We start from the raw sequence: 72,089 nt of genomic DNA on the forward strand, positions 1-72,089 counted from the left end.
CCTCCTAGCCCTGTTTTTCCTTCCCTTTGAAGGAAGCTCCTATCAGTGTTGATCTTGACCCATTCCCTATGAGGCTTGTTCCACCGAATCACCATACTTATATGCACCATTTGTAACCTTGTTAGGAGATCACAGAAGGAGTTCCATGAAAGTTTTAGATCACAGTTTGGATAGGCTTTGTTGACTGCAGTTTCAATACTCCAAGCTATTTGTTGCTTTAATCTATAAATGTTGAAGCTTTTTTTATCTCTGTACCTGCCTGCACAGAAATCTTTCCAAAAAGACCAGCAAATAATAACAGGGGTGATATTTAAAACAAGTCTGTGGACATCATTGAGAGCCTTAGAAGTCCACCATTTGTTAATTATATATCTAATAGGATAGGATTGATGCTGAATGCCAAGAGCATTTCCAAAGAGTTTCCAAATGTAACTAGCAGCTTGACCTTCTGCAAATATATGATTTATCTTATTAGTAGTAGGATTTCTACAGCAGTTACATCTAGAGACATTTGTTTGACAAATTTAATAATCACATCATCAAAAGGAATTTTTCTATGCCATAGCCACCAAACTAGAAATGACATCTTAAAAGGAATAGTAGAATTCCATACCTTGTCGATGAATTGAACTCTTGGACTAGATCTCCTTACCAGATTTCATACGCTCTTATTTGTGAACCTGCCATTTTCTGAAAGTTCCCAAAAATTTGTTCTTCCTTGTTTTGGTTGCCAACAGGAATGGTTTGGATTTGGTGAACCAGACGATCTGGTAGGAGCTCCTTTAGTTTGTTGATATTCCATTCTCCATCAGAAATGAATTCTCTTCCCAAAGTTTTGGAATTCTTTGGGGTATTAGGGAACAGTTTAGCCAGAGGATCTTTAAGAGACTAATTGTTCCACCAGAAGTTACTAGAACCAGAACTCACCTGCCAAACAATATAACTCTCTGTAATATCCCTCACTTTGAGAACATGGCTCCAAGCATGGGAATTACCGGAGCAAGTTATTTTGAGACTAAGTAAGATCTGATACAGTATTTATTTCTAATGAAACTAGCCCAAAGAGATGATGTGAACCTTATCCTCCACCACCTTTTCATTGCTAACATGTTACTAATGTCTTCCATTTTCCTAATTTCAATGCCTCCTTCATTAATAGAAAGGGCAAGGTGGTTCCAAGAACTCCAGTGGTACTTCTTGTGATCCTCAGAGGAGCCCCAAAAGAAATTAGCAAAATGCTTCTCTATTAACTTAAATACTCCATTAGGGGGAGTCATAGCAGATAGAGTGTACCGGGATAGACTGGAGCACACTCTTAATTAAAATAGCCTTACCCCCATGAGAAAGCAGCTTACTTTGCCAGCCATTAAGTCTTTTAACAATTTTACTAATCATATTATCGAAAAAGTTAAATTTTTTTTCTTTTCACGCACAGTGGACATCTTAGATAAGTAAAAGGAAAGTTCTTATCCATAAAACGAGAGCACTTTCTAATCCTGTTAATTCTAGTGGTAGCAGTGTTAGGAACAGTTAAGAAGTAACTTTTATCCCTATTAACCAGCTTACCAGAACTTTTTTCATAGTTACCAATAATATTCATGACCAATTTAATAAAAGTAGAACCACCACTACAGAAAATAATAATATCATCAGCATATACAAGGTGGTTAATCCTATGAATATTAGGGGGCATAGAGAAGGGAGTGAAATTAGGATTCTATATAAAGAGTTGAGAGATCTTGATAAGACCTCGGCAGCTATAATAAAGAGAGTTGGGGAAAGAGGATCTCCTTGCTTAAGCCCTTGAGAAGAAGATAAGAAGCCATGTCTCATACCATTTATCATAATAGAGTACCACACATCTGATATGAGATTGTGAACCAAACTGATCCAATTATCAGAAAAGCCAAATTTTCTAAAGATTACATAGAGAAAATCCCTATTCATTCTATCACAAGCTTTACCCATATCCAATTTAATAACAACATTACCCCCATAATTACTATGAGAAATATTGTGAACAATTTCTTGAGCTAACAAAACATTCTCTGGGATGAGTCTATCCTTGACAAAGCCACTTTGATTCAAGAAAACTATTTTATGCAACAAAGTGTTTACTCTAATAGAACTAATTTTGGAGATAATCTTGTTAGTAAAGTTGGATAAGCTAATAGGTCTAAAGTCATAAAAGGTAACAGGATTATCAATTTTAGGAATTAAAACTAAGCAAGTATGAGAGTAAAATTTGGTCAAACCTTTTCCTTTGAAGAAATCTTTCACAAAAGCAATGACTTCCCTCTCAATTATCTCCCAGCAACTCTGAAAGAAGGTGCCATTGAAGCCATCTGGACCTGCTGTGCTGTGAGGGCTAAGGATAAAAACTGCATCCTTGATTTCAACTTCCTCTGGGACCTTGCTAAGTATTTTGTTGTCATCACCTGAAAAGCACAAAGGAATATAATCCAGAATAGGATTGTTGATTATGGGTAGGTGGGGGGGGGGGTAAGGTTAAAGATGGTTTGAAAATGTCTCACAGCTTTTCTGGCTATCTTCTCATCTCCCTTAATCCAATTCCCTCTGCTATTTTTTATGCAATTAATCTGTTACCTTCTTCTTTTCTCTCTAAGGATAGAATGAAAGTATATGTATTCTTTTCCCCTTCTTCAAACCACTTTATCTGAGATTATTGTCTGAGCATTGTTTCTTGAAGACTGAGCCATCTGATATATTGAGCATGAGCCTTGTTGACATCTTCACTACTCTTTTTCGAGTTATCTTCAATATCAATATCCTCCAACTCCTGAAGTTTATCTTCCCAATTGGTAACAATTTCATTGATGTCCCCAATTTCATTCCTAAACCATTGGGACAGTCTTTTACTCAAAGATTTAAGCTTACTTTGAAGGATCCACATGGGATTCCCAACCACTTCTGTATTCCAGGATTCCTTAACTATGTCAAAGAAACCCTCTATGTTAATCCAACAATTTAGAAATCTGAAATACTTAATGTGCTGATGATTAGCATCCAAGTTCTTCATAAGAAGTGGTCTGTGATCTGAGCATGTCCTAGCCAGATATCTAACAGAGCTTCTTTGAAACAATTGATCCTAATGATCCCAATATTTGATATAAACAATAAATAGCATGCCTTTAAAATATTTAATCAATCCTTAATTTTAATAAAATCATATAAAATTATTTTAATTGTATTAAGTCATTAAAATTACTTTAATCTCCTTAGACCTAAACTTGAGAAAATTTACCTTTCACGGGGAATATTATACTACATCGGCATAAGAACAAGGTCAACTAGGTGATCAACATAACGATAAGTATCATATACCCTACTTATTCAGATCGTCTTATCGTAGTACTGCACTAATCGAGTCAGTCATACTAATATAGCATATTTGCCTCGCTTGGGGGACTATCCCACAAACCTCGACTTAGCCTTGAAATTTGTCCTTATACCATCACATTTAGTTTTATTGTATCGAATATACATTCAAACCAATCCCGGTGGTCTCAACTAGTAACTCCCAAAATATTTGATATTTCAAAAATAAATTCATAATTAATATTATCCTCAAAGAATGCATTTTATTAAATTATTACATTTATAGACAATTCAAACCATTTAAACAAAATCAATGAATAACATTTTTCACATAAAAGCCTCTAGCAATTTAATAACAATCTTTTAGAAATACATTGAGTATTATTCCTTTATCAAGTTTCAAAACAAATACATTTCATGAAACTAGGTCTTTAGTACTCAAAATTTTTATATTCTTATTATACATAAGTTCTAAAATGTTATAACATTTACCTCAAGTATCATTTGCCAACAAGTTTTTGAAAATAATATTTTATAAAATATAGCATTTTAATTACATGCAATGCAATTTTAAAACGCTTGGTGATATCTTTTTTCACTTGTCCCCACGAGTACGGATGCACATTTACAAACAATCTCACATATTAACTCGAAACATGCTTCTAGAAAAATTCTCTCAAAAAAAGTAAGTCTTAATCAACTTACCCCGCTTTTGCTTTACCAAACTTAAGCCCCCAATTCTTTTCTAACGTTACAATATTGATTAAAATGCTCAAATACATAAAACATAACCCAAGATATTTATCAATATCCATTTAGGGCTCACAAGTTCGCTACAAGTTTCTATAACTCGAATCGTCCAATATATTCACTCATTAGATTATTCAACCAGTCTTAACTCACCTAGGGTCATTAATAATATTACATTAATTACCCGACATCATCAAGTCACTGTTTGTTATTTTTTCCAACATATCCTAGTTTATAAATACTCATATTAATAATTAGTATTATTTCTTAACCAAATGGTGTTTGTCATTTCAATTCATTCATCATTTAAGTTATCTAGTCTATTGGAATCATTAGAGACTCAAAATATTTTTAATTGTATCGGCTCATCATTGTTCATCTTCTTTTTTACCCAAAATATTATTTTCAAGACTCACTCTTAGAGTTTAGACAATATTCTTTTAAAACTTCAAATAAACTCATAAATATACAACACATACTTCAATAAATCATATAAATGAAGTCTAAGTAAAGAGATTACCTCTTCGAGGAAGAATTTCGTCTTTTCTCTCTTTGGTGTTCTGGAAGATTTGGAAGAATTTAGTCGGCCCAAATAGTTTTTAATATTAATATATGTTAATCAATTTTAATTAACATTAAATATGATAGGATATCACGTTGACTTGTATGAACAAATCCTAAGTTATTCTCCTCTCCGAAACTCTCCAATAACTTTAGCCAAATATTGAAAATGGCACAAAATCGAGTCTAAGGGTTATATATAGGTTTTGGCCAACCGTTGTCGCGATGGGGCAACTATTGCAACATTTGGTTTGGATCTTCAGACATTCCCTTACTGGAGATCGACATGGTTCAACCGTTGGACACGGTTAGATGTCACATTTGGACCGTCGGCCACTATTGGCTCGAGGATCAAATTATTGTTTTATTACCCTTTAGTAAAAATATCATAACTCTTAGTAGGAATATTCAAATGATGAACGACTTTAAATATTGAAAGTTATATTTACAAACCTTTAATTTAATAGTAGTTCACCGTACAACTCTTTATATCTTGATAGTTGTAATCGTTTGATGTTAGATCTTATGCAAGCTCTTTGGAAACTTTAGTTCACTATATGTTTTTTCACTTGACTTGGACTTAGAGCTCTCATTTGACCTCAAATCACTTCTAATGTGCCTCATATACTTATTATAATATTTAATAGATATATCTCGTATTCTTAGCCCTCGTTTGCACACAAATTAATATAGTTAGCACATGTTAAATTGTTTAACAATATTTAAATATTAAAAAAAATTGCGGGTCACTACACTAATAATGTAAAAATATGTAATATTAATATATTTTAACATGTTATACCAGATAACTTACTTTATTTTTTAACTTACTAGTTTCATATTTATGAACATTTTATCTATAACAATTTTTTGGGTGATTTTTATGCTTTAAATTAATTATATACTAGGAAATAAACAATTTAAAAGCACGTGGATATATGAAATGTAAAAGAGAAAAGGCCAGGTATAATCTTGCATTGAATGAGGGAGTTTGGTCATCTCCCAAACAAGGAGGGCCCACTTGATTTTCTACTTGGTGGGACCCTTTGCTTTGATGCATCATCATTAAGCCTACAATGGTTGCTCACCTACCAAATCCAAGATGGAGGGCTCATTCTCCAATAAAATAAAATTCTCCAATTTCTAGAAAAACTTCTCAAAAGCAAAGGGAGATCACATTGGTAGTTACCTTAATTTCCAACTTTTGTCTCTCAGTAAATTAAAGTACTCCAATTTGTTACCTTAAAATCCACACCCTTTTGGCCTAAATTTCTGAGAATTTTAGATTTTGACCCCGGATCTTTATCCGATATATCCGATCTTGGGTTTAATTCTTAAAAAGATTTGTTTCTTTTCTCTTTTTTTCCCTTTTTTTTTTTGGATGCTGAAGACGTAGCTATATTTGATTATTTTCATCATAGTTTATTCCAACAATTACAAAACGGGAACTCAAAGATAAGAAATTTGAGTTATTATTAGTATTTAGATGGGTTTGTCGCTAAGCTGTGGTATTGTAATGCTTCATTGGTGATTAAAAAAAGAAAAATTTAATTACCAAAAAAACAGGACAAGAAATTTGGAGTTTGAAACTTTTTAAACAACTGCCAAATACCTAATGAAGGAAAAAAAGGAGAGCTCCTAGCTAAAAAGGCAGCTTGTTGTTCTTTGTCTACATTAGGGAACTTTCTTTATTTGTTTTAACCTGTTTAATTAATGTCTACTTCTTTACCCTTTTTTGTGAATATAATGTGTGCCATCTTATTTTAAAACTTCATCAAGTAACCAATTCAACCGTAAGTCGCAATTATTTGTTCGATTTCATTTCTTCATTTCAGAAGAAAAAAAATTCTTTTCTCTCTTTCCCTTCTCATGTTCAAATAACAAACCCTAATATTGGTGGTACATACCATTTGGTTTTACAACATATATATTTGCCTTGGCAAAAACAAGGCAAACAAAACACAATTTGTGGAATATTCTATAAAAGGTTAAGTTACGATTCTCACACAATGTTTCTAAAGTATTAAACTAATTTTGGATTCTCTTAGACAAGAAAATTCCACCCAGGGAGAATTTTATTTTTTTGTTTTGTTTGTACTTCCAATATTTATTATACAGAGACAAACTACTTTTGAAATTTTAAAAATACTTTATTTGTACATAACCTATTTCAACCATACACAACTTAAGAATGCTTTAAGCTTATTATAAGAAGAAACAAAAAAATCATGGCTTGAAAATACATGGTTTTTCTTAACCAACCCTGGAATAGGAGGACTAGGTGGAGTTCTTAGAAACCATAGAAGAGACTGAGTAATATGCTATATAAAGGGTATCCCTCACGGTTAGATTCTGCCTTTGGAGATCCAATTTGAGAGAAGAAAATGGTCGTTCTTCATTAACTGAAAATGTAGCCTCTTTACAAATATTTATCAACTAACTACTAATTAGTTAACATTATGCTAAATAACAAATAGCTACCACTAACTTCTAATATGTACAAGTTGACCCCTATGCTAACTAGTTGTATATACACATCACTCCAACACTCCCCCTCAAACTGGAGAGTGTAAAATGTTTAACACTCCAAGCTTGCCAAGTAGATAATGATGTTGCCCTGAGCTCAATACTTTAGTGAACAAATATGCATGTTGGTCCTTAGTGTGGACATACTTAATCTCTAGAAGTACTTGCTTGATCTTCTCCCGGACGAAATGGCAATCAATTTCAATATGCTTGGTTCTCTCATGTAAAATGGGGTTTGCTGCAATTTGCATTGCATCTTTGCTGTCGGAATAGAGAGGAACTGGTTTTTTCAATGTGATTCCTAAGTCATGAAACAATCCAGTTAGCCACACAATCTCGGTAAATACAGATGTCGTGCTTCTGTATTCTGCTTCTGTACTACTTCTGGATATTGTATGTTGCTTCTTTGATTTTCAAGAATCAAAGAGTTACCAAATTTCACTACATACCCACTAACTGATCTTCTAGTGGCAGGGCAGGCTGCCTAGTCTGAGTCACAGAATTCCAGCAATGTGTCTTTAAGTTCCCTGTGCATTAGGACTCCTAAGCCAGGTGCTGATTTTAAATACCTAACCACTCTAAGTGATGCATCCATGTGGGACTTCTTTGGGGATTGCATAAACTAACTAAGGTTCTGCACGACATAGCTTATGTCTGGTCAAGTAACTGTCAGATACAGAAGCTTGCCTATGAGTTTTTGATATCCTGTGACATCTACCATAGGATCTTCACCCTGCATTCCAACTCCTTTATCATACTCCACGAAAGTTAGTTTTTAATTGATCTCTAATGGTGTAACTGCAGGCTTTTCTCTACTCAATCCTAACTCTGAGATCAACTCCAATGTGTACTTTCTTTGATTCAACAGAATGCCCTGTTGTGACCTCAAAACTTCTATTCCCAAGAAGTATCTTAATTCCCCCAGATCTTTAACCTTAAATTGTTGATATATAACATTTTTTGCTTCATCAATCATGATACTGCTGCTGCCAGTAATGAGTAGATCATCGACATATATGAGAATTATGACAATGCCATTTCTAGATCTTTGGTGAATAGGGAGTAATCAAAAGCACTATGATGGAAACATGCATTCAATAGAGCTTTTGTAAGCTTCAGGTTCCACTGCCTTGAAGCTTGTTTGAGTCCATATAAGGATTTTGGTAATCTGTACACCTTTGTCTCCCCCTACTTTTGAAATCCTTGTGGAAAATCCATGTATAATTCTTCATGTAAATATCCTTGAAGGAATGCATTAAACACATCCATATGATGAAGCTTTCAATCTCTAGAAGCTGCAATAGCTATGACAGATCTCACAGTTACCATTTTGGCAACTGGTGAGAATGTCTCATGATAATCTAATCCTTCCTGCTGATTGTATCCCTTTTTCCACAAGCCTTGCTTTGAATATTTCTACTTCGCCATTTGACTTATACTTGTTTTTGTACACCCATTCGGAACCAATTGTGGATTTACTAGCAGGTAAAGCAACTATCTCCCAAGTCCTATTATCATCCAAAGCCTTCACTTCTTACTGCATTGCTTCTATCCACCTCTTGTTTTCTATTGCTTCTTTGAATGAACTAGGCTCCTTCATCACTAGAATACATGTAGATAATCTTTATACTTTCGAGTAACATTGTCATAGGATAAGTAGTGAGATAGAGAATAGGCACATTATGTGGACTTTGGCATCATTGTAACATAATCCTGCATCCATATAGGTGGTTGTTTGACTCTAGTAGATTGTCAAATGTCTGCAGCAAAAGATTCCTCAGATATTGGTAGTCCTTGGGGACTAGGAGCAATCAGGCTTTCTTCAACAGTATTGGTTGATTCCTCGGCTAGGTTTGCAGGTGATGTGGATACAATGTCTGCTTCCAGTTGTTCTTCTTCATCAGAAACATGTTGGTCTGCGGAGTTCTCACTTGTAGGTTCTGCTGCTTGATCTAAGGAAACAATCAGATCATGCACTTCAGTTACTTGATCATACTCTTCAGGATTAGATGTTGCTGCAATAGGTCTGTTACTTTATTGTAAACACGGGAAATCTTCTTGGTTCAGCTGCACAACATTAATTCTCTGAATGTGACATCTCTGCTAACAAAAAAGCAGTTAGTTTCTAAATCCAGCAGCCTATATCCCTTTTGTGTAGAAGAGTATCCTAACATGACTGCCTTTTTTGCCATAGGTGCAAACTTGTCCTCCTTCACTAAGTTTGTAGCATGGCATAAACAACCAAAAACTCTTAAATGAGCAAGTGATGGTTTTCATTTGTGTAGCAACTCATATAGACTCCGGCCACCCAATACTTTAGAAGGCAATTTATTTATGATGTAAACAGTAGTTTGCACACATTTACCTCCAAAATCTTTTTGGTAAATTTGCTTGAAATTTTAAAGCCCTTGCAGTATCTAATATGTGTATGTGCTTTCTCTTTACAACTCTATTTTGTTTTGGAGTGTAAGCATAACTACTCTGATGAATCACTCCCTGATCTTGTAGAATGGTGTTCCATTGACTGTTAAAGAGCTCAATTCCATTATCTGTTCTAATTACCTTAATAGAGGTATCATATTGATTCTTAACCATGCATATAAACTGCTTCAAGAATACAATGATCTCATTCTTCAATTGCATCAAAAATATCCAAGTAGCCCTTGAGTAATCATCTACAACAGTAAGAAAATAATATTTTCTATTATGAGTAGACACTCTATCTAGACCCCAAACATCCATATGTACTAGCTCAAATGCTTAAGTGCTTCTACGTTCACTATCAGGAAAAACAAGTCTAGCTTGTTTGGCCACAGGGCATACAAAACATATATTATGTAAGCTACTATCTATTTTATTTTTCAGAAATGGAATATGCTGTAATACTGGTGTTGAAGCATGTCCTAGCCTCATATGCCATATCCAGCTTGAATCTCCTGCTCTCCCTTCATTTCTAGCATCTGTTACTAATCTCTCAACTCCTTTTCCTTTCAGCAAGTACAACCCTTCACTTTTCTTACCAATCCCCCTCACCTTGCCATGGTAGAGGTCCTGGAACACAAACAATTCAGGCAAGAAAATGGCAGCACATAACAAATCTCTTGTCAACTTTGACACTGACATCAAGTTAAACTTGAAATCTGGCACATAGAGAACATCTTTCAGGATGTTGTCTTCTGATAACTGTGAATTTCCAATATGGGGTTATATTTGTACTAGTTCCATTAGGCAGCTTTACTGATTCCCTTTTATGTTTGTCAATGCTTTGAATGTTATGCAAGAGATTCAAAGTAGAAGCTATGTGGTGTGTAGCTCCTGAATCAACAATCCACCCAGCAGGATGCATACCTAAAGCAAGTGAGAAAATTGTACCTGCCATGTTAGCTTGTGTCTGTACTGTAGTATCACTAGGTCCTTCCTTGTTAAGTAGTCTGATCTGCTGATATTGAGCTTCAGTGAAGAAGTAGTTACCACCCTTGCTTTGCAAATTCCCAGCTGCTGGTGGTCCTTCCACATTATTGACTATCATAGGTCCTCCTCTCTTTGCCTTGAAATCATCTGGATACCCAATAATTTTGAAGCAAGTTTCTTTAATGTGTCATTTCATCTTGCAATGTTCGCATTGTAAGAACTGCTTTCTTCCACAATAACCTTACCCTCTATTTGACTGCATAACCAAAGGATCCAATTTTTCTATCACTGATAGATTTCACATAGCTTGTTGACTCTCATCTTGAGAAATCAATACATATGCCTGGTTAAGAGTTGGTTCATTAGTATTCTTCAAAATCTGCCTGCGTGCTTGATCATATGTGTCATTTAGCCCATTTAGAAACTGCAATAATCATTGTTGATGCATTTGAACAGAGTGTTCCTTTGCCCTTGCACAACCACAATTTTGCGAAGGTACCAACACATCGTACTCTGCCCAAAGCTCTTTCAGTTTGGTAAAATAGACAGCAACGGTATCAGTTCCTTGTGATAACTTTGAAATTGCTTCGTGTATCTGAAAAATCATTACTCGATTCATTTTATCAAATCGTTCCTTAAGGTCTTCCCATATAGCATGCGCATTAGATGCATATATAATTCCGCTAACAAAGTCCTTCGAGACCGAGTTCATGATCCAGGAATGCACTATTGCGTTGTAGGTCTCCCATTTCTCATGGAGAGTATCCTCAAACGACTCTTTTTTGCAATTCCCTGTGATGAACCCTAATTTTCGCTTGGCCTTTAGAGCTAGCTTCATCGATCGGCTCCATAGCCCATAATTTTCGGAATCTGTGAGCTGAATTGGAATCAACACCAAGCCTGGGGTGTCCGAAGGCTGAAGAAATAGTGAATGCGTGTGGTCTATCTTCTCTGTCGCCATTGACGCACCAATTCAAGTAGTAACCAAGCTAACAGCTAATAAGAGAGGAAAATTGAAATCTCTGCGTTAGGTTTAGCTTTACCTAACAAGCTTGAACGAGAACATTGAAGATCAATCTTCTCTGCTCTGATACCATGTTAGATTTCTGCCATTGAAGGTCCAATTTGAGAGGAAAAAATGGTCATGCTTCATTAACTAAAAATGAGCCTTCGTACAGATATTTATCAACTAACTATCCACTAATTAGTTAATACTGTGCTAAATAACAAATGACTATCATTAACTTCTAACATGTACAAGTTAACCCCTATACTAACTAGTTGTATATATACATCACTCCAACACTCACACTACCAATACAATGGCAGAGTTATTAGCACTAATGCATAGCCCCAAAGTAGAAGTAATCATAATGATTATAAATTGTTATTTCCCTTATAACTCTATTGTTTTTGAATGCAGGTTACCGATGGAATAATTGGAGAATCCAATAATCAAGCATAGTTACAGGGAGCAGAACCAAGTAGTGGATCTCTTCGCCAAGGAAGGAGTTAGAAAGTAGTTTTTTGACGGCATTAAATTTTGGCAAATTCTTCGGTGTTTGCGAATGATGAATTATGAGTAAACATCTTAGAAACGGTCTTTACTAGAAGAATCAAATCATGTAATAGTAATAGCCTTCTAAACAATGTCCTTATCCTAGTAGAGAGTGTGAGCTCTCATATATATATAAGAGCACGAAACCTCTTAGCAAAATATCGTTCGCCTTTTTTACCCTTTAAAATACATTTTCACATTAAACATAATAGTCATTTATGCGTTTTCCAAATATTTAGGAGTTTTAAACCAACTATATTTGTGTATTAAATTTTTCCTTTTTTGAAATATTCATTTTTCAATTATTAGGATTTTGAATTTTAGGACTTTGAAATCAACTGAAATTTTGATTATTAAATTTTTCCTTTTTAACTAAGTACTAGGTGAGAAGTCTTAATATTTAAGTCCCATTACATAAATCTAAGACATATATAACGTTAACAAAATATGACGTAATTATTTAGAGATTTTTCTATGTAATTGAGTTACATAGAAACGATAAGTGATACTATCCTAATTTGTGCTATCATTAGTTTTAGGCTTTAAAGATCTTTTCGAATCATATTTTTAAGGATTGCTTAAAGTTATCATGGAATATAACTATAATTCATTTAATATTATCTTGGATGTGAACACTCTCTCTCTATATATATATTTCTATATTATATTTGTATTACTTTTTATTCAAATAATATATTATTATTTATCATTTTTGTATAATAATTTTAAAAATATACTCAATAATTAGAAGAAATAACTAATAAAATTAAGAATATAACGAGAGAAAGAGAAAGAAAAGTCGGTATCCTCAGTGGTTAGACTTCAAAGGAGGAAGTTAATAATAATAATAATAATAATAATAATAATAATAATAATAATAATAATAATAATAATAATAATAATAATAATAATGATAATACAATTTTACTCTTGAAAAAAATATTATTTTTTATCAATTTGTTAATCATGTTTGAGTCTTCTAAAATGAACTTGTGAATAACTTTTTTAAAAAAGATCAAAAAAACTTTTAAGTTTTCAAGAATTATATGTGATTGTTGAAATTGTAAAAGAAGCACGATAACTTATGAATTTAAAGTGATTGAATCATAAAACTGAAATAATAATAAGTTGAATATATTGACTGATGATTGAGAACTTTTATAAAAATTCATTATTTTAGGGAGTATTAACTTTTATTTTATAACTCAAATATTTGAAATTGGAAAAAAAGCGCGATAACTTATGAATTTAAAGTGATTGAATCATAAAACTGAAATAAATTTTAAGTTGAATATATTGACCGAGGAATATTAACTTTTATTTTATAACTCAAACATGATATTTACTGTATTATTTATAAAAAAATAAATGAGATATTATACACACGCATATATATAACACAATCAAGTTTACCAAAAAAAAAAAAAAAATGGTTTAAATAGGTTATGCACAGGAAAATGGTCGAAAAGTTGAAATTGAAGCACCTTTTCATAAGATTTTCATATGTCCTATGAGCGATCAGCCTAGTTTTGTGAGCAAGCTATTTCATTCTAGATATACGTAAGAAGTTTCGAATCCACCATCACTAAAAAAAGTTATTCTAGATACGACAATGAAATACTTAGCATTAGGAACGATTTCTAAGAGGTTTAAATTTCAAAATGGTTGCAAATCAAAACTAAAAGCAATAAGATCCTATTTACTTTGAAAAAAACAGTACCTTGACTTATTTTCTTTTAAATAAGTTTCAATAATCACAACTAGTGTTTTCCTATTGTCGACTAAAATTTTAAAGCTACATATCGCATAATTTCTTTCATAAAACTGATTATTTTAGTCATTTATCCTCTAATCACTTTTTTCTTCAAAAAATAAATCGAAAAAACTTTAATTATCCATAACCCACCATATAGCACTTGAAGTAAGGGGAAAGGCTTAACCCAATTTATGTTTCGTGTAATGGGAGAATGGAGGTGTAGTTACTAATATTTTGTTTGATACAATTTTTAACTTGTGTATAACTAATACATCATATTTGGCGTTATCCTATGCATAAGTAATGCATAGAAAACCATGTCATTAGTAATACCAAGGCTTTAATGCATGCATTAGCATGGTTAAAGACAAAATTGTCCTTGAAGTCCCTTAAAGCTAGAGAATATGGAAGACATTTTTGTAAGTAACTATTTTTCTTAAAAATTATACAATGCATTATAATTTTAATACACCACACCAAACAGTAGATAAGAAATAATATCTGAATATTAATGCTTGCATTACTAACCCATGTATTACTAATTCATACACTACTAATACATCTTATTTCGCACTATTCTTATACACCCTACCAAACGACCCCTTAATATTTCAAGTAATTAAAATTGAAAAGCTGCTAAATTGTGAGTGAAAATTACCTTCTTCAAAGAAAGTACACGCTCGTTTAGTCCCAAATTAATGTTTTGGTCTTCATTATGAGAATCAAATTTTATTACTTCCTCAAATCTTTTATAAATGTTCAAAAACATAAAACACTCCTATGAAGAATCAACTTAAAATACTTTTTTTTCAACTACAATAATATTTAAACGCCTATTTAAAGTTTTAATTAATGGTTTAAATTTAGGACCTCTAATTGAGTCTACGTGGCATCACAAAGCACACAAATGGTCAAGGTCCACGTTACTACAAACAGGAGAATAATATAACACCATAACATGCCACGTCAACATATTAATTGAAAGGGTCGTTTCCGTCATTTTAATCGGTCAAAAAGAAAAGCCTTCCGCCCCGACCAGCATCCCTCGTCTGGTCTAAATCCGATGACATCGGCATATGCAACAGAGACAAATGTAGAATCAGTTTTAACCCCCAATTTCTCTTTAAATTGTTTAGTTCACCCCTTCACTTTCTATGTTGCCATCTTGATATAATTCTTACACTTTGTCGAACGTTAAATGACATTGTTGGTAAAATTTTGTAGATATTATTAGTGGGCGTTTGGACATAAGAATTGTAAAATTTCAAAACAGGATAAAAAAAAATTTCAAGTAAAAATGATATTTGAAATTTGAAGTTGTGTTTGGACATAAATATAATTTTGGGTTGTTTTTAAAGTTATGTAAATGATTTGAGTGAAAATTTTGAAAAATAGCTTTTTAGAGTTTTTTAAATTTTCGAAAATTTTCCAAATGCATCTTCAAGTGAAAATTGAAAATTTTATGAACAAACGCTGATTTCGAAAAAAAGAGAATTTTTTTTTTTGGAGAAAAGGAAAAAAAAAATTATGTCCAAACGGTCTCTTAGAAAATTTTCACTTTTTTCCAAAAAAATTTTACTTTTTTTCGAAATCGGCGTTTGTTCATAAAATTTTCAATTTTCACTTGAAGATACATTTTGGAAATTTTCGAAAATTTGAAAAACTCCAAAAAGCTCTTTTTCATAAATTTTCACTCAAATCACTCACAAAACTTCAAAAACAACCCAAACTGAATTTTATGTCCAAATACAACTCTAAGCTAGCGTTTGGTCATAAATTTAGTTAGAAACTTGAAAAAGTAACTTTTGAAGTAGTTTTGAAAAATAATTTTTGGAAGTTGAAATTATGTTTGGACATGCATTTTATTTGAAAAAAAAAATTGAAGTTTTGTGAGTGGGAACAAGTTTCACCCAAAATCTACCCTAAACTAGATTTTGGGAACTTGAAAAATAATTTTAGAAATTTTTCAAAAATAGATCATTAATCTATGAACAAACAATGTTTTCAAAAAAGATTTGAAAAACGTTGCCAAAATGTATGGCTAAACGGGGCATAAATTTCAAATACCATTTTCACTTGAAAAAAAAATTCACCATTTTATGAAATTTTACAATTCTTATTGTTTACCGTGAAAATGGTAATAACAATTAAATTTGTTGATGGGACTCTAAAAATACGTGATCTATTTTTATGCTAGTTTGTTAAGCAGTTGATGCTAAGTACATGTGATTAAGAGACGAAATAAAGTTAAAGAGGGAGCTATAACCAAACCGATAGGCCGGTTACTTGGGACCTCGGGCTTGTCGATTTCAGGCATCGGGGTCAATCTCAGGGACTCGACTGTGAGCTGTTGACGGTAACCGGGGTAGGGCTAACAGTTATCTGATTATTAAAGAGGGATCTTTATGGCCAATGATAAGCAATAAATGATGAACAAATAAGAATATAATAAATGAAAGCAATAATATCAAGAGAGTATATGAGAGAGCAAAGAAAGTGTTTTTCTATATTCCTTGTGGAGCAGCTGGAGCAACAGAGTTTACAAGAATGGTAGGAATACCCCTTATATAGGAGGGGAATCTTAACATAGTACAAAATATATTAACTACTCGGATACGGGGATGGGCCAGCTAGATATGATGTCCTGACGCCCCACGTTGGTTTTAGAATAGCCCGCTAGGCTCTGTCAGTCTTAGCCAAGCGTCTTAAGAACTTCCCTTTTTTCTAATATAGCCGTTGGTCTGCACTGCCCTGAGATCGGGCCCCGATGACCCTTGACAGTGAGCCTCGACCTCGGTCTCGAACCTCGAGAAGCACATTCGCGGGGCACCATAATGACGAGGAAATTGGACATCCTCGATTTTACCGTACACAAATAGTCTCCGCGTTTCTTAGAGTGAAAGTGATAAGAAACGACCTTGAATTTCTTCCCCCTCTAATGCTCTCATAACGACGTTAGGCACAAGGCGCCAAGACATGATTCACACGCAGCCCCTGAATATTTTTGCATTGACTATGGCAGTTGGCTGTCTCTTGGCCTTCTTCAATGCGCACGCAAGGTTTCTATAAATACTCCCCTTCTTATTTTCTATAACGCATTGTATTCCCAAACCTCAGAAAAGGTTCGTTCTTCCTTTGCTTTCGTTTTTTCTTAGGAACGCAATTCTCTTTCTTCTTCTGAAAATTTCTAGAAATGGCGAAAACTTCCGCCTCCGCTTCTCAGGAGGTTGTGGCCTCGTCCTCTTCGCTTCTATCTCAAGGTGAAGTGACGATGCCTCCTCGTGCGGAGGAATGTGTTCTAAGGGTCTTTCGCGATGGCTTTTGATTTCAGGGCCGAGAGACCTTCTTAGAAGCCGGGGCGCAGCGAGCCCGTGACTTAGTATATATGCTCGATAACAATCATCGAAAGAGTAAAAGCTGATTGTCGCTGGGGGAATGTGGTGCTTGTGGAGATCCCTTCTCTAGAGGAGGATGTTATGACATACAAAACAGGTTTCCTCAGTGTGTACACCTGTCCGTTTACTCTAGGGCCAGTGTGGCCATCTTCGCCCCCGATCGACCCCATGAATCTCGACTTCTGCCAATGATGCCAAGTGATACTTGGCTAGATGCATCCTTCATTCTGTCGTGTTGTTTACATGATCAGGCACTACGTGAACATGATCGGGGAGACACCCTTCACTCTTGATCATCTGATCAGGATGTACAACCCCCGTCTCTTCCGTGGGGGTTTAGTCAAAGTCCGCTGCCAAGCCCCGAGGTCCCTCTTTGCCTGTACCGAGGAGCTCGGAAAGAGGGGATGGATAAGCCGATTTGTCAGAGTTAGGACTTCTGACCTGATCCCGGCGGAAAAGATACCGTCCCCCGAAAGGTGGAATGTGGAGAATAAGTAGACATGCTACCTTGCCTTCCATCGCTTCTCTCCGGCCATGTTCTTTCAAGCACTTAACATGTATTATTTTTTGTTACTGCAGCCGCAGCAATTTACCCCGGCGCAATTTCGGACCTCCAAAATTTGGTTGGTCGTTTGTACTCAATTTTCCTATATGTTGAGCGAGTGTGGAGTGATTTATCCCAGTCCCGGTGGGAAGCCAAGGATCATGGTGAGCCTCTACCCTTGTCGTAGTCATCCCTTTCGACTTAAATAGCTACTGGCGGCGCTCTTGTTCCCTGTGCTTACCTATAGCCTTTGTGTAGGTTTGGGGGAAGTCCCCTTGATGAAGGGAGGTTTACCCAGCGGGGAAGGCACTTTGGTACCCGATGAAGGGAAGAAAAGACAAAGGGATCCGTTGGACAGACCTTCCGAATCTAAGAGGATTAAGGCGGAAGAGACTAAGGCCGACTCGGCAGATCGAACCCCAAAAATGGTGGGAAACCCTCGAGTTGAGGGTGAGGAGGAAAACAGTTTCTCGATGACGCCCGAGGGAGGGATAAACCTGGCCGATCCTAGGGCCGTAGAGATGGTGGCTTCCGAGCCGGAGATTGATGCCGTTGTGGCCCCACTTTATGGCGGAGAGACAATTGAGGGAGTATCGGGTTCTGCCCCTGATAACTAGGGATTTTGATACCTTTTATACTCCTTCTTGCTTATATTTTGATTAGGAATTTGTACAAAATAGTCCCAAGAGGCTCACAAGTTGTGCTTGATTGCAGGTTTGATCAACAAAGTGACAAGATGTCAAATATCATCTCAAAAGGAGTGAAACTTGCATAAGTGCCAAAGACAAGACAAGCCTAGGCAAAACAGGCCTAGTGCAGTCGCACACCATTCTGTGCGGTCCGCACTAGGAGATTTAGAGAGGCTGATTTCCAGGTAAAAAACCAATACGGCCGCACTAGGTTTTGTGCGGTCCGTACTGGAGTTAATGTGGCCACACTCGATTTAGTTTTTTTTCGCAGACCCAAAGATCAGAGAGATGCCAGACGTGAAGTTTCAAGCCAATGCAGTCCGCAGTCCATTCTATGCGGACCGTACTAGAAGCCTCCGCGGCCGCAGTCCATTTTGTGTAGTCCGCATTGCCCGAGTTCAAAGAGCTGTATTTTCAAGATCAGAGCCCTAGTGCGGCCGCACTCCATTTTGTGCGGTCCGCACTAACCCCGCAGGGGTATTTCTTTCCAGATTTTTCAGCTTAGTATAAATAGCTTATTTTTCTATTTTTAGGGCATCAGATAGTTTTGTAACGCAGCTGCGCTACTGGGTTCGACTTTCTTAGCCATTTTAGGCAATTTTATCTACTTTTCATCATTGAATCTTGTTATTTACCTTAGTGATTAATTAATATGAGTTGGTCTTCATCTATTTCTTGCTTTTCTTCTTTAATTATGAGTAGCTAGACCCATAAGCTAGGGTTGTGGCTCAACCCTAGTGCGGGTAATTGATGGGTCTTGTATTTTAGGGCTAGATTGACTATGAGTGTTTGATATTTGGGCTAATTTCATAGTTAATTGCTGAATTAGTGGTTGCAAACACTAGTTTGTGTGTAGTTGACTAGGGCTCTTCTTGAGAAAGAGAGCCTAAGTCTCCAAAATTGGTCCAACAAGGAAGTGGGGCGTACTCAAGAGATTGATAGCCCCAATTAAAGGGTTAAACCTCGAGAGAGTAATACCCGACTTGAACACTAATTGCTTGTGCAAATTTGCATACCCAATTGGTCTTGAAAAGTCAATTCGGGCAAAATCACTCGAACCTCCGAGAGGTATAGAGTGGGTAATATCGTGCAACGGTTATATCATACTCCCCAATTATGACAATCGTGTCTTAGATTCAATTACCCGCCAATTAACCACCTAGGTGAAAGTCATTACCCTAGTGCCTTTTAAACCATTTGAACAACCTTTTTTAGTTTAACTCTTAGCTTAATCTAGTTGCATTTACCATTTGTATTTTGATAATAGTAGAAGTAAAAAGAAAACCCGAAAAATGAGTAGAAGTATAATTTGGAACACATACGCAACTCTACACTAGATAGATACTCGATTCCAAATTCTAGCTCTCTGTGGAAATCGATCCTCACCCTAAATCGGGTAAAAGCTGCTCCGACCCTCTCTCGCTACTCAATAGTAGTGCGGAGTAGGCCGCGATCACTTTTTGGCGCCGTTGCCGGGGAGCTAACGGTTTTGGATATCTATTTAGTTAGTTTTGTGTATTGTTCTTCTTTCCTTATTTGTTACTTACTTGTTTGTGTCACAACTTAGGTACCAAATGGCAGCGAACAACGCTAATGACCATCTTAGAAATGTGATTACGGGGGAGGAGGTAGATGATGTCGGAGATGATGAGGTGCCTCTTGTACCTCAAGGACTACGTAGAGGCCGTAATGCCAATGCTAACCCCAATGATAATATTCCAGACCCTCCCTCGCCACCTCCAAGAGTGGCTCTTAGAGTACTTCCGAACCAAGGCTATGCGAGTGCTATTGTCCCACCCCGAATCCGAGCGGGCAATTTTCAGATAACTAATGTGATGTTGACCTTACTAGAGTAGCGTGAGTACTTCACGGGCGCTGCAAATCAAAATGCTTACAAATATCTCAAGGGGTTCGTCGATACATGTTGGGGGAGCAAGCAGACGAATGTGTCCGAGGATGCTCTTAGGTTGAGACTCTTCCCATTCTCACTTAGAGGGAATGCATTGGATTGGCTCGAGCGACTTCCCAACCATTCCATCACAACTTGGGATGACTTGGCGGATAAGTTCATTGCTAAATTTTTCTTACTAGGGCATTGTAGACATGTGATTTTTGACCCTCCCCAAGATTTTTTATATATTAGCGTAAAATATTTAATTTAGGCATAATATAGATATTTTAAGTAATTTTGACTCTTTTACTTTATTTTATTACAAGAAAACAAAAAATCACAAAAATAGGTTCATTAATGTTTTGTAGTTATTTTTAATCTAAAAAAAGTATATATACAACAATAGTATCGTATTTTTATTTTAATATGATATTTGAAAATACCAAAAATAGATTTGTTTTAATGGTTAGTTTTATTTTAATAATTATTTGAATAGTAGGAATAATTAACAAATGAACCCGTATTTTTAATCTCGTTCGCAGCGAAAGAATAGGGCTCGGGCTCGAGCAACCCATTTTTAGGCCTAATTTTGGACCTAGCCCACAATTGCCAAGCCCATAATTCCTAGGCCCATACTCACTAACCTAAAAACCTTACAAAAACTAACCTAGACCTATGTATATATAAACAAGCTAACACCTACGAAAAGGGGGGATTGAACAAAAGCTGCGCATAAGAAAAGAACAAAGAGGAGGGCTGGGAAAGCAAAATACGCAGAAGCTACGCACCAACGAACCCCACCCCTTGCATCGTCTTCTTCACGACCCCCACCCCCCGACTCCATCTTCTCCAACGAACCCCCCCTTTTCCAGAACTGCTTCTCCAACAACCCCCAAAATCGAGAATAACCCAGCTCGCCGGAGAAAACAACAACGACCCCTGAACGTTAATCATCAAATGACCCAGTCTCTGCCTGAAACTCGCCGAAAAAACGAGCTCCACCAGCTCGTCGGATCAACGAGTTCCAGACGCGACAAACAGAACCAAACGACCTCACCCAGCTCACCATCGTCGCTGGACCTCCGTTCACCGCGAAGCTGCCATTTTCGGCGAAGCTTCACGTCACAAACGACCAGCCAACACCATGAACAGCCACACACAGCAGTAGCCAATCTCCTCCCGTCCATTTTGTCACGAAAAACACGACCCTCATCTCCCTCTCACCGGAAAACACTTACACATAGCCACATACACGCACAGAGCGGGAAAGGGACAATAGCGAACCTGTCGAGTTTTGTGAGCATGAGAGGCACGTGAATATAGTTTCTGGCTTCACTTGGTTTATTACAGAATATCGTCCATTCAATCTATTGAAATCGCGATCGAGGTACAGTTGGAGATTCGAGTTTGTCGTTGATGTCGTCGTCGAGTTTTTCGGTCCTGGTTCATGGCTCCTGTTCGATTATTGTCGCTGCTGTTTTATTCAAATTTTGGAGTTAAAACCTTGTACTTGCTGATTTTGTAAAGAGAAAGGATCTGCTTAACAGGTTTAATCCGTTCTCTTCCCCTATTGTTTGCGATGTTATTTTGTGTGCGACAACAAATTATTCTTTCGTATTGGCCATTTGCTTGCCTATTCCCTTCGGTTTGGTACTCTGTTGGAATTATGAAAATGGTTCGTTGTGTGATTAAGTCTGTTCGGCTTTTTTTTACAATCTTGGTTATGTTTGAAAGGAGGTATTCGGTTGAAGTTTGAGCTTCATAGACATTAACCTGCTCAGTTTTCATTAGCCTACTCATATTCTCCTTTAGTGATTTTTTTTTAGTTATTTTCTTTGAAGTTACAATTAGGCAGTCAGCAATTGGGGTCCATAATGTCAATTGGTGTTTAAACATAAATTACTTTAGTCATATATTTGAAGGATATTAATAGCTTAATATATCCTCTTTTGGTCAAGTTGGTACTATTTGATGATATCTTTGAGTTTTAGCGGATTAAAGTCAATTTTGGCTCATAACTTATTTAACTGGATCTTGTTAGAATGATCACTTGTAAAAATGGGTTTTTTTGGAGTCATTGATGTCCCCTTAGCGGCCATCCTCAAATAATGAACACCGTAGTTCTTTAGGCCGAGGTGTGCCATTCAACAAAGCATATGATTTATGGCCCTCAAAGACTAAATCAAGAAAATCATTTTTAGGGAAGTAATTGAGGCGTTCCATGCTAAATAAAATCCCAAAATCCATGGCCCTCACTTAATTAACATTAACCCTTTAGAAATCGAGGCGTGCCATTTAGTTGATTTTCCACGGCCCTCGCAAAGTTGCAAATGCGTAGTTACTTTAGGCGCGTTATTTTAATAATTTACCTTCCTAAACTCGGGTGCACATTTATGTGACTCAAATCCAAATCTCAAAAACGTTTGATAAAATATGTCGTGGACCGCGGGTGCATTTATGTGCGTGGTTCAAAATGCATTTTATATGATGTTGAATTTTTCCTAAAAAAATATTAAATAAAAGTGGTTATAAAGTTGAAATTGAACCATAGGCTAAAACCTGTATTAAAATCAGATAATTAATCCGGATATAACAGTCGAGCGACCGTGCTAGAACCACAGAACTCGGGAATGCCTACCACCTTCTCCTGGGTTAACAGAATTCCTTACTCGAATTTCTGGTTCGTGGACTGTTAAACATAGTCATATTCTCCTCGATTCGGGATTCAACCGGTGACTTAGGACACCACAAATCTCCCAAGTGGCGACTCTGAATTTCTTAGTATAAATCCCGTTTCGATTGTCCTTTAATTGGAAAAACTCCCTTTATTATACTCCCTTCTCATGGGTGTAGATGAAAAAAGGAGGTGTGACAGGCATATGGCGGCATTGCATGATGAGATATTGGCTTTCAAGCAAGAGCCCACGGAACCTTTGCATGAGATTTGGGAGCGTTATAAAACAATGGTGAAATAATGCCCCAACAATGATATGACCGAGACTATGATACAACAAACCTTCTACTGGGCATCAATACAACAAATCAATGCATAGTGAACCAACTTGTTGGGGTTAACTTTATGAAGTTGTCGTATGATGAGGCATGTGATATACTTGACGAGATGGCTAGCACTTCTTCTGCATGGCGAAATAGAGCCAATGTGCCTCAAGGTGACCCCACGGTTATTCATTTGCACATGGGAGCGTTATAGAACAATGGTGAAAGAATGCCCCAACAATGATATGACCGAGGCTATGATACAACAAACCTTCTACCGGGGCATCAATACAACAAATCAATGCATAGTGAACCAACTTGTTGGGGTCAACTTTATGAAGCTGTCGTATGATGAGGCATGTGATATACTTGACGAGATGGCTAACACTTCTTCTGCATGGCAAAGTAGAGCCAATGTGCCTAAGGTGACCCCACGGTTATTCATTTGCACAAGGAATTACATGATCATGGGCAGGCTATAGCGGAGTTGACTACTACTTTGAACCAATTAGCAAAGACACAGTTGCAACAAGTCCAAAATCCTCACCAAGTGAATGTCATGGAGGGTGTCAATATGATTGTCAACAAGAGAAGGCAAAGAAGGCAACAAAACCAAGGGAATTCTGAGCAATTTGATGATGACTGTGATGGATTTCAAAATGATGGTTATGATGACCAAAGTGAAGAGGTTCAATATGTAAACAACTATCAAGGCCAACGGGGCAACTCTTCCAACCAACAACAGTGGAGACCTCAAGGCAATTGGGGCAACCAATAACAAAATAGTGGTAATTGGGGGAACAATAACCAAAACAACAACTGGGGCAATCAGAACAACAATTAAGGCAACCAAGGGAATTGGAATGGTAATAACAACAATTGGGGTGGCAATAACAATCAAGGTGGATGGAACAATGGAAACCAAGGAAACCAGGGGCAAGGCTTTCAAAGGCCCCCAATGTACCAACAACCGAACAATCCGCCCCTATTTCTATATCAAGGTCCTAGTTTTTCTGGAAATGATATGGGTATAATTGAAATGATGTTCGAACAAATGATGAAGAAGAATACGGATTCTGATGCACAGTTGGCTTCCCACAATACCTCTATCAGAAACTTGGAGGTGCAGTTAGGCCAAATCTCACAGTCTTTAAATACTCACCCTAAGGGTGCTCTACCAAGTGATACGGTAGTGAACCCGAAGGGTGGGAACAACCATGTTATGGCCGTTACAACAAGAAGTGGGAGAGGCAGTGATATGAATGTCTCCAAACAAAAGCAAATATTAGATGATGATGTTGAGTTGCAAGAGGATGAAGTCCCTTTGGTAGTTGAAGATGTGGTTGATGAAAATGTGAACAAGGAAGTGAGGATTGATGTTCAAGATGTCTAGGTGGAAACTCAAAATGATGTAAACCCATCTAGGGAACACATAATAGACATGCTAGAGTCGGTTGTGCCTAAAGCCAAGGCCACCTCCACCTTATCCTCAAAGGCTCGCGAAGCAGAAAAATGATAATCAGTTCAAAAAGTTCATTGATATGATGAAGAGCTTGTCCATCAATGTGCCTTTGGTGGAGGCTCTTGAACAAATGTCGGGCTATGCAAAATTCATGAAAGACTTGGTCACAAAGAAGCGTTCTATGGATTGTGAAACTATAAAGATGACTCACCAAGTTAGTGCTATAGTGCATTCAATGGCCCCAAAACTTGAAGATCCCGGTGCTTTCACCATTCCTTGCATAATTGGGAGTGTGGATTTTGTCAAGGCTTTATGTGATTTGGGAGTTAGTATCAATTTGAACTACTCAGTGTTCAAAACCTTGGGTATTGGGCAACCTAGGCCGACTTACATGAGGTTACAAATGGCGGATAGATCGATGAAGAGACCATTGGGTATTATTGATGATGTACTTATCCGGGTGGACAAATTTATCTTGCCAGCTGACTTTGTGATCTTGGACTACGAGGTGGACTACGAAGTTCCGATCATATTCGGAATATCTTTCCTAGCTACGGGGAAGGCATTTGTGGATGTGGAAGTAGGGGAACTCACCTTTCGGGTGGGTGATGAAAAGGTGGTTTTTCATGTGTGCAAGTCTATGAAGCAGCCCAATAGTACCGAGGTGTGCTCTTTTGTTGACCTCATCACAGTAGTGATAATTGATGACACCAGTGCAATGATCAATGTGGAGGACCCATTGGAGTCCATATTGCTGAATCTTGATGTCAATGAGGATGCAAGCCAAGTAGAGTGTGTGAATGCTTTACATGGAATGGGATCTTATTCTTATGAGCCTAGGAAATTATCTTTGGATCTCGAGAATAGAAAAACTCCGCCAACTAAACCTTCAATTGAGGAGCCTCCGGTGTTGGAGTTGAAACCACTGCCTCCACACCTCAGGTATGAGTTCTTAGGCTCAAATTCTACTTTGCTAGTTATTCTTTCTTCTTTCCTTACTAACATGCAGGTTGATGCCATATTGGCGATGCTTCAAAAGCGGAAAAAGGCAATTGGATGGACTTTAGCTGATATTCGGGGAATAATTCCCGCATTATGTATGCACAAGATTATTCTGGAAGATGATGCAAAGCCTTCCTTGGAGCATCAAAGGAGGTTGAACGAGGCAATGCAAGAAGTTGTGAAAAAGGAGGTGATCAAGTGGTTGGATGTCGGGGTTGTGTACCCCATCTCTGATAGATCTTGGACTTCGCTGGTGCAATGTGTACCGAAGAAGGATGGCATGACCGTGGTTACAAATTCTCAAAATGAGTTGATTCCTACAAGAACAGTCATTGGTTGGAGGGTATGCATGGACTACCGCAAGTTGAATAAAGTGACCCGCAAGGATCATTTCCCTTTGCCTTTCCTTGACCAGATGTTAGACCGACTCGCTGGGTGCACATTCTATTGCTTCTTGGATGGGTATTCTGGGTACAACCAAATCTTGATTGCTCTAGAATATCAGGAGAAGACCACATTCACTTGTCCATATGACACTTTTGCTTTCTTTAGGATTACTTTTGGATTGTGTAATGCACCGGCTATATTTCAGCGGTGTATGATGGCCATTTTTACCGATATGGTGGAAGACATTTTGGAGGTGTTCATGGACGACTTTAGTGTTGTGCGGAATTCATTTGATGAGTGCTTGAAGAATCTTGATAGGGTGTTGGCCCGTGTGAAGAAACCAATCTTGTCCTCAATTGGGAGAAATGCCACTTTATGGTGGAAGAAGGAATAGTTCTTGGGCATAAAATTTCAAAGCATGGCATTGAGGTGGATAAATCAAATATCGATGTGATTTCAAGGATCCCTCCCCCTATATCCGTCAAGGGAGTTCGAAGTTTTCTTGGGCAAGCGGGATTCTACCGGAGATTTATCAAAGACTTTTCGAAGGTAGTGAATCCCTTGTGCAAGTTGTTGGAAAAAGATGCTAAGTTTGTGTTTGATGACAAATGTATGCAAGCTTTTGAACTTCTCAAGCATAACTTGACAACCACTCCTATCATTACCGCACCTAATTGGAGCTTGCCTTTTGAGCTCATGTGTGATGCGAGCGATATTGCTGTTGGGGCGGTTTTGAGTCAAAGAGTGAACAAAATGTTTCATCCGGTGTACTATGTGAGCAAGACAATGAATGATGCTCAAGTGAACTACACGGTGACCGATAAAGAACTTTTGGCTATTGTGTTTGCTATGAAAAAATTCCGGCCGTATCTTATGGGTGCTAAGGTTATTATTCATACCGATCATGCCGAACTCCGCTACTTGATAACGAAGAAGGACTCCAAAGCTAGAGTGATGCGATGGGTCTTGTTACTTCAAGAGTTTGATTTGGAGATTGTGGACCGGAAGGGTAGTAAGAATCAAGTGGCGGACCACTTGTCCCGCTTGGAGGAGGAGGTGAGGCCTCGTGATGGCCTAGAGATCAATGATTCATTTCCCAATGAACAACTCCTTTCGGTGTCGATGAATGATATGCCATGGTTTGCCGATGTTGCTAATTTCCTTGTGACTGGTATAATCCCGTGTGAGCTCTCTTCTAACCAAAGGAAGAAGCTCAAGCGGGATAGTTTGGATTTCTATTGGGATGAGCCGTACTTGTTCAAGATTTGCACGGATGGTGTGATCCGAAGGTTTATCCCGGAGGAGGAGCAATTGAGTATCTTGGAGGCTTGCCATTCCTCTCCCTATGGTGTTCATCATGGCGGGGCGAGGACGGCTTCTAAAGTTCTTAGTTATGGGTTTTATTGTCCAACTTTGTTCAAATATGCGGGTGATTTTGTGAAGAGATGCGACGAATGTCAAAGAGTGGGTGGAATTTCGAAGAAAGATGAGATACCTCTCAATACCATCCTTGAGGTTGATATTTTTGATGTATGGGGCATTAATTTCATGGGCCCATTTGTTAGCTCTTGTGGGAACACTTACATTCTTGTGGCGGTTGATTATGTTTCAAAGTGGGTTGAAGCTGTAGCTTTGCCCAACAATGAGGCCCAGAGTGTTGTTGTAGTTCTCAAGAAGAGCATTTTTACAAGGTTTGGTACTCCTCAGGCAATCATAAGTGATGAGGGATCTCATTTTTGCAATAGAGCTTTCGACACTCTACTTTCAAACTATGGTGTCAATCATAAAGTTTCTACTCCCTATCATCCTCAAGCAAGTGGTCTAGTTGAAGTCTCCAACAGGGAAATCAAAAGCATATTGTCAAAGACGGTCAATGCAAATAGGATCGATTGGTCAAAGAAGTTGGATGGCGCTCTATGGGCTTATAGGACTTCTTACAAGACTTCGATTGGTATGTCTACAAAAGAAAATACAGGAAGAAGAGAAAAGAAAGCAAGAAAAACAAAAATTAAAAGAAATTAACAAAAGAGAACAAGTAAAAGGAATTTAATGGTACCAGATATGAGATGAAATGAAGAATAACGAGTCCAAACAATTAGTTACAAGCAAGGGAAGTGATGAACAGTGTCTTAAAGCTTCTGAGATTCAAAGGTTCGAAAAGGGTAAAAGGAGGGCCTCAAGCCCTCTTTATAAAAAAAGGACCTGGGGCCCAGTCTCACAAACTAGTGTGGGCCGCACAAAATGGACCGCGGTCTGCACTGCACAAATATTTTCAAGCTTGAGGAGGCAACACACTACGGTCCACACAAAATGGATTGCGGCCGCAGTGGTCCACCGCGGACCGCACAAAATATAGTGCGGCCGCAGTGGCAAACTTTAGAGAGGTCTACATTTCACCCTCACCAGTGCGGTCCGCAAATGTAGTGCGGCCGCATTAACAACTTCAGAGACCTGACACTTTTTTCCACTAAGTCATGCACTGCATCAACACAACCCTGTAACATCTCACAACTAGTTAGCCTAAAAATCAATCCTATACTACAAAGAAAATCAAAGAAAAACATATGGGTTGCCTCCCAAGAAGCGCTTGATTTAACATCGTGGCACGATGCAGGTTACCATCACATCATTTGAAATGAAGAAGCGCCACCACGTGGTTGTCATCAATTTTTCCCAAGTAATGCTTGACCCGGTGCCCATTAACTCTGTAAACTTCATCATTTTTGTTCTTTAAATCAAGATCACCAAATGGGGTCACACACACCACTTCAAAAGGTCCACTCCATTTTGACTTGAGCTTTCCTGGAAACAGACGTAACTGAGAGTTGAACAAGAGAACCAAATCACCTATTTTGAACTCCTTTCCACGAGCATATTTATCATGAAGGTACTTCATCTTATCCTTATACAAGGACGAACTAGAGTAGGCATGGAATCTGAATTCATCAAGTTCATTGAGCTGCTCCACACGAAGATTGGCTGCAACATCCCACTCAAGAGTTAGCTTCCTCAAAGCCCACATGGCTTTATGCTCTAACTCAACCGGTAGATGGAAAGCTTTCCCAAACACCAACATATTAATATAGACATAGTTAGTAACATATGCTGGGCAAACTCTTAGGGATAGGACTTGGGTGTTAATTAAGCTTAAAATCAAAAATCCATGAACTCTAATTTAGTGCTACAGCTGGGCACTCAGTGCAGACCGCGGTCGTTTTTGTGCGATCCGCGGTGCCCCTGTGCGGTTTGCAGTACCATTTTGTGCGGACCGCACTGCTTATTATTCTGAAAATTGAATCTTAGGGAATACGGTCGCACTACATTTTGTACGGACCGCATTGCCCCTTGTGCGGCTGCACTATATTTTGTGCGGTCCGCACTGCCAGGATACAGAGAGTGGGTAGTCTGAAACCCACCTCTGTGCGGATCGCATGGCCATTTTGTGTGGTCTGCATTGACCCATGTGCGGCCGCACACCATTTTGTGCGGTCCGCATTGGGTGACTCCTGCAATCTGTCTGCAATTTTTCTTTTCTAATCTGCAACTCTGTTCTTAACTGCTGCAACTGATACTAACAAGTTCATTTGGATTGTGTTTGCAGATAATGGTGAAACAACAAGGTAAAGGATCTAAACAACCGGGCAGAAGAGGATCCTCCCAGGGAGGGAAACAAAAAATGGTTAAACTCACTCCCAAAGCCAGGCAAAACATCAAAAACATGAGAAAGATGATTAAAGCAGCTGATAGGGCCATTGATATGTCGGGGAGTGAGTACGAGCCCTCCTGGGAGATATCTTCAGACTCAATCCCAGAATACATCCCTGACTGGCCGAAGAGGAGCAGACTAAGAGACACACCTCCAGCATCCCCCACTGCCCAAGCGTTAGTGAATGTATCTTCTGGGTCGTTTGAGGGCTCAGCTAAAGGTGATGGGGATGAATACTCCACCTCTCCCACAGCTTCATTTTCCAGAGAGGGTGCAGTAGGAAATGAGGAGGAAATAGGAGGAGAAAAAATAGTTAGAGAAGGTGGTGAACCTCAGGTTGGCGGGGTAGCTAGAACTAGAAAATCGGAGGCGTGGCAAGACCGGTTCGTGAGCGAAGTTGCATACGATAAATTCCGGGAATGGTGGTCGGTGATGAAGTTGATCCCGGAGAGGAGTTTTGTGTATAGGGACTTGCTACCTCACAACCCCAATGTGAGGAGGAAGTTTAGGACAAGAGTAGGCTGGGAACATTTTCTAGATGAGTGTGTGGATGCTAATGAACACTTGGTCAAGGAATTCTATACCAACTTTGCCCACATCAAAAAGGGCTCCAAGGTGACCAAGGTTCGAAACTTGAAAGTGTTGTTTGATGGGAAGACAATAAACGATTACCTTGGCTTCAGTGAGGAGGATGAGACCCTATACATGGCAAAGATGGAAATGGGCGCGGAGGTCCGTCCCTGGCTAGCACAATACCTGGCAATCCCAAGTAACACCCCTGACTGGTTGACTGCGGGCGTTAAGATTCTGAGACATAGTCTGAATTTCGATGCACGGGGGTGGGAGACATTTGTATGTAGTAGGTTGGACCCCACAACACATGACAACTCCCTACCTCTTCACCGGACAGTTTTGGTGGCGTCGATCATGGCGGGGTACCCAATAAATGTAGGGAATATGATGTCAAGAATTATTACAATTGTGGGTGCTGAGCATGACAGAAACTACACGTTCCCCAGTTTTCTCACTATGTACTTCCGGGATCTGAAAATGGAAAAGAGGCCCTTCGACATCAAAGTCAAAGTGAAGGCCCCTTTTTCCTGGTACAGCATGCAGGGGGATGATAACCCCAAGAGTAAGAATTTCAAGGCCACAGTTACTTCTCCAACTGGCCAGTCTGAAGAGCCACTTATGGTAGTGACTCCTGCTGATCCTGCCTCTACTTCCACTGCTATCCCTCTTGGTCCATCCACCTCAGCGGACCCGGAGATTCCATCCTCCCGTGCACATCCTATTACTGCCCACCGGCTGAGCCAGACACTTCTTAGTATAAACAATTGGATGCAGACTACGTCATCCAAGTTGTCCACTCTCACTACCACGGTAGAGGCTCAGTCGGCACCTCCACCCTCACAGGTTCCCCAGTCGATAGAGGATGCTCTCAAGAAGATTTTAGATAACCAAAAGAAAATCCTCGACACTCAAACGGTGCTCACAAAGGCAGTTGCTTCACACAGCCAGTCTCTTAAGGAGCTTGCTAGGGAGCAAAAGAAATTGAGGAAGATGCGGGTTTCCAAGGAGTCCGTGAAAGCGCTGAGGGTTGATGTTGACCGGTTGAAGGTAGACCAGCTGCCTTTGGACTTATTGCTTGATGATCCTATGCCAGTAGCTCATCCCCATCCAGAGCAGTCACAGAGGCCTCCAAAGATAAAGAGATGATTCCCAGAGCGAATGATGTAGTCATCCAATTGGCAGACCCACCGGAGGCCTCCTCCAGTCAGCCACAAGATGCACCTCAGGAGCCTGTCCAGGCCCAGGTCCCAGCACCAGGCCACAAGGAACCAGTCTGAGGTTCCCAAGAACAGTGAGGACCCAAGGGCCACTCAGGAGCCCATGCAGGTAGGCGGGCCATAGGGAGTTTCTATATCCTTTTCCCTTTCTCTTTTGGTGCTTTATTTAGTTTAGTTGGCATTGGGGACAATGCCAGCTTTCATTTGAAGGGGTAGGCCCTACTTTTGATGGATTCATTCGGATGATTGTATATATTTGATACTTTTTATGCTTTTTTTATTTTTCATCTTTGGTTTTTATATAATTTTAACATTTCATTACATTTCTCGTACTTTTACTTTACTTTGGGTCTGTATATAAAGTTATGTTATATTGTACATATTCATCCCATCTATTGTATATTCGACAAATCCCCTCTTGTATATATTCATTTTACTTTCCACAATATTTTTCTTTCCATAACTTCTTATTTGTGATTCGTAGCTTCTTGTTTTGAAAGTTTGCAATAAGCCTTTGGTTTTCTTAATGCCACGGTTCTTTTCAAAGGTGGAGTGTTGTGTGAAACGGGTGGCTCTTCCCAATGGTGGATGGCGTGATAACCTTCTTAAGGGTTTGAGTTTGTTTTTCTTTTTGTTTTTGGTAGTTAGTAGTTAAGGGTGCCTCAAACAAAGCTTCACTTGGGCCTAGAACATTTGCCTTTGATATTATGGTAAAAATAAATAAATTGTTAAGTTTAGGATGGTGGAAGTCGTGGCCTTGAGACTCTTGTGTTGACCGATAATCATCAAGTGGTTTTTCGGGACCATTGTATGCTCAAATCTTATCTAAGGTTGTTGTGGGCCCCCGACTCTATGTCTTTTGCGATCCCATAGCTTGTGTGGTGAGTAATTGCATTGCAAGTCCAAGACCCGAGCCATTGGTCTAGAACTTGCCATGAATGTTTGTTGAGGCAAAATCCTAAGCGAATTTTGACTTGAGACATGATTATAGGCTCTCCTTGGTCCAAATGATAGCTTGAACACTTCCATAACCTACCAATGATAAGATCCCTAGTCAACCCTTTTGAGCCTTAGACCTTTTTCCTTTAAAACCCATAATACAAGCCTATACCCATTTTAAAAGATACCCTCTCTTGGCACCCGATTTTTCCTTAGCACATGGCAAAAGTATAAGTTTGGGAGGAGAGATGAGGATTGCAACAAAGTTGTAAAATGGCACAAAAATGAAAAAAAAGAAGGCAATGAAAAAGAAAGAAAAGCAAAAAGACAAAAAGAATGTTCAATATGAAAGAGAATAAAAAAGGATTCAAGAAAAGCAAAGAATAAAATGTGTGAAAAGTTGAAAAAGGAGAAATGGTTTGAAATGTATAAGAAAGAGTGACAGTGTGTCTCTCTAATCCGTTAGAAAGAAGTAAAATGACTAAAAAAGTCAAGTGAATATGTGCCAAATAAAGCAAAAGAAGTGATTAAGGGAAGATGGAACCTACTTAGACCAACCATTTCCATTCCTGAACCAAAAGCCTTCACCATGACTCCACAAAAGCCCTATATGATCTTGAGTTGAATGACACTTACATTAGTGGTGACTTACATAAGGGGCAAGTATATGGTATCTAGAGCCGGACTTGCGACGCTTTTTCTTGAGAAAGATGAGTGAATCCATTGACCTCGTTTCGAGTGCCACTATTCTAAAGGTGAGATTTGCTTAGGGAGAGTTGAGGATGTGTGAGTTTGGGTTCTACAATGACCAAAGTAATAGAAAGAGTTCTTTGATGTGTTGAGTCAACTCTTGATGCTCTTGTGTCACACTTAATCCATGGTGTTTAAAAGAGTAAAGGTTGTTAATGATTCATTTGTATTAAGGGCAATTGTTAGTCTCAATTGATACTAGATTAGGTCACTTTAGGACAACTGAAATTTTCTTGGATGTTCTCTTAAAGGGTGGGTCTTATTTTGTTTGCTTGAGGACAAACAAAGGCTTAAGTTTGGGGGAGTTGATAACTAGAGTTTTTGATACCTTTTATTCTTCTTCTTGCTTATGTTTTGATTAGGAATTTGTACAAAATAGTCCCAAAAGGCTCACAAGTTGTGCTTGATTGCAGGTTTGATCAACAAAGTGACAAGATGTCAAAGATCAGCTCAAAAGGAGTGAAACTTGCACAAGTGCCAAAGACAAGACAAGCTCAGGCAAAACAAGCTTAGTGCGTCCGCACACCATTCTGTGCGATCCGCACTAGGAGATTCAGAGAGGCTGATTTCCAGGCAAAGAGGTAATGCGACCGCACTAGGTTTTGTGCGGTCCGTACTGGAGTTAATGCGGCCGCACTCGATTTAGTGCAGTCCGTAGACCCAAGGATCAGAGAGATGCCAGATGTGAAGTTCCAAGCCAATGCGGTCCGCAGTCCATTCTATGCGGACCGTACTAGAAGCCTCCGCGGCCACAATCCATTCTGTGTGGTCTGCATTGCCCGAGTTCAGAGAGCTGTATTTTCAAGATAAGAGCCCTAGTGCAGCCGCACTCCATTTTGTGCGGTCCGCACTAACCCCGCATAGGTATTTTTTTCCAGATTTTTCAGCTTAGTATAAATAGCTTCTTTTTCCATTTTTAGGGCATCATATAGTTTTGTAACACAGCTGCGCTCCTGGGTTCGACTTTCTTAGCCATTTTGGGTAATCTTATCTACTTTTCATCATTGAATCTTGTTATTTACCTTAGTGATTAATTAATATGAGTTGTTCTTCATCTATTTCTTGCTTTTCTTCTTTAATTATGAGTAGCTAGACCCATAAGTTAGGGTTGTGGCTCAACCCTAGTGTGGGTAATTGATGAGTCTTGTATTTTAGGGCTAGATTGACTATGAGTGTTTGATATTTGGGCTAATTTCATGGTTAATGGCTGAATTAGTGGTTGCAAACACTAATTTGTGTGTAGTATGCAACGGTTATATTATACTCCCCAATTATGTCAATCGTGTCTTAGATTCAATTACCCGTCAATTAACCACCTAGGTGAAAGTTATTACCCTAGTGTCTTTCAAACCATCTGAACAACCCTTTGTAGTTTAACTCTTAGCTTAATCTAGTTGCATTTACCATTTGTATTTTGATAATAGTAGAAGTAAAAAAAAACCCAAAAATGAGTAGAAGTGTAATTTGGAACACATACACAACTCTACACTAGATAGATACTCGATTACAAATTCTAGCTCTCTGTGGAAATCGATCCCGACCCTAAATCGGGTAAAAGCTGCTCTGACCCTCTCTCGGTACTCAATAGTAGTACAGAGTAGGCCGTGATTATCCCCCAAGCTGGTCGGTGGTCAGAGTTCTCCTCGATCTGAGGTGCCTTCGTTAGGTGGTTTGGAGGGGCCTAGTTCAGGGACCCCGAATAGACAAGGGATGGCCCTGACTGACCTTGCCAGTGCTGTGGTCGTGATTGATTCTCCTCAAGGAACGACCCTACCTTTTAAAGGAGTGTTGTATGCCAAGTACGAATAATCTCCCGATGCGGGGATGCTTGTCAAAGCCGGAAATGTGCCCGAAAGGCTCCCAACCATTTCCGACGGAGTTCCTGAGGTCGATGCTTCCCTCGTCTTTGGTGAAATGAGCAGGCTTTGTGAGCAGGTAATCTTCGCTTTCCCTATCTGTCGCTCGGGCCTCTGTTGCCTCAACCTTTTTCTTTCTAACTTGTCTTTTTTCGTGGCTTTATGCCAGGGTGCTTTACAATCAGACTTTCACCCGGTATCAGGTCGAGGTGACCCGCCTCGAGCGTGAGAAGGCTCTCCTCACTGAGCAGGTTGTCTATTCCTCGTTTGCCTTTATCTGAATATTTTGCCAGATCCCAGTGTTTTAACATCTCGGATCTGATTTTTTTTAGTTTGAGAAGGAACGCGCTCTGCTGAGGGAGGAGCTTTGGGCCAGAGACTTTGAAGTCTCCGAACTCAAACAGTGCGATAGAGAGATATCTTCCGAAAGGGATGCCCTCCAAGAGAATGTGATATTAGTTGGGCATCAGCTTAATGAGGCGAGGGAGGATAGTGGCAAGTACAAAGGTCTCTATTATGAGCTGGTGGCTGCATTATCCAGGATCAATACTGAAGCCGAGACGCTTATATCTTTGCATGGAGAAGATGCCATTATGACAAGTGCATAAGTCGGAGGGGCGCCCGAGGGGACCGAGCTGAGGTTGACTCGAGTAGTGGATATACGTGTGGGAGATATCGTTTTGCCTACTGAGTTCGAGAGAATGAAGACCTTGGAGAAGAGCGAAGTTGTCTTGCTTGCTTTTGGGGGTGCGCAGAGAAGTGGCTTAGGAGGTGACAAAAGAGAAGGTGGAGCCCCGGAGGAGAGAACGCCGTCGAAGAGAGGTTGCTAAAGGACTAGTAGTTGTCGGGATGCAACCTTTGGTGGAGACGTCGGAGACCTTCCTTTCGATGGTAGATTAAGATTCTGTTTGGTTCTCTCTTTGTAAGTTTTTTTTTCAAGACTTGTAAACATCCCCCTAGAGGTTATAAGAAGGGTTTTTATTTCTTGTTCCTCTATTCCTTTTTGCTTTCCGAAAATACTATGTGATGTTCTTTAACTTTCGAACCAGGGTCCCGTCTTCGGGTTAGACCCCCGGGCTTTACTATCATCGAGACTGGTGACGATGAGTTGTACATACTGAGTCAGTTACTTCTTACAGTAAGATGGCATTTGAGCTCTTGTGTTTTTGCTTTCAGGCATTTTTATTAGGTCGAGCTCAGTCTCGGAGTTGGATCTCGACTTGAGTTCATCTGACCCTCAAGTTTTAAGGATTTTGAGCTGGCCCTTGGGCTCTTACACGTCGGGTTGGAGCGACCTTATGTGCGGGTGGACTTGGGGATCATTAGGCTGGCGACAATGGCTCTTACGCTTCGCCCTTAGGCAGATGTAGTTAACTGTTTTTGGTTCAGTCTCTGAGTCGGGTTTCGACTCGAGCTCAATCGACCCTCAAATTTTCGTGGGTTGGCGATAGTGGCTCTTACGCTTTGGGTCGAAGTGCCCTTTTGATGAAATCTGGCGACAATGACTCTCAAGCTTTGGGTCGAAGCGACCTTTTAATGTAAGCTGGCGACAATGGCTCTTACGTTTTGGGTCGAAGCGACCTTTTAATGTAAGCTGGCAATAATGGCTCTTATGCTTTGGGTCGAACCGACCTTTTAATGCAAGCTGTTGACAATGGCTCTCACGCTTTGGGTCGAAGCGACCTTTTAATGTAAGCTGGTGACAATAGCTCTTACGCTTTGCCCTTAAGCATATATAGTTAACTATTTTGGGTTCGATCTCCGAATTAGGTTACGACTTGAGCTCATTTTGACCCTCAAGTTTTCAGATTTCAAGCTGGCGATAGTGGCTCTTACGCTTTTGGTCGATGCGACCTTTTGTGTGGGCTTTATTCTCCTCTCGTTAAGGACTTTTGAAGTAATTTTTGCCTGACTCGTCGTCGGTTCGGGAAGAACCTCGATTTCGAGCAACTTGCGGAGATGTTCGAGCACCTCGGGAGGTTTGGCTTGGAGGCTGAGTAGCTCGAAGCCTATGATTTGGAGCTGACATAGTCGAAGCTCTTTTGCCTATGACGAGGGTAGCCTATTTAACTGGTTCTTTTTGAAGTAGATTTGAAGTAATGGCCTATGATTTTGTAGAGATGGTCAGCGATGGTCGGGCATCCCCGAGTCGCGTTAGTTCAGCTGGTACAACCATGTGACCGGAGTCACTTGTGTTTGGCCGGAGCCATTTTGATCCCCAGTGATATAGTTTTGGCATCTATATCGAGTTTATGCCTTTAGTAAGGTCTTACAAGTTTTTCATGCCTTTGAGGTCTTATAGTTTTGGATACTTGTTGAGGTCTTACAGATGTTTCATGCCGTTGAGGTCTTACAGGTTTTTCATGTCGTTGAGGTCTTACAGTTTTTACATGCCGTTAAGGTCTTACAGTTTTACATGTCGTTGAGTTCTTACAGTTTTTGCTTGTCGTTGAGGTCTTACGAGACCGAGTTTGGTCGCTCGGGGTCTTATGGCCTTGGGTTTTGATAAGTCAATGGAGATGGCGCTTGACGGTAGTCCCCGAGTCGTCGAGGATTTCTTGACTCGGGAGCCATTATTTGCAAACTTTATATTGCCTCATCGAAGGCTTACGATTTTGGAGATCATGACCCTGAGGTCGCTCGATTTTTGAGATTTTGGTATCAGTCTTCCAGTGTTCATGACACCTTCGGTTTTGGAGACATTTTAAAATCTTGGTGTTGCCTCGTTGAGGGCTTACGAGTTTGGAGTTTTGACCCTCGGGTCATTCAGGTGTCGCATTGTTGATGCTAGTCTTCGAGTGTTCGGGACATTTTTGACGAAGTAGTCTTCTTTGATGAAATGTCGAGTTTTTTTGAAGCATGAAGTGCTTTGGTGAAAAGTGTTCTTTGATTACCTGGTACAAGTACACATGTCTTTGCCGTTAAAAGCTTGGCGGATATATATGCGCACAGTTCGTTCGACCGTTTGGCCATGTACATTACTTTCCCCATTGGGGTCCCATTTGGGATGCCTTGGCTTTTTTTGAGTAGATGACCTTCCGGGGAGGGCCCCCAGTATTCGAGGTGGATCTAAAAGAAATCTCAAATACTTGTTGAGTCTTTTTCAGGTGCCGAATGGCCGTTGCCTCATTAAAAACTTTGCCGGTAAAACCCTACCAGGGACAAAATCCGGCCGAAGGAAAAGAGTGCAACGAATGCTCGAGGATGTTCTCGAAATTTTACATCGGATTCCCTAGCAATAATATCGTTTTAGCATAGATATGTTCCAGTTCTTGGAAGTTGTTTGCCCTCCATAATGCCGAGCTTGTAAGACCCTTTTGCCGACTACTCCGAGAACACGGTACGATCCTCCCTAATTTTGGCCCAGCTTTCCTTCATTAGGGTTTTGGGTGTTAAGGATGACTTTCCTTAGAACCAAGTCCCCACTCCCAAAATATCGGGGGTTTGTTCTCCTATTATAATATCTTTCGATCCTTTACTTTTGGGCGGCCATTCGGACCAGCGAGGCTTCCCGCCTTTCATCCAGCAATTCGAGGGCCATTGGCATGGCCTCGTCTTTTGAGCTCTCAGTGGCATGTTGGACTCTGGCGCTCGGCTCCCCAGCCTCTACTAGTATCAAAGCCTCGGCGCCATATACTAGAGAGAAAGGTGTTTCCCCTATGCTCGATTTTAAAGTTGTTCGGTATGCCCACAATACCTCTGGCAATATTTCTCTCCACTTTCCCTTGGCGCTTTCCAGTTTCTTTTTTATGTTTTGGATGATGGTTTTATTTGTGGACTCGGCCTGGTCGTTCGCACTCGGGTGGTAGGGCGTCGATAGGATCCTCTTGATTTTGTGATCCTCGAGGAATTGTGTTACCTTGCTCCCGATGAATTGTTTCCCGTTATCACACGTTATCTCGGAAGGAATCCCGAATCGACATACGATGTGGTCCTAGATAAAGCTGATGACTTCTTTTTCCCTTATTTTTTCGAAGGCCTGCGCTTCCACCCATTTGGAGAAATATTCAGTCATAAATAAAATATATCTAGCCTTACATGGTGCCGTTGGCAGGGGTCCGACGATGTCCATCCCCCACTTCATGAACGGCCATGTCAATAAGACCGAGTGCAGCCGTTCACCGGGTTGGTGAATCATTGGGGCAAATCTCTGGCATTTGTCGCACTTCCGGAAGAATTCTTTGGTGTCCTTTTCCATGTTGTACTAATAGTAGTCTGCTCTGATTACCTTTTGGACCAAGGCATCGGCTCTAGAATGATTTCCGCAGATGCCTCGTAAATTTCTTGGAGTACATAATCTGTATCCCCCGGCCCCAGACATACGACTCGGGGGCCATTAAAAGTTCTTCTGTATAAAGTCTTGTTTTCATCGAGAGAGACTCGGGCTGCTTTGGTTCGTAGGGCCCTCGATTCCTTTGGGTCCTTGAGCAATTTTCCGTCTTTCAAATAATCAATGTACTTATTTCTCCAGTCCCATGTTAGACTGGTGGAATTAATCTCCGTATGACCTTTCTCGATTATTGATTTAGATAGTTGGACGACAGCCCCGGGGAGTAGGTCGTCCTCCTCAACAGATGATCCCTGGTTTGCAAGGGCATCGGCCTCGCTGTTCTGCTCTCAAGGTACATGGACCAAAGTCCATTCTTTGAAGCGACGTAATGTGACTTGGAGTTTGTCCAAATATCTCTGCATCCTATCCTCTCGGACCTCGTAGCTCCCATTCACCTAGCTCACTACTAGGAGTGATCGCATTTTACTTCGATGGTCTCGGCTCCCAAGCATTTGGCCAGTTCTAAACCTTCAATCATAGCCTCGTACTCGGCCTCATTGTTAGTTAATTTTGCAGTTTTTATGAATTGCCTGATCACGCCGCCCGTAGGTGGCTTTAGGACTATACCTAGTCCGGAACCTCTCATGTTCGTGGTACCGTCAGTGAACAGGGTCTATACCCCGAAAGACGTGACTGATTTCAGTAAAAGTTCCTTTTCTACCTCGGGCACAAGGGAGGGCGAGAAATCGGCCACGAAGTCTGCCAGAATCTAGGACTTGATGGTTGTTCGAGGTTGATACTCGGTATCATACCCCCCGAGCTCGATGGCCCATTTGGCCAATCGACCTGATAGTTCGAGTTTGTGCAATATGCTCCGGAGGCGGTATTTCGTTAGAACACAAATGTGATGGCATTGGAAATAGGGTTTCAATTTTCGCGATGCACTTATTAACACGAGAGCTAATTTTTCGAGGTGAGGATACCTAGTTTCAACATCCCCTAGGGTCCGACTTACGTAATAAACAGGGAATTATGTACCTTGCTCTTCTCGAACTACATGTTGCTTACCGCTATCTCGGATACAGCCAGGTATAGATATAGCGTTTTATCCACCTTTGGTGTGTAGAGCAGAGGTGGGCTAGTCAGATATCGCTTCAGCTCTTCTAATGCGCGTTGGCACTCTGGAGTCCATTCGAGTTGTTCTTTCTTTTGAGTAAGGAGAAGAAATGATGGCTCCTATCGGATGACCAGGATATGAATCTGCCCAGAGCAGCTATCCGACCTGTTAGCCTTTGCATGACCTTTACATTGTTTACCACCGTGATTCCTTCGATGGCCTTGATTTTATTGGGGTTGATCTCGATTCCCCTGTTTGATACCATGAAGCCTAGGAATTTGCCCAAACCTACTCCGAAGGCACATTTCTTTGGGTTGAGCTTCATGTTGTAACTTCTAAGGATGTCGAATATTTCCTGCAAATGAGTTAAATGGTCCTCTGTGCGCAGGGACTTAACTAGCATGTCGTCGATATAAACTTCCATGGATTTGCTTATTTGACTCTCAAACATTTTATTAACTAAACGCTGGTATGTAGCCCCTGCATTTTTTAGTCCGAAAGGCATTACATTGTAACAGTAGGTACCATACTTTGTGATGAACGAGGTATTCTCCCTGTCTTCGGGGTTCATCTGAATTTGATTGTACCCCGAATAGGCATCGAGAAAGGTGAGGGTCTCATGGCCGGTCGTAGCATCGATCAGACGATCGATGTTAGGCAACGGGAACAAATCCTTGGGACACAGCTTATTTAAGTCTTTATAGTTTACGCACATTCTTAACTTATTTCCCTTTTTGGGTACCACTACTACGTTGACCAACCACTCGGGGTACTTTACCTCCATAACGGACCCTATTTTAAGGAGTTTCGTTACCTCATCCTTGATGAATGCGTGTTTTATCTCGGACTGGAGTCTTCTTTTTTGCTTTACCGGTTTAAACCTGGGGTCGACACTTAGTCGGTGGGAGGTTATTTCCAGCGGGATACCCGTCAAATCTAAGTGGGACCATGCGAAACAGTCGATATTATCGATAAGAAATTGAATGAAATTTTTCCTGAGTTCGGGGGTTAATCCCGTTCCCAGATATACCTTACGATCGGGGAGGTGCTCAATCAAAACAGCTTGCTCCAGATCTTTGATTGTCGATTTCGTTGCATCCGACTCGTCGGGGGCAACGAAGGTTCGAGGAGCGAGGAAATCTTCTTTGTCATCTTCAGGGGTCTGTATGTTCCCAGACACGTCCGAGGTCGGGAGTATGGGGGTCGACTCCCCCTGGTAAATCACGAACATTTCTTTCGCTGCACGTTGTTCTCCGTATATGGTCGTTATGCCGTCCTTTATTGGAAATTTAATCTTCTGGTTCAGGGTTGACAGTACTGCCCTCATACTGTGTATCTATGGCCTGCCAAGCAATACATTATATCTTATGTCTCCGTTGATGACTTGAAACTTTATGTTCTGAACCGTGCCGGAAGTGTCGACTGGGAGGGTGATTTCTCCTTTTGTTACTTCGCCGGTCATGTTGAAGCCGTGGAGGACCCGGGAGGCGGGTATGATCTGGTCGAGTAACCCGAGTTATTCTACTACCCCTGACCTGATCACGTTGGCCGAGCTACCTGGATCCACGAGCACACGTTTAACTCGGACACTGTTTAAAAGAAATGAGATTACTAGCGCGTCATTGTGTGGTTCTGTCAAGGTCTAGAGATCTTTTTCGCTGAACGCGAGGGTGTCTGCGGCCACGCGGTCTCGGATTGGCCCTTATGTTGCGGCAGATATTTTTGTCCGCTTGATCATGGGACCTTGGGGAATGTCGGCCCCTCCAATAATCATATGAACGACGTGCTGAGGGATCTCTTTTTGTGCCCAGACTGGGACAACCACAACACTTTCTCCACGGTCTTCCAGGTAGTTGTCTTCACCTCTATCTGATGTTTTAGTTAGGCATTCCAACCTGAAATTTGAAGATCTTGGACAAGAACAGGTGTGAAAGATAACTTGCGTTGTGTGATGAAACCAGCAAGAAAATAATCACTATTATTCTTAGCCCCACGGTGGGCGCCAAACTGTTTACCGTAAAAATGGTAATAACAATTAAATTTGTTGATGAGACTCTAAAACTACGTGATCTATTTTTATGCTAGTTTGTTAAGAAATTGATGTTAAATACATGAGATTTAGAGACGAAATAAAGTTAAAGAGGGAGTTATAACCAAACCGATAGGCCGGTTACTTGGGACCTCAGGCTTGTCGATTTCGGACCTCGTGGTCGATCTCAAGGACTCGGCCGCGAGCTGTTGAGGGTATCCGGGGTAGGTCTAACAGTTATGAGATGATTAAAGAGAGATCTTTATGGCCAATGATAAGCAATAAATGATGAACAAATAAGAAGATAATAAATGAAAGCAATAATATCAAGAGAGTATATGAGAGAGCAAAGAGAGTGTTTTTCTGTATTCCTTATGGAGTAGCTGGAGCAACAGAGTTTACAAGAATGGTAGGAATGTCCCTTATATAGGAGGGGAATCTTAACATAGTACAAAATACATTAACTACTCGGATACGGGGATGGGACAGTTAGATATGATGTCCTGACACCCCATGTTGGTTTTAGAATAGCCCGCTAGGCTCTGTTAGTCTTAGCCAAGCGTCTTGGAAACTTCCCTCTTTTCTAATATAGCCGTTGATCTGCACTGCCCTGAGATCGGGCCCCGATGACCCTTGATAGTGAGCCTCGGCCTCAGTCTCGAACCTCGAGAAACACGTTCGCGGGGCACCATAATAACGAGGAAATTGGACATCCCCGATTTTACCGTACACACTTATCCAAACGCTTACTAAGTCTTTTATTGAAGCATGCTTATGAATAATGAATCTTGTTTTATGAATTTGACTTCGATTATTGAAATTGTGAGTCTTTTATTTGTTTTATGTTTTGTTTTTTTCAATTACGATGTTTTAATGCTATTTTTTTCTCTCTTTAATATTTAACAAATAGTGAGATAAAATGAAATGAAAAAATTAATAAGATGAATCATTTGTTCATTCGTATCGTTTTACAATTGAAAGATCATACTATTTACATGTTCTTAGCCAATAAAGTCGAAAAAATTGTATCACTCATACATACGCATTAAGAGAAACTCATTTGATTTTACGTTCATGTTAGTCAATGACTTGATTTTTTGATGTCAAATAAGTGGTCCTTCAAATTATTTTTTTCATTAAAAAAATTGATGAACTTTAAATTCTTTATTATATATCTCAAACCTGACATATTTAGTTTCGCCTTCTGCATATCCTAAAGCTAAACTAATGTTCCATTAACTTTACATAATTATCTAAATAAAAAATAATAATTTTCTCTTATCATATGTCAACTGAACATTTAAGGGCCACTTATACTTTTCATTCCTTTTTTTAAAAAAATTCTAAATTTTAAAATGAAAAATAGACTAATAAATATTAAGATTTGATGAAATGTGACTTGTACTTTTAATATCATTTGTGATAGCAGTAGTACTTCTAAAAAAATTAAGCAATATCCTAGAATATTCTAAGTGATGATAAAGTAATCAATTCAAAGTTGACTATTTTTATTGGATTAATATTCATGTAGCAATTAGAAAAGGTAATTTTTTCATATAACAATCAAATGCTAAATTTGACTCATGAACTCTGAAATTCCTGATCAAAAGAAGTGTTCTAGCCTTAAAAAAAAAAATAATAATAATTGTACAGTTAAAGTGAAGTGTAGAATTATAAGTTTGAGGGGCATGAAAGAAACATTTTGTTCTAATTAGAACTTAAATTCTAACTTTTGTTTTTTATGGGGTGTGAAACTGTGAATTGTCTAGTTTCTGGTAAGACTGTTAAAAAAAAAAAAGCATTGGAAATGTCTTTCCTTTTAATTTTCTCCTCAGAGAATTTGCTTGCTTTTTGTGTTCTTACTTTGACCCTCTCTGTACTTACGCGGACACCACCTCCTTCTTCTTCTTCAACAATCTCTCTCTCTCTCTCTCTCTCTTTCACGCGCGCACACACACACACACGCACACAAAATTCTTCCTACGCCTTGTCAAAATTTTCACTCCGCCGGCGCCGGTAACCACTCCACTAGCGGCGCCACATTTCTCCGGCTACTGAAAAACCGGCCGGAAGATTTGTTGAAAATACAAAACCACGACGATTATTGTTTGACTTAGACGACTTTTGTTTGACTTGAAGAATTGACCGGTGAAAAGCGGTGAGCGGTGGAGTTGTTCAGATCTGTAAGGATTTAATCCCTAGGGTTTGATGTTTAAAAGGTTTTTAAGGTTGGAGAGTTTTTTGAAAGAATTTTGAAGTGTGGATGGTAGTGTACGGACGAAGGAGGGCGGTGGTCGTCGGAGTAGATGATGAGCGGAGGAAGGTGGGGGAGGTGGCGGTGGTGGTGTAAAATTGGTTGCTCTTTCACATGGAATGGCAGATCTTGTTAGCTATGGTGATGCCCACCGTGATATTGACCAGGTCACCCTTTACTTTTATTATGATATTTTAGTTTTTATCAGTTTGAAGATCTTTTTGACCTTTTTCATTTGTTTGGGTACTTTAAAACATAGTAATGCAGATGTAGTCTTAGAGGGTAAAAAACTCATCTTTACGAGAAGCCTATTACAATTTGACAAAGCTTTGATTAAACCTTCTTCTTTCCGTGCGTTATTAGAAGTAATTATTGGTATTGATCTCAGCTAGTTTGGGATTGAAGCTACCTTGCCTGATTGATTCATGATTGATTGTACTTTGAAGTGAGATAGGGTGTTTGGAGATTTTGGGGCGTGGTGGCAGTGTGGCAGAGAAGAAATTCTGTATGTCCAAATGTATCTATCTGTGCTTGTCGATGCTAATTCTGAGTTGTTAATGTTTTTGAGGTTGAGAATTTAGAGAAGGGCTGTACTTTAAAGACAGGAGTTAAAGCATTGGACTCAGGAAGGATGTTATAGGGTTATTCACCAAGATGACCCTTTTCACATTTCCATGGTTCAAATTTACCAGCTTTATGTTTAGTTCAGGCCCTTAGTTGGCTGTATTAAGAAGCAGTAACACTTATCTTACTCCGATCATTACCATTTGGTTGAAAAATAAATTTTAGACCGAAATCAGTGTTTCCACTGTTTTTTTTGAAGGTAACATAGTATTTCCACTGGAATTGTGAAAGATATCCATAAATTAGTCGCATATAGAAAGTCTAGGACATGTGATCCGTTAAGATGTGATTCTTCTATTTGTTAGCTACTATTCCGAAAGGAGATAAAGTTCTGATTGCAAAAGTGTTAGAAGTTAGTGGCACAATCTCGCATATCACTAGTCTACTTGTTGTAAATTAGTGGTTGAAGCATGTGATTACTTATTAAATGATAATATGTTTAAAAGATAAATTTTTTTGTAACTCTCTTTTATTAAAAAAACTCATTTATTTATTTAACTCTTGCCCTAACTAATTCTAGTCATACATCCCACTGCATTATGATCTTGTTCCAGAAGAAATGTTTTCTCTAGACTCGTTTCTCTTACCATTGGCAGGCATTAATTGCTTTAAAGAAAGGAGCTCAACTGTTGAAATATGGCCGCAAAGGGAAGCCCAAGTTCTATCCATTTAGACTTTCTAATGTAAGTTGGCATTAGCATGGGTACACATTTTAGTTATTAGGGCTTTATGAAGTAATACTGCTGAGTGTGTAGATTTAGAGGTGTGTCATGCTTACTATATTGCATTTTATCGAGCTTGAGCTTCACCATGATCTTATGATTCTCTTGATGCTGTACAGTGTTTTTGTTTCAATAACAAGTCTCCTGCTATGTTATATTAGTATTTCCTGGGAACTTTCTACTTCTATTTTGATTTAATGAATCAGAATAGTCAAATGTTGGAACATTAAGCAGTATGGGTGAGTTTTGTATGTGTAACTATAATTCGATAAACCAGCAGTAACATTTTCAAAGGGAGTTCAAATAGTAAAACTAAATCCTAGGAAAAGCAGCGTAAAGTCATAGTTTTAGGTTTCTTAATTACCTCAATACTTATATGAATTGTACCTTTTAATGCTCTTTAATTTTCTACTAATAATTATCTTGTCTCAAAAACTTCTATGCCCACACGTGTTCCCTACCCACAACTTGATCTGGAAGCGGTTGCTTTCTTTTTCGTGCTCTTTTTCTGTTACTACATCAGCTGTTATATTGTGACAGTCTGACAGACAAATTCAACATCAAATAAAGGTCTGAACTTTCATGAAAGCCAGTAATATGTTCATCTTTCAGTTCATGGAATGGGAACTCTAACTAATCTAAATGAAATCTGGTCGATGTACTTGCGTAGGTCATGTCACAGTATGCTTAATAATTTTTTTTAAAACTATTTAATTTCTATAGTGTGAAAGAATCTAGAAGGTAATAGCATATGTGGGAGGAGATATTGTTGGAACCCCATATTCTTTCAGTAGAGTTAGATATAGAGACGAAATTCTCACAATAGTTGGATATAGAGACAACTATTTTTTTCTATAAAAGAAAGAGACTTGGGTGTATAGACAGAAAATACTGGCATAATGTGATATGAAAGGATAAGAATTTGCATTAACTAACAACTTGTTTGGATTGTTGTTACATGTCGTTTCATATCGTATTGTATTGTATTGTTTGATAAATACAATAGTTGGATAGATTGTATCGTTTGACGTTGTTTCATGATATCACGGCTAACACTATGAGGAATAAACTTGCAATATTATATTACTAAGAAAAAATAGGATACACAGTAAATCTTTTATATAAAAAAGTAGGATAAATGACAAAATATGATTAATTAATATTAAGGAAGGGTAAGATGAGAGAAAAAAGAAAGGAAACAACGCAACCACACCAAATCTGTCGTTCAATAAAGTGGCACTTTTCGTCGTTACATAACAATGGATTTAACGATGCGATACAATAAAATTTAAGTAACAATCAAAACAAACATTGTATATAAATTAACAATACGATACAATACGATGGGTAACAACCATCCGAACAAGCTGTAAGATTTGATTAAAACATGTAAACAATATGTGCTATAAGCGTTCCAAATTAATCAAAAGAGCATTTCAAATTGATACTGAATGATTTTCAAAAGGTCAGATTTTGGTTCACAATTTGGTAGGGGACTAGTGAATTGTGGCAATTTGACTTCTGAGAATGACGACATCTTCTGTTTATCATTAAAATTAAAATTTAGTCTCAGAATGTTCTTGATCCCGTAAAGTATGGTAACATTGTTCATATTTTTCACGAAGAAAGAAAAAGAAGAAATGGTGGATAGCTTTCCCCCTCCCATGTTAAATCATCGACCTTATTTATTCTTGTGCTGCAACTTTCGCTGATCATCCATTGAGAATTTGTTTAGTCTTTTAAGTGACGAGGGTCAATATACATAAACGGCACCCTTTTGAGAGGAGCTTCCTCTGAATTTTTCTAGTATATTTTGGGTTTACTCAACATAGGTGAGAAAACACTGAACTTTTTAGAACTTGTGCGCGCACTCATGTTGTGTTGCTAAAGATGTGCTTAAGCCCTTAAGGCAGGTGCAATATAGGCTTGGGACTTTGTTTGTCTAGGTGGCACTCCAGTATTGGTACCATGAGCTCTTCCTCTGCACGTTTTTTCACTAAAATGCGTCTTTAGTTGTTGCTCTGCCTCAGCAATTCTTGGTTCTTCTTTTTGCTTTTTGTCTTTTAGAACACTCTGCTCATGTTAGTCTTTATGGGAAATTTTCAGGATGAATCGTCTCTAGTTTGGATCTCAAGCAGTGGTGAAAAGAGTTTAAAGTTAGCTTCAGTGTCTAGAATCATTCCCGGGCAAAGAACTGTGAGATTATCTTCATCCATTTTCTCTACTGAATAAATTTTGCCTTTTATTTATGTAGAATACTTTACTTGAAATAATGTTGAAATGTTCCACAAATGGGATTAGCTCTTAAATCTTACCTGTGCTTTTAACTTACCAGGCTGTTTTTCGACGATATCTTCGTCCTGAAAAGGACTACTTGTCCTTCTCGCTCATATATAATTACGGAAAAAGATCCCTCGATCTGGTTAGTGATGTAGACCAAGTTTACCCTTTAATGTGACTATGTAGTTCATTTTCTGGTTTTCATTGAGTTACACATGTATCTTGTTATTTCAGATTTGTAAGGATAAGGTTGAGGCAGAGTTCTGGATCGCTGGTTTGAAAGCTTTGATATCTTCTGGACAAGGTGGGCGCTCAAAGGTTGATGGTTGGAGTGATGGAGGCCTCTACTTTGATGTAAAATTTACCTTCCTAGCTGCTTCTTTGTCTAATTATAAGAGTGGTTTACCCTGTTTCTTGTTTAATTCGTATACTAAAGGATAGAGTATTGAGAACTGATAATTCTTATTGACCTTGAATCATTTTCTGTGCATGATTCTGATTGGTATATTTAATATGAACTGCAAGTAATATTTCCATTCTGGTCTATAGTCACTACCTTAGACTGTCATCTGCCAGTTTTTCATAACACCAGTCGCTGAATATTAGTCATTTTTTTTTTTGTGTGGACAATATCTCATTATAATGTGGTATAGAATCTACCTAATAACCAATCATATGTATAAAAATATAAGATAGCAGTTCTCTACTGATTGCCAAATAGCAATAAATGCCATTGTCTAGTTCTCGATTTGGGTTTTGTCTTGGCAGACTGACTGACAACTGGTTGTGTTTATCTGTTTCTTTGGTTTGATGTTTATGCTAGCTTGTGATGATGTGTTCAGCATGAGATGTTCCTGCACAAAATTATAATAATATCTAAGAAGTGACACTTGACAGAGCTAGTGATATGTGTGAGGTGTGAGTAATGAAGTGATTAATATTATATAGATTGTTGCTTTGAATCTTGTATTTGCAATCCTGATGAGGAATATGTTTGATTTGTATTACAACAACAACAAATATAGTGTAATCCCACAAGTGGGGTATGGGGAGGGTAGTGTGTACGCAGACCTTACCCCCACCCCGAAGGAGTAGAGAGGCTGTTTCCGAAAGAAGACAAAAAAAGAAAAATGATTGCAGTCTCCTTCAGTCGATTAGTGTTTTAGTACTCCGTTTGGGTGCATTAGACTTGCAACTAATATCAAACTTCTAATGTCCTCTACAAACTGAACTGAACTATTTTGCAGGATAGTCGAGATTTGACATCAAATAGTCCAAGTTCTAGTTCTGTTAGTGCTACGAAAGAAATTAGCTCTCCAGACGCTTCCTTAAGTTCCAACCCCAATACTTCTCCTAAGAGCTATCAACCTTATAGTTTTGTGCAGTCTGAAAGGTCACATGTAGCTTTGGATCAAGCAAATATGCAAAATATTCAAGCCAAAGGATCTGCTTCAGACGTGTTCCGAGTTAGTGTTTCCAGTGCCCCTAGTACTTCTAGTCATGGTTCTGCACCAGATGATTGTGATGCTTTGGGCGATGTTTATATATGGGGTGAGGTAATATGTGATAACATTGTCAAGGTTGGACCTGAAAAAAATTCCAGCACAGTGAGCACAAGGGCAGATGTGCTTCTTCCAAGACCACTCGAATCCAATGTAGTTTTGGATGTTCATCATATAGCTTGTGGGGTCAAGCATGCTGCCCTAGTCACCAGACAAGGTGAACTCTTTACATGGGGTGAAGAATCTGGTGGCCGGCTTGGCCACGGTGTTGGGAAAGATGTCACTCAACCTCGGTTTGTTGAATCGTTGTCCTTTTGCAGCATTGACTTTGTTGCATGTGGTGAGTTTCACACCTGTGCTGTTACAATGGCTGGTGAACTATATACATGGGGGGATGGCACACACAATGCTGGGCTTCTTGGTAATGGCACTGATGTCAGTCACTGGATACCAAAGAGAATTTCAGGCCCTCTGGAAGGACTTCAAGTTGCAGCAGTAACTTGTGGTCCATGGCATACTGCTTTAATAACATCAACTGGGCAGCTCTTCACGTTTGGAGATGGAACATTTGGTGTTTTAGGCCACGGTGATAGGGAAAATGTATTGTTTCCTCGAGAGGTCAAGTCTCTGTCAGGTCTGAGGACAATTGCCGTTGCATGTGGAGTGTGGCATACTGCTGCTGTAGTCGAAGTTATCGTCACACAGTCTAGTGCTAGTGTTTCATCTGGAAAATTATTTACTTGGGGAGATGGAGACAAAAGTCGTCTTGGACATGGTGATAAAGAACCTCGGCTGGAGCCTACTTGTGTGCCTGCACTTATTGATTACAATTTTCACAAGATTGCTTGTGGGCATAGTTTAACCATCTGCTTGACCACATCTGGTCACGTCTTTACAATGGGAAGTACCGTGTATGGACAACTTGGAAACCCTTATTCTGATGGGAAGTTACCTTGCCTGGTAGAAGACAAACTTTCTGGTGAAATTGTCGAAGATATTGCTTCTGGTTCATACCATGTGGCTGTGTTGACGTCCAAAAATGAGGTTTATACATGGGGAAAAGGAGCCAATGGGAGGTTAGGTCATGGGGATGTAGAGGACCGGAAATCCCCTACTTTGGTTGAAGCTTTGAAGGACAGACATGTGAAATATATTGCTTGTGGTTCTAATTACAGTGCTGCTATATGTCTTCACAAATGGGTTTCTGGTGCTGAGCAGTCTCAGTGTTCAGCCTGTAGACAGGCTTTTGGGTTCACAAGGAAAAGGCACAATTGCTACAACTGCGGACTTGTGCATTGCCATGCATGTACTTCAAGAAAAGCAATAAGGGCAGCATTGGCTCCAAATCCAAACAAACCGTATCGTGTATGTGATTCTTGTTTTACAAAACTGAGCAAGGTGGCTGAGATTGGAATCAATAACAGGAGAAGTGCTGGACCTCGCCTTTCTGGTGAGAACAAGGACCGGTTGGACAAGGCTGAGTTACGATCAGTGAAATCAGGAATGCCACCAAATCTTGATTTAATCAAGCAGCTAGATATTAAAGCAGTCAAACAAGGTAAAAAAGCTGATACGTTTTCCTTGGGTCGTTCCTCTCAAGCTCCTTTGTTACAGCTGAAAGATGTAGTTTTGTCAACCACTGGTGATCTGCGTTGGGCAGTTCCAAAACCAGTTATTACCCAATCGGGTGTTAGTTCCAGATCTGTATCACCTTTCTCTAGGAAGGCAAGTCCACCACGTTCAGCGACACCAGTACCTACCACAGCAGGACTTTCATTCTCCAAAAGTGTTGCTGACAGTTTGAAAAAGACCAATGAGCTTTTAAATCAGGAAGTTCATAAATTACAGGCCCAGGTATGTTAAGATCTCTGTAGGTGCTTTACGTTTTGCTTGAGTTATATGGTATTTCCTATTTCCTTCTAACTGATGTACTTTTCTGTGACTTAGGTCGAGAACCTGAGACATCGTTGTGAACTTCAGGAGATGGAGCTGCAGAAGTCAACAAAAAAAGCCCAGGAAGCAATGGTTTTGGCGGCAGAGGAATCTGCTAAATGCAAAGCTGCAAAAGACGTTATAAAATCGCTGACGGCACAGGTTTTCTCATACATTTCGTGTATTTTCACACACACACGCACAAAAAACTACATACGGTACATGTTTATGCATAAGTATTTGTGTATACACGCACACAATAATGCAGTCTTTTCAAATTGAAAAAATCTTGGTTCAAGTTTTTATTTAGGTCTATTGCTTAATGACCAATTATCTCTTTGGACCCTTGTTTTTTTTTTGGCTGAATGCAAAGGTGTTATTTTCTCTTTTTACAGCTCAAAGACATGGCTGAAAGGTTGCCACCTGGGGCTTATGGCGTAGAGAGCCTTAAACTAGCTTACCTACCAAATGGTGTGGACGTGAATGGCATTCACTATCCTGATGCAAATGGGGAACGCCATTCTAGATCTGATTCTGTCGCTAGCTCTTATATGGCCTCTCAAACCAGCATGGACTTCAGTACATTTGGAATGCAAAGCCCAAGCAAATCACAAAGGGATTCTAGCAGCGTTGAAGCTATTACAAGCAATCAAATTCTGACCTCCAATGGTATAGATGATCGAGCTGAAGTTAGACTGCCTAATGGCAGTGCGGCAGAGATGCGCATCAATAGTGCCTCTGAAGCCGTTGATAATAATAATGACTCTGGGCCTTTACAAGACGATGAAAATGGACTGCAACCAAGAAATTCTCTGCCTCCTGGCAATCCTAACCAAATTGAAGCTGAATGGATTGAGCAATACGAGCCTGGAGTGTATATAACACTCGTAGCTCTTCGAGATGGCACTAGAGATCTGAAACGTGTACGCTTCAGGTAATTGACTTGATCACTTTTCGTGACTGATTTTGCTCAATTTACCAAAGATATAAAGTGGTCCTCGTACAAAGAATTTCACATTTGCTTTCTACAACACCACCCTATGGTATATCGGAAACAACCTCTCTGCCCTATTGGGGTAGGGGTAAGGTCTGCGTACACACTACCCTCCCCAGATCTCACTTTTGTGGGATTTTACTAGGTCGTTATTGTTGTTGTTATTGTTTCCACAACACCATTGGAGAAATATCCGATTTTTTTGGAAAAGTAGCTGTATTATCTATTGATCAATGTGTTTTATGCTCAGAAAACATTGCTTACAATGATTCTGATATAATAGTTCTTCTGTAATTGAATTCTACAGCCGCAGAAGATTCGGGGAGCACCAAGCAGAGACTTGGTGGTCGGAGAACCGGGAAAAAGTTTACGAGAGATATAATGTTCGTGGGTCAGACAAGTCATCGGTTACAGGCCAGGCTGCTCGGAGGTCTGAAGGGGCTCTCTCTCCGTCTTCCCAAATTTAGCAATTCGTTTAGATATATTTATTTTTAGCAATTTTTTCTTTTCTTTTCTTTTTCTACTTTTTGGTAATGGTGGGTGCTGATTGCTCGTCAAATTATTAGGGGGAAGAGCCAAAACCCTTCAACTTCCGTTTTGACCATATTCCACAAATTCCTCGACCTCTCTTTTTTGTGTTACTTTTTTGGTTCAATCGTAGTTCCTTGGGCGTCCACCCTTTTAATCATTTGTTGTATTGTAGTGTATATAATAGTATCAATCAATTATATTTGTTGCCCAGCAGGACCCGCCTCATTTCTCCTTTATTTTTGTTTTGTCTTCTTTTAGGCCGACCTTAGCTGTTGGTTATATACTGGGTCTGTCGTTGTCATTTTTAGGCCGAAAACTGATCCTATAAGCACAGACGGTAAAGAGAGTCGGATGGAAATAAATTTTGGAGTGATGATTTCCGTTATCTGTTTGGATGAGTTGGGATAAAAAGAGGAATAAAATGCAGTTTTACGACAAATTAATTTGGATTAGACACCCCCGTTTTCAGCAATTTAGGAACTAAACTTTTGCAAAGAAATGGTATGGAGCCGTGAGATCTACATTATTATACATTTTCAACTCAATCTGCTGCGCCAAATTCTACATTTTTAGTTTTACCCATTATTATATTTTTTCTACACGTGACAAGTTCTTAGTCGGGGAAGTTTAGCAAACAGCGATGCAACAGAAAATAATTGACCGCCCCTGCCCATCCCTTTTTTCCCTACCCATTATTTTTAATACCCAGTTAAATGAAATCAAACTAAAAGGTTATCCTCCTATAACAAATGTTAACACTTTATTTATTTTAAATAAATATCATTTAAAAAAATTATATTCTATACATACCTTTTAAGGTTTATAGCAAAATATTTAATTTTGGTTACCTCCTAGCCCTAAGCCACTGAATACGCTAATCAGTTACACTTTTTTTTTCTCTCTCTACTTTGATACATCCCATTCTCTTTCCCCATCCCATTAAATTTCCGATCTACTCCTCCTTCCACCGGAATTCTTCAGCTCTTTACGAATTTTGCATCGGAGTAACTGCTTTTTCTGGAAAATAACTTCGAGCTGGTGCGGATCGTCCACGAATGAACGACGAGGATTTGGGTTCGGATGTAACAAAGCTGAACACAATGAAGGTGATGCTATCTTGCACGAATTGGACATCAGCGCCATTGCTGCCTTGTTAACTAACTTCCCTGCTCTCATACAACAATCATGGTAGTTCTTTTTTCTCTCACAACGCCAGCAGGAATTGGGATTGGGATCGGAATATCGAGGGTGTATAATGCCCATAGCTCTATTTCTCTAATAGTCGAAGGAATTCTGAATTCTGCTTCTTCAGGAATTTTAATCTACATGGCCCTCGTTGATACACTAGCATCAGATTTTATGAAGGGATTTTTACCTCCTATATTCACTGTCTTTTTTCTCTCATTGTATTTCAATGTATCCCGCTGTATTCTATGTATTTCATTGTATTCACTGTCTCGCTATATTGCCATGAATGTATTCATAAGTTTTTTAATTAATATAATTTATGTATTATATAATTTCTCTGAAGATTGCTATGTTTTTGGGGTATTTTCTGTTGAGAATCTTTTGTATAACTAAAAATACAAAATTTGTGTGTTATAATTGAGTTTGTTGGGTTATATTAGGAGTCTATTATGTTAATTGATTCACTTTTCATTTTAAAAATAGTGTAATCCCCTATTTCACGCCATGAATACAGTCAAATACAATAATCTGTCCAGTTGTAATCCCATGTTTCACTCCATGAATACAGTCGAATGCACTCGAATACAACAACTGATTAGCTGGATTTCCCTGATTCACACCTATTTTTGCTACTGTATTCATGAATACAATAGCTTAAATACATCAAATACACCACATAAAATGTATCTATAATCCGTAATATAACAAATAATATCTATAAATGACTAATTACTACTAAAAGATAGTGCTTTATGAAAATTTCTCATTACTAAACCAAGCTAAACTAATGCAAACGAAGTCAAGCCAAACTAATTCAAGTTGAGCTAAGCCAAATGGGTAAAAGAAGTGGGATGGGTAATTAGTTTTAATTGAGCAAGTATATATATTGTATCTAATTTTCAAATGGGTAAAAAAAGGTAATTATTTTAAATTCAAGGGGTATTTTGCATAATTGCTCTCGTCTTCCTTCTCTCTTCTTAGTTGTTGACTAGGCAATAACAATAACAATCATACCGTTTAGAATGGACCTAAAACACCAGCGGAATGACCAGTCCAATGGGCAGGTTTTTGCTAAAAGTCTCGAGTTTGTCTGTTGATTCAAACATTTGAGTTTGTAAAGGGTAAATGTCTAGTCCAGATATCTGCTTCATTAGACCCATCATTTAAATGGATAATATGGTTCTTATCCATATTTGATCCGTTTTTAAAAAGTTCATTATCCAACCAATTTTTTAGTGGATAATATGGATGGTTAACTGTTTTCTTTTAACCATTTTGCCACACCTACTCCCAAACAAAAAGATCGTAATGTGATAACCTTTGAAACTGTGTATTCCCTTTGATTTGGACGTGATGAGACAATAAATCCATGCACGAGATCATTATTATTTTATTTGTTTGTCATCATTGTGTTATAATAATAAAAAAGTTGTATTCCAGTAGGAGAAATCAATTGCTGAAACAGTGAAGAATTGTAGCAGTTGTAATAGCAGTTGGATTTATTGAATTACTGAATTTTTTGACAATATAATTGTCTATCACACTGAATTGAATCACAAGCATCTCTATGCGCTATGTTTTTCATTGACTCCGTAGAATCACAACTTTTTTGACCGGGTCATATTGCATATTAATGTGTATTAAGCTATGTACACCATCAATATAATTTTTTATTTATTTATTATTATCGGATCACCTAAAGGATAATTAAGTTATACAACGTCTAATTCTTTGAAGATCCAGGATTTCAATTTGCATAGGATGAAAACCAAGTTTCGCTTGCAAGAGAAGAAGATGTGTCAAAATTGACTAAGTTATATAATATAAAACAATAAAGATATAGTAGCACTTTCTCGGGTCCCAAATATATGTCATCCTTATTATTATTTATTTTTATTTTATCCTTATTGTTCTAATAAGTGGAGTGTTAAATTAAATGAGACTTTTAAGAGAGTGATAAATGATAGCTCAGACAAATATGATCTAGTGATTAAGGCTATAAAATATTTTTTCTTAAATAATGAGTAAAACTTTGAGGATGATAAGACCGCAGTGATTTTGGTAGTTATTATAATAGAAATTACATGTAAATGATAGGACATTCAAATTCCAAATTTGCAAAATTTTAGCAAAGTTTCGTATGGTAGATGAATAAACAAATAATTTATGAAACATTGGACTATTATTTCCACCAAACCATCATGAAAATTTCCTCCTACTACGACAACCAAATTTTCAATTATATTTAACGACCTTTGACATTGTGCTAATTATTCGTGTAGTCTTGCATCTTGATGTTGTAAGCAAATAATTTAGAAATTATTATTTCTTGCAGTGTTTTTCAGATTTGGTAGAATTGTTTACTTACAAATGTCTTGTCGTCCAAGACATTTATACGTAGACTTTTTTCTAACCTAATAAAGTTTTCAACTCTCCTGCTCTTACTAATTAATTTAAAATTGTTATGAATAGAATTCTATTTAGAGTGAATGTCTATCTTGTGGAGAGTTTTACTTTGTGGCTAAGTCATTTTTTCCCTATAAATAGAGAGATCTTATTCCATTGTAAATCATCCCAAAATTCAATAAGAATTTCCTCTCTCTCTCTTTCTCTGCAATATTGCTCTTGTTCTCTTTATTGTTTTATAACACGTTATCAGCACGAGACTCTAACCAATTGAGTAGAAGCTTTGAGATTGAGCATAATGATTGTCAATTGTTCCATGAACTTCCTTCATGATTAAATTCAGGATTTAAGGTAAGTATTTTACTTTTCTCTTTCAAATTTTTGACATTCTATAATTTGATTTTAAATACAAGCAAAGACGATAAATTGTGATTGTAACTCTAATGGAGTTTGAAAGAAATTATAACCACCTAAAGTGGTAAAATTTCTATGTCTTGCCATGATCAAAGTCATGTATGATCGTGAGCACAAGAAGTAAAAACCTGTCCCATTGGATTTGCTCCATTCTCATTCCCTTAAGAGAATGTGATAGCAGTATGTAATAAGTCTAAAAGAAGACAAAATTATTACTATGAATGTATCAATGAATGTGGACGTGGCAATAGACGAAATTATAATCATCATTATTGTGACAATAAGAACAATAAGAATTCTCTCTCCCTACTTTTCTCTGCAATACTCTTCTTTTTTTTTATTGTTTTGTCATCGATTTGACATGAGATTTTGTAAAGCACATATAGATGATTATGGTCCATTCATGATGTGAATGTGATAAAATGTAATTTATGAATACATATTCATTCTTGGAAGAATATGAGTGTGCTGGTGGTATATACCACACTCACCTCTAGAAGGAGGTTTGAGAGGAAATAAGAAAATAATGTCAGTATTATGACATAAATGGTCACTGGTCACGCCAAAATATTTTGGCAATGTGATTATTTAAAGACAACAGTAATGCAAAAAACAGATCTTGCATATAATTTTGACAATTACCATAATGGTATAACTTTCTCTTTGAAAGAGATATTCACCATACAGATGTTGATGAATATGTGGTAGTACAAAATTAATTGAGAGCTTTGGAAGAGCCAATTATTATTATTTTGAAGGAATACAATTGATTGTCATGTCAATTTATTGTGTTGTAGTAAGTTTTAAAGAAACTTATTCAGTTTCCAAAGTATACGCGAAAGCGATCAATTATATTGAGACTATAAATAAAGGAAATATTTAATATCTTCTATTACTACAACTTGTAGCGGGGTAATATATATGTGAAGAGCTACCCGCTTTATTTTCCAATTTATACTACATAAATAAAAGAATGTAACAATAAAGTAGAAGTTTATTGATATAAAAACTCATATCATAATAAACTTGAAGTTTATTAATAATTGCACGCGTCATGGTGTAAACCTGAAGTTTATCAATATTGATAATTTATTCAGTTAGCATAATTGGTTTAGCCATATCAATATAAGTATGGTGTGCAAAATAAAAGAGAGTTCATATGCGTAAATATTAAAGAACTAGAAAGTTCTTTACGAATTCTCTTATATTGCTTGTTCTCGTTAATTAATTGACCAACTAAAATTGGGATTGAATCCCATGAATGTTGGAAATATCAAAAGTGAATATGGGCTCATTCATCTGCCATGTACACAACATAAGATGCATCTATGAGATGGTTACATGTGCGATTATTATTAACCCGCAACATGGTGTTTGCGAGGTAATTTGCTCAATAATTTAATTTAGAGTATAATTTCCAGATTTTCTATCCAAGATAGTTTATCTTGATAAGTTGGGTTACATCACAGTTGGTTTAGCAAAATGATTTATTGAGTGCCTCCACTTAATAGCTAAAATATTGCTTATGAGAACGAAGTTATCTATATTAGTTTGATATACGTTATATACGAAAATATATTATATTCTCCCCTCACAAGTGGTTCGAGGTCAGGAACCAAAGAATTCCATCTTGTTATTATTGATGTGCGCTGTATATATTGATTAACACCATAACGCACAAAGATGGGTTCCCAAAATTGAGGAAAAAAGTTAGTTTTTCTAACATAAGGGGGAGACAAGATAAACAATTGAGAAAATGTTACGTGGAATGAATTATTATTTATACATCTCGATCCTCGAATAAGATAATATGAACTTGAAGTTCATAAATAGATAGTTCATCTGCAATATATTGCAAAGCATGCCAGACACATTTGCTGACCTAAAGAAAGTAACTATATTCTCATTGTAAATGCTCATATTAAGTCCTAGAAGGACAAAGTCTATGGTACACTCAAAGCGTATAGACAGATCAGTTTCAAATAAACTTCTTGATAAAGAAGATGAGCAAATGATCAAAATGATTATAATAAAGGAGGCAAGTGATCTAGAAGATCACATGACATAACACTTCATAAAGTCTCATGAGAGATTCAGGTACCTGAATATATGAATGAAGAGATCTCTATGTTATGTCTTTATGAAAAATTATTGGAACCGATATAAAATGTTTGTCGACGACATTTATCATAGCGCTAAGTATAGGTGAGGATCTTAAGTCTATCGAATATAGACACAAAAATATTGGTCAAATGGAAGAGACACAATTCGAATAGAATTGGTTTCATATGAAAGATATATAATTTTGTCTATATAGTTCAAATACTTGAAAGTATAAAGTCAATGGCATGTGCAATCAGTTTTCGATATCTTATATGTCTAGCATGACATGAAAACTTGATATGCATCTAAAGTCTATTATATGGCTTATATGACTTAACTTATATGACAATCCATGAAGTGTTTAAGTTACTTGAAGCATCTACAATTGTTGATCTTGAGGTACCACTTCCTCAGTGCAATTTGTGCACAAATGTATTTTACTATAACTATAAGCATGATAATATGATAGCAAGAGTTTTCACCTCTATGTGAAGATATTGAACTGACGATTCCAACAAGATCATATGAAGACAATACATCTATTAGGGATGATGATTTCAAAGTGAAACAAATTCGTTCAAGTTAATACGGCTGATTTATTTATCAAATCTCTACCAACGATCTCTTGAAGATGGTGCACAAGATTGGAATGCGAAGGCTCAAGGATGTGAAATGATGCTCTCATCAGGGGGAGTTAATGCACGTTGCACTCTTTTTTCCTTACAAGATTTTGTCCCACTGGGTTTTCCTTGCAAGGTTTTTGACGAGGCATCCAAAAGGCGTATTATTAAACATGTGTACTCTTTTTTCTTTTCTAGAATTTTTTCCCGCTGGGTTTTATTTAGTTAAGGTTTTAACGAGACACATTACTTATTGAGTAGACATTCAATGGGGAGTATTATGAATAGAATTCTATTTAGAGTGAATGTCTATCTTGTTGAGAGTTTTACTTTGTGGCTAAGTCATTTTTCCTCTATAAATAGAGAGAACTTATTCCATTGTAAATCATCCCAAAATTCAATAAGAATTTCCTCTCTCTCTTTCTCTGCAATATTGCTCTTGTTCTCTTTATTGTTTTATAACAAAAATGATGATTAATGTACTTTTAATTTTAACTTTGGTATTAATAATTTTCCACTTTCAACTAAGAGGTTGTGAGTTCGAGTCTCTCCAAGAGCAAGGTGGGAAGTTCTTGGAGGGAAGGATGCCGGTGGTCTATTTGGAAACAGCCTCTCTACCCCAGGGTAAGGGTAAGATCTGTGTACACACTACCCTCCCCAGACCTCACTAAGTGAGATTATACTTGGTGGTTGTTGTTGTTGTACTGATAATTCTTTTTTAAGTTCTGTCAATAGATGTTGACTTGTCAAAGCATTTGCTAAATCATAAATATCTCAAACGTAGAACATATTTAAAGTTTATTTCCCTTTATCCAATTCTTTCTACTGATGAAATGTTCTGTTTCTCTGACCTTTGGTTTTTAATGTTCATATGCTACATTTGAGGATCATTTATTTTATTGTACTTTAACTAGAGGATATTAAAACCAAAATTTATTGACTTTTCTTCCATGCAATAATATCAATTTTCCTTTCTTACGTAATAAACTTTATAAACTGCAACACTGCAAACTTGAAATCATGAAGTCGAACAATTATTAAATTTTGAAGCACGTACGTACAACAACTAAATTATATACCTGATGAAGTATGTACTAGAGGCCGTATATTCTTCATTTATTGCTTTACAGTCCATCAAGAACCAAACCCAATAAAAAAGAAATTCTTTTCGGATTCATTTAATAATCAGAACATGGAAAAGAATAAAATGATCAAAAGGAAAAAAAAAAATCATGAAGAAGTGCTGTGAATTGCTATAGAGCTTCTCAAAGCCCACCCAAGCCAAGAAAATCAATGGGTTGAGAAAAATTACATATCTTTAACCTCTCTCTCCTTTCAAAAATTCCCAAAAAAGAGCCATAAAATCCCTTGTACCTATATGTTTTTTGTTTTGATTTCCTACCCGATATCCGGTATCTGCATTAGTGTCTGACTAAATCCTATTGTGCCGGGAAGTCCCATGTCGGGAGTAAAGCGTTTCTTAACAAAATCGACTCCATACACATGGCTCGAACCCGAAATATCTAGTTAAAGATGAAAAAGTACTTACTACTCCACCAAAACCCTTGTTGGTTTTTCAACCTATATGTTACGTGTGAGTCAATACTCAATGCCCTCTAAAGCACTAGGCCAAAAAGAAAAAGAACAAAAAGAGATAAATAAATCATAATAAAGTGTATACTCACGTAATACTATTCTTTTCTTCATGGCCTAATTAGCCTTTTGAGGTTGATACCATTGTGCCGTTGGGAAGGAGCAGAAGGTGGAATTGGGACCCCTTTTGGCAAAGACTCTGAGAATTGATGAGATTTATTCATCATATGCAAAGGTTGAACTTTGAGAAATTGTGTGTGCGTTGCCCTTGCAGCATAAGCATGGTCAACCATAAGAAGAAGCAAAACAACGAATAGTGTTGTCCTCATTTTCCCCATCTAAAGCTTCTATGTTGTAGTTATGGTGGGAATGTTTGTTGAAAGAAGAAGAGAAGGAAGAGAGGAGGTAGTGCGTGGAGAGGGAAATAGAAAAGAGGTGATATATGTTTGCTCTATATGTTTATATATACATTATATTAGTACGCGGAAATATATCTTGTTTGGTAATTATATATCTGCTCTTGTGTTTGTTTTAGAAATTGTACCCCTAAGAAGAAAATGGGGTGGTGGGGGTGGGATAGAGTACTACTAAAAAAAGCAGGAATTCGCTTCGGTGCACTAAGTTCCCGCTATGCGCGGGTCCGGGGAAGGATCGGACCACAAGGGTCTATTGTATGCGGCCTTACCCTGCATTCCTACAAGTGACTGTTTCCATGGCTCGAACCCGTGACCTCCTGGTCACATGTTCGATAGACAAATTCTATACTTAAGCAAAAAAATTTATGACTAATCCTATTTAGCAATAGATTATTAAAAGATATTGTTAACTACAACTTGTTTGTACAAGCAATTTAGCGACGAAGTTCGTAGTTAATACTAACTTTTTTTATAGTTAGTGGGGTTGAGTTTTAATTTATATGAAGTTTATGTGGGAAAGAACATAAAAATGGGCAGTCTTGCCTTTCTTTCCCTTTCAGAAATTTGGTCCAAAGTTTAGCCGAATCTCCATATTAAGTGCCGATTTAATTAAGAAATCCATAAGACATCAATATTTTTTCCCCTAATATCTCTACTCCGATAAATGATCTGAAAAATTTTAAAAAAATAAAATGCAGTTTAATCAAATAAACCTTACCATTAATAGTATTCCTCTTAACGAATGTAAGGGTTAAACTGAAAGAATTATGTATGAAGAAGCTTTTCTTTTCATGTATTTTGGATTTGATTTTTCAAGAAATGACCAAGATTGGAAAAAGAAAAGAAAAAGAAAGAGGGAAATGAGAGCATTGAATGCCAGAGATAGCAAACAAAGTAGAGTTATTGAAACAAGAAGCATTAAATGAAGCAGGGCAAGTATACATGTTTTCTTGGACTAGCAGACTTTGATATATATGGTGGAGTATCATAAATGGGGTTCTTCAATATTGACAAAAATTGAAAAAAATTAAAAATAAATTAAATAAGCTTTATCTAATTTATAATCCCATATAAAGGTGGATACATGCTTGGTTCTTAATGAAAAATAAATATTATTATAAATTTATTTCTCACATAAATATTATTTTATACACGTTATATATTCTTTTAACAATAAACAAGTCGTCTGGATAATTAAGTATGAAAGCATGTAATTATCGTATCTAACATGGTTGAAAATTTTCTCACATACAACTGTTTCAATGAAAAGCGACCGAATAACCGGGAAAATTTGAAATCGAAAAAATCTATCTTTTTGTTGGTTTGATTTGTAGCAAACGACATATATAGCGGGGTTTATGTTTCTGAAGCTAACAACCCGAATATAACCAAATTATAATCAATTAATAACAATATCTAGTGCGCTAGATTGTACCAGTTTGTCATCATATTTTAGAATGCCTATATATAGCCTCCACTGAGGTAAAGAATATGCTTAAAATTATACATGATTGTTTATCAGCGGATCAAATTACATTGAAGATTTAAATCGTGTAACAAGGATATCGAACTTGCGTACGTATTAACAACAATGAGTTTTTGCAGAATCTATTCCAATCAATTATTCAAATCCGATTTCGTCTTTCTTGGAAACAAAATTCTTGTTCACGAACTAAATGCCTTATTTTTGTTTATCACAGTGTGTTTCTTTTCTCAGAGAGAATCACTTCATAGCCTCGTTCTCTGTTTAGGAAGAAAAATATATAAAGGAGAGAGAGGGGTTTTCAGAAAAAAACTATTGTTCACCAAAACTGATTGCACGTTCTCATTATTTTTAACGTGCAACACTTTTTTTTCTTTTATTTATCTGTATTTTGACTTCCTTAGGTAACCTCTTTAAGGTTTTAGCTCTTCTAAATGGGTAGGGTCAGTCAATATGGGGGAACCCGCGGCCCAAACCCAATATTCAACATCTCCCACTTTGCACATAATGGGCTAGACCTAAACTAGTGCCATGTGGATAACACACGTAATTCATACTAGTAAATAGTTCATGTGACCTACGAGCATTAAGAGCTACAACATTTTTACATAAGGTTGTTTAATAGCTCTATGTAGAAATCCAATCACATGCGGAAAGGATTCACTACTACCATGAGGATCTTATTATTACTCGCAATACCTCAGACGTTGTTAGCTAATTTAGTAGCTAGTTATCCGATCCCTCATCTTCGAAAAGAGGTGAACTCGAGTTCATATATAACATTGTATCCACAATTACACCCAATACCATCATGGTAAGTGTAATGATCGACCTATTAATACAAGTTAAATTACAAAAAAAATTTGGTTGTCTTCCCTTTCGACTCGAATCTTTCCATTCCAAATCAACAACTTTCCTAGACATGCACTGTATTGCCGAATCACTCATGACTATTAGTGACATGCTAAAGTAGCAACACCGATTGACACTTCAAGAGACAATAAAAGGTCAAAGGGTATTCCAATAAAAGTTAATATAACTTCTTTGGGATCTCACACAATGAAGAAGCAGGGATTTATTCTTCAATTATCCCATTGGTCGATAGCACACGTGGTACGAAACACATGTTACAGTATTCTCATCTTATATTGGCGCACGTGTCTTATTCTTTTAATCATTCAACACCGTACAACTCTTGGTCTAGACACCTCCAAATGTCTAACCCGAGTTTCTCACTTCCATAATCCTCAAATCCAATTTTTGGAGAAACTCGCATCTGGCGTACAAAATAAGTCATAAATGAATGGTAAAATTCGTAAGTATGACTAGTTATCAAGATCGATCTTTACAAATAAATATAACCTGACATTTTTCAAGGTTCTAGAAGGTCTCATCTCTTCACGATTCTTAACGTAAGAGGTGATTGCTCATGTAAGAGAGCCAATCTCGCGACTTGTTCTCACTTTATTAATAAAATATCATCACATCCATACGAGATATAAGCATAATTTCAAGATTCAAATATTTATAAGCATATAATAATAATAAAGTCATTTTACAATACATAAATATGTTCATATCCTTCATAAACCAAGAGCCACATCATGTTTCTCAAACAGGTCTCTAGCTATCGCCTTTGTAAAAGGATCAGCTATCATGCTTCGTGTAGGAATGTACTGTAAATTTATCTCTCCACTTGCTACCATGTCTCTCACAAAGTTATACTTGATATCAATGTGTTTGGTCTTGCTGTGATACTTAGGATATTTTGTGTATGCAATAGCCGCTTGACTATTACAATAAAGAGTCATGAGACCTTAAGAATTCTATGTAATATCCAAATGTTCAAAGAATATCTTCAACCAAACAACTTCTTGTATGGCAGACGCACAAGCCACGAACTCAACTTCCATCATCAAAATCTTAAATATCATTGCCTTGAAGATTGCTTTAGGCCATAAATAGATCTTTTCAATTTACAGTCCTTCTTTTCTTGGCATTTAACAATGAAGCCTACAGGTTGTGCCATGTAGATTTCTTCATTTAGTTATCTATTGAGAAAAGCTGTCTTTACGTCCATTTGGTGTAATTCCAAATCCAAACATGCAACAATAGCCAAAAGTAAGCGAATTGAGGTAAATTTCACAACTGGTGAAGATGTTTCCTCATAATCTATTCAAGCTTCTTGAGTAGAATCTTTTGCCACCATTCGTGCCTTGTATCTTTCTATTGACCCATCCGCTTTGTGTTTAACTTTGAGAACCTATTTGTTCCCAAAGGCTCTACGCCCAGGCAGAAGGTCAACTAGTTCCAGACTTTGTTGGTTTTCATGGACTCTAATTCTTCTTTCATTGCTTTCATCTACTCATCTTTTTTAGGGCTCGATAAAGCCTCATTCACAAACTTTGACTTATCCATTTCTATGGAAGACACCAAGAAAATGTAATCTTCAATCTCATAAGTACATTTGGGTATATTTTTTCTGGTACTCTTTCGTAGTTGAAATTTAGATTCGTTAGAAGGATTTTGGGATTGAGAACTCCCACTCCCATTCAAATCAAGAAGATCCTGATTAATTTGATTAGCAAATGTGTCAAAAGATACTTGCTGACTATTTGAGTTCAACATTTCATAAAAAGACTCTCCATTCCTTACCTCACCCTTCTTTGGAAAATCAGTTTCTAAAAATTTGGCATCTCGTGATTCAATCTCAGTAACACTTTCATCATCTAATTCACCAATGAACACATACCCTTTGGATTGTTCTAAATATCTTATGAAGATACATTTCTTGCTTTTTGGATCTAATTTTTCAAACTTGCTAAAAGAATCTTTTACATACATAGCACAACTCCAAGGTCGTAAATTATTTAAGTTTGGTTTATAATCAGTCTATAGTTCATAAGGGGTGGAAGAAATTGATTTAGAAGCTACTTTATTTAATATATGGCTGTAGTCAATAACGCATCTCTCCAAAAGGAGATAGGTAAATTTGCATGCCCCATCATGGACCTTATCATATCCAACAGTGTTATATTCATTCTTTTTGCTACACCATTTTGTTGAGGTGTGTAAGGAATAGTTAATTGTCTGGTGATGCCCTTTTCATTATACAATTCTTCAAACTGATTTGATAGATATTTACGCCCTCTATCGGTTCCTAAGGTCTTAATACTTTTATCTAATTGATTATCAACTTTATTCAAATATTTCTTAAAGCATTCTAGTACTTCAGATTTATGAGAAATCAATTAAACATAATAAAGTGCGTGAAATCGTCAATAAATGTAATGAAATATAAAATACCAGACCTAGCCTTCATATTCATTGGACCACAGATATCAGAATGGATTAATTGCAATAGAAAATCAGCTCTTTTAGCCTTTCCAAATGGTTTACGTGTCGGCAAGATAATTTTCAGAAGTTGACATTTCAATTTTAGAGAAAGAACCTAAATGTCCTTCCTTAGCTAATCTGTTCATTCGATCCTTCCCAATGTGACCTAATATTGCATGCCATGTAATAACATCAACACTATTTATTACTAGAATAACATGCCATAACACAACGATCAACATAATAGTTATACGTAGAAGGATTACAATCTAACACAATAAAACCATCATAACGATGTCTAAAACCATAAAAAAATATTGTCTTGAGTAATTCTAAGACCATTGCGACTAAAGTTCAAATTGAAATCTAAATCTAGAAGAACAGACACAGAAACTAAGTTTCGTCGAATCTCCGGAACATATAGGACGTCATGCAACATCAAATATCGGCCGCCACGCATGTCCATTTTACAAACGCCTATCCCTTTGACTTAAAGCTTTGCATCATTTCTCACATATAAATTCTTTGATCCAGCGAAACTCGACAAAATTCTATAATGCTTCTCTATCACGGCACACATGATTGGTGGCCCCTGAGTCTACAATCCACACATGATAATATTCAGTTATAGTGCTAGAAACATATGTAGCACTAAGAGATGCATTTTGAAATGTTACTTTTTTCGGCTTGGTGCACTCACGAGAAAAATGCCCTAGAACTTGGAAATTATAGCACTTCATCTTACTCTTATCTTTCTTCTTGTAGAACCGTTTCCTTTCTTGGAATTTGTCTTGTTTCTTTTCTTGGAGGATCCTTCTCCGGTATCCTTACCCTTTTTGTCATTTTTCTAGTTTTTCTTGCGCTTGTAGTTTGATCTCTTTGTACCACTTGATTCTTCCACAAAGTCATTAAGTAAAACTTTAGCAGCACCAAGCCGCTTATCTTCAAGCTCCATATGATGAGAAACATCACCAAAAGTTTTGATGCTATCATTGTGGGTCAAGTTAACCTTCAAATGTTCCCAACTATTGGGAAGAGATCAAATGTTCCCAATTATTGGGAAGAGACCGAATCACTGCCTGAACCTGCTGCTTAGGGGTGTACAAAGAAAACCGACAAACCGCACCAACCCGATAATCCGAGTCAAGTCGAGAAAAAACCCGACTATGGTTTGGTGTTGGAAAAAAAAACGCGACCATAATTGGTTTGGTTTGATTTTAATAAAGAAAGTCAAACCGAAACCAAACCAACCCGACATTACATATATAGAAATTTTAGATATATTTAATATATAAATATAATTATTGTGATGTAATTTATAAATATTTCTTAAAAGATTTCATAATTTTATCTTTTGAGATATTATTTCAAGGTTGGACTTAGAACTTTTGAATGTTCCAATAAGTTTTATAGCCATTAACATTAGTAAATTAAGTAGTGCTAGCAAAAACCCCAACCAAAATCAAATCAATACTAATGCTAACAAAAGATATTCAATTCAATACTACGAACGGGAATGTATTGAGTATCTATTTTTTGTTTTGCAATTTAGATAAAAATGCATAACCTATTTTTATTTTTCCTTTAGCATTTAATCATGTAATTAATACTCCTTATTAGTCTACTTATTTTGGCATGACTTAGTACTTTTAGATTATGTTTATTTTTATTATGGTTTTTTAATTAGCAATATTTATATTACATAATTTTATTGTCTTTATTGTTGAATATTTTAGGATAATGCCATGACATATCTCATATTTGTATTATTTTCTTGGAAAATACTTTATATAGTTATATCTTAGTAGGACTAAAGAAATATTTTGAGCACAATTTATATGTTTTGTTCTACGAAGATTTTACCGAAAACAAAAACCCGAAAAAATCCGAATAGCTCGAAAACCCGAGAAAACCCAAAAAAACCGAGAGTGAAAAACCGAGTTTTATTGGTTTGGTTTGGTTTTTAGATTTAATAACCCTACACAATTGGTTTCATTTGGTAATTGTAAAATCCGAACCAACCCGACCTATGTACTCCCCTACTGCTGCTCATCAGAGAGAACATGGACAACACTTTTTAGTTGAGCAAACATATTTGACATCACCCTTAGATGTTGCTTGACACTATGATCTTGACGCTTTTTGTACGTGTCAAATTTGATTGTCAACTGTCGAAGATGAGTTATAGTTGTACCCCCATATGCCTTTCTTAAATGTACCCACATGGCTTGAGCATTAGGATATTGCTCACATTCATGGATGAGATCCTCAGCAACTGAACATACAATAATTCCACGTGCAGTGAAATTTTTCTTTTTTCAAATATTGTAAGTTTCCTGATCCTATGTTGGGCATGCATAGCCTTTTCACAATCCCAAAATAGTGTGGCAGCTTCTATGATCTTGTTGTTAGGTTAGATCTCCAGGAGGAAAGGCAGGTTTCCCAGATACTTTCTAATGAGAGTTTGATCACTAGAGTGAAGATCCTTCCACCAGCTTAGCAGTCTTGGGTGGATGTTGGTGACCATGCCAAATCTAGGGACTTCGTGCTTTATATTTCTTCAAAACAAATAAGGTTAGGCCCTTACCCCCACCAAACACAACTATTTAATACCAACAATTAGCATGAAGCATTTAGTTCTCCAAATAAGTGCACATAACGTGGTGATGTCCGTTTGGGTTTAGGGAAACCCAGTGGACTTTGGATAAGGCTATCTTAAAGGATCATTATGTGGACAACATAACTGACCCGGCTAGGTTTGACCATGATGCATGCACAATTTGAACAGAGTAAGGTTTCTATGGGGTTTTAGACTGGTACCCTTGAGCGGACAACTCAAGGGGGAAGGCACAGAACTGTCGACTGCACCGTTGATCAACTGGTTTTACCGCAAATATGCCTTTCTGAATTTAGGGGGTAATGATATAGGAAGAGCGCAACCACTCATTATAAGCGTTGTTATGGTATTTGTTTGGCACAAGTGGAGTATGATGTTGAGCATAATTATGCAATGATTAAATAGGTTGGCACGTATTTGCATGTTAAGAAAGCGATAAATACAGCAGTTTCATAATTTAAAGCAACGATAAAGGAAGGAAACAAAAAAGATAAGTCAGTTTTGCATCTTGAAAAGAAATTAAATGCTTAAAGAAATTTAAACAAGTAATTGCACATAAGGGAGGGCACATATTCACAAGAACAATCTGAACTGGTAAAAGCCTAATATCCCTAGCGGAGTTGCCACACTGTCGCACCCCCTTTTTTCCTCTTCGCATCAGAAAATCGGGTTTATGACATTTTGGGTATAAGACAACTCATTCCTTTTGGGAACTGGGTTTCGCATTTGAAGAGTCGCCACTTAATGATTTAAGGTGCATTAGGACACCTATAGGGTGCATTTCTAAGTTTGTTTGATAACCAGAGATAGAGTAAGGTCTTGAAATTATCCTAAGGAGAAGATGTTAGGCACCCCTCAGGATACACTAGTGTGGTTCCTGGCCAGATAGTTTTGTGAATTTTGTACAATTAGCAGATAGATAAGTGTAGGCTCAAATAGTAGGGGATTTAGGTTTAAACACATAAGAGTTTGACATAACAATTATTAAAAGGCGAATTTTGAAAAGAAGTCACAGTTCTACAAATACTTGAGAATAGAAAAGAAAAGGGGGGGAGGTCCTAGGTTTATTTATAATATGGATCACATCAATGTGATACCCGGTATGACACTCCTCAGAAGAGGGGATACACGTGGTATTAGCGCACTGGTCATCATATCCATATCTACCCTTCCCACCCCATTAAGGTATTAAAGCGCGGATTAGTCTCGACCTCTATTGCATGCTATTACCCGTCCCGTTCCTATCAGTCCTGGAGGAACTTAGGACTACTATTCCTATAAGAGGGAGGATTTTAGGCTGACTTTTAAGTTTTTAAAGGTAAAAGACTAAGGCGACATTCAAAACACATAGGACTGCACATTAGGGGAAACATAGAAACAACTAAGAGGCTCATATATACCTCCTCAAGTAAAGCATATAAATAGCATGACTTAAACACATTTAGGGTCAAAATAAGTACTAAGGCAGGAGAGTTTTAATTGTTGAAGCAGCCCAATTTATTATATAACTAAGATAAGAAGTCCGAATCAGGATTGCCTGCTGGTTGTAGTAGTTGCTAATTAAACAAAGACGGATTCAGTTTTGTTGTTATTACCTAAGGCTTGCCTAAGTGTGTATCAGTGACATCCTATAAACATGATGTCTATTACTGATTAAGAATGCAGCAAAGCAGTGACAGTTTTAAACGAGCGATTTGGATCTTATAGGCATGCTATCTAAACCGTATTAATGAAAAGGAGTAGGTTGTTTAAAACTGATTCTGAACAGTACGAGTCAAACTGATTTTTAAACTAGACTAGTTTCAGCTCCTATAGGCATGATCTCTATTATTGCTGATTTTTAATTCCAATAGACATGATATCTAGTTGAACATGAAATGAAGCAGGCAGGACTTACTTGAAATTTCTATAGGCATGATTTCTATGAGAAATACTGATTTTAATCTTATAGACATGACGTCTGATTATAGCCATTAGATCCTATAGGCATGGTGTCTACGTGTGGTAATATAACATGCAACATTCATTAAACAAGTCATATAGGCATGTTCTCTATCTGCGTGAAAGTGGAGCATGCAGAACTTGAATTAAAACAGAACAGATCCTATAGGCATGGTGTCTACCCTTCTAATAGCTAAACAAGCATAGTTACCCCATCCTTTTCACTAGCTAACCCCAATATTTGTTAAATTATTACAGACCAAGTACAGAATTACAACAGAAAAGTGCAAAATAAGAAGTTACAACCATAAGAAGCCTAATTCTGACTTCCTCTCTGAGTTATAGAATAAACCACCTCAAATGCCACTTGTTTCAAAGCCTTTCTCATATCTGGGTGTGTCAAAGTTC

General features: G+C 37.9%; 3 protein-coding genes across 3 annotated transcripts; 2 read left to right on the plus strand and 1 right to left on the minus strand.

Moving 5' to 3' along the window:
* Nucleotides 1–11,020: 11,020 nt before the first annotated feature.
* Nucleotides 11,021–11,548, minus strand: LOC142170299 (uncharacterized). Its single transcript, XM_075232178.1, has one exon. It carries the CDS (start codon nt 11,546–11,548, stop codon nt 11,021–11,023), a length of 528 nt encoding a protein of 175 aa, XP_075088279.1.
* Nucleotides 11,549–21,135: 9,587 nt separating this feature from the next.
* LOC142170718 (uncharacterized) lies at nt 21,136–32,037 on the plus strand. The gene is made up of 2 exons (XM_075232985.1): nt 21,136–21,967; nt 29,870–32,037. The coding sequence occupies exon 2, from the start codon at nt 29,873–29,875 to the stop codon at nt 31,691–31,693; it is 1,821 nt and encodes a 606-aa protein (XP_075089086.1). The 5' UTR covers nt 21,136–21,967; nt 29,870–29,872; the 3' UTR covers nt 31,694–32,037.
* Nucleotides 32,038–44,558: 12,521 nt separating this feature from the next.
* On the plus strand, nt 44,559–53,777 carry LOC107760172 (PH, RCC1 and FYVE domains-containing protein 1). Its single transcript, XM_016578185.2, has 9 exons — nt 44,559–45,146; nt 46,200–46,286; nt 48,432–48,521; nt 48,661–48,747; nt 48,840–48,959; nt 49,853–51,961; nt 52,055–52,201; nt 52,435–52,973; nt 53,341–53,777. The coding sequence occupies exons 1-9, from the start codon at nt 45,099–45,101 to the stop codon at nt 53,498–53,500; spliced, it is 3,387 nt and encodes a 1,128-aa protein (XP_016433671.2). The 5' UTR covers nt 44,559–45,098; the 3' UTR covers nt 53,501–53,777.
* The last annotated feature ends 18,312 nt before the right edge of the window (nt 53,778–72,089 follow it).

The sequence above is a fragment of the Nicotiana tabacum genome, chromosome 16 (genome assembly GCF_000715075.1).
Source record: "Nicotiana tabacum cultivar K326 chromosome 16, ASM71507v2, whole genome shotgun sequence".
Classification (NCBI taxonomy): domain Eukaryota; kingdom Viridiplantae; phylum Streptophyta; class Magnoliopsida; order Solanales; family Solanaceae; genus Nicotiana; species Nicotiana tabacum.

Excerpts from the sequence above, each read along its gene's own strand:
- LOC142170299 (XM_075232178.1), bottom strand. The coding sequence starts at position 11,548 with ATGGCGACAGAGAAGATAGACCACACGCATTCACTATTTCTTCAGCCT.
- LOC142170718 (XM_075232985.1), top strand. The coding sequence starts at position 29,873 with ATGGTGAAACAACAAGGTAAAGGATCTAAACAACCGGGCAGAAGAGGA.
- LOC107760172 (XM_016578185.2), top strand. The coding sequence starts at position 45,099 with ATGGCAGATCTTGTTAGCTATGGTGATGCCCACCGTGATATTGACCAG. Across the intron at positions 46,287-48,431 it reads ATCCATTTAGACTTTCTAAT|GATGAATCGTCTCTAGTTTG; the intron begins GTAAGTTGGCAT and ends GGAAATTTTCAG. Across the intron at positions 51,962-52,054 it reads TTCATAAATTACAGGCCCAG|GTCGAGAACCTGAGACATCG; the intron begins GTATGTTAAGAT and ends TCTGTGACTTAG.